The sequence below is a fragment of the Amborella trichopoda genome, chromosome 3 (genome assembly GCF_054954075.1).
Source record: "Amborella trichopoda isolate Santa Cruz 75 chromosome 3, AtrichopodaSantaCruz75HAP2 v2.0, whole genome shotgun sequence".
Classification (NCBI taxonomy): Eukaryota; Viridiplantae; Streptophyta; class Magnoliopsida; order Amborellales; family Amborellaceae; genus Amborella; species Amborella trichopoda.
In genome coordinates this window covers 10,763,218-10,824,165 of record NC_142338.1, presented here as the reverse complement: position 1 = coordinate 10,824,165, position 60,948 = coordinate 10,763,218, and the positions used below count along the sequence as shown (strand labels likewise).

The 60,948-nt window shown below is 36.9% G+C and overlaps 2 protein-coding genes and 1 long non-coding RNA gene across 3 annotated transcripts; 2 read left to right on the top strand and 1 right to left on the bottom strand.

The window, feature by feature from the left end:
* The first annotated feature begins 8,462 nt into the window (after positions 1-8,462).
* On the top strand, positions 8,463-14,361 carry LOC18448848 (cation/H(+) antiporter 19). Its single transcript, XM_088862600.1, has 4 exons — positions 8,463-8,906; positions 13,324-13,676; positions 13,707-14,151; positions 14,260-14,361. Exons 1-4 carry the CDS (start codon positions 8,463-8,465, stop codon positions 14,359-14,361), a joined length of 1,344 nt encoding a protein of 447 aa, XP_088718726.1.
* Positions 14,362-22,233: 7,872 nt separating this feature from the next.
* Positions 22,234-29,657, bottom strand: LOC148782740 (uncharacterized). Its single transcript, XR_016053012.1, has 2 exons — positions 29,069-29,657; positions 22,234-23,838 (listed from the first exon to the last, which is right to left on the bottom strand). It is a non-coding gene; the product is annotated as an uncharacterized LOC148782740 (long non-coding RNA).
* A 12,703-nt stretch (positions 29,658-42,360) lies between these two features.
* Positions 42,361-58,746, top strand: LOC18448844 (cation/H(+) antiporter 19). The gene is made up of 3 exons (XM_006858899.4): positions 42,361-42,738; positions 42,836-43,822; positions 57,151-58,746. Exons 1-3 carry the CDS (start codon positions 42,550-42,552, stop codon positions 58,357-58,359), a joined length of 2,385 nt encoding a protein of 794 aa, XP_006858961.2. The 5' UTR covers positions 42,361-42,549; the 3' UTR covers positions 58,360-58,746.
* The last annotated feature ends 2,202 nt before the right edge of the window (positions 58,747-60,948 follow it).

Below are 60,948 nucleotides of genomic sequence, written 5' to 3'. Positions count from 1 at the left end.
ACATATTTTCGTGCCATCTCAAGAATTTTCAACTCCAAAATTACATCTCATAACTAAGTTTGTGTTAAAAAAAAACAATTGTCTCGCTAATCACCACTTAACTCTCTCTCTTTCTCCAACTCATCACCTTCACCGCCTCTATTCTCTCTCTCCAGAACTATTCCACATCATTCCACCGTGTGTTGGTTACGTTGTGGTGAAAAAAAATGGACGGTGGAAGACCATAAAAAGGGGCCACATTCAACATATTTAGGGAATCCGAAAATCCATCAAAAAATGGAGAGATATACGATAAAAGAAAGTTAAAAAGAAGGTTATGGTCCCCAAAGACATACATTTTTGTTATCAAAATCATTTCTATTACATCAATGAAAAAGTGAAATATCATTGAGTCCATACTGCCTCCTCTTCACCTCTATTATATTTCTTTTTTATTTTCTGATCAAATTATTTATCAACGCTTTCGCAAAATTCCACCAGTTTGAAGGTGCGCATGACTTGATTATTTAAGATTGCAGCGCTATGCAGATCACGAAATTAAAAGTTGGCAACAATAAAACTTGAGATAATATCTGACGATGAGCATTGTTCTTCCCATTAATAGCATTGTTATACTTTGACGAGGAACCTTGGCCTAGAAAGAGAGAGCCCAGCTAAGGTTGGTTTGTTAGCTCAAAGCCCGGAGCCTTTATGTGTGGAATGTTGTGGCAATGGAGCCCCCAGCCCCGAAAAGCACATTCAGCCCATCAACCAATCTCCAAGCCACTGCACCAACCCAAGCCATGGTGCTTCACCCTGTGAGACCCGTGAGCGTGAGCAGAGGTGCCGGGGAGCCATGGCCGCAAGTGCAACCAACTCCTCAGCCTGAGGCACCCCTGCAAACATCTTCTCCTCTGTAGAAAAATTGAATGAACAGAAGCTCTTCCTCCTGTTCTCGTAGTTGTGCGCTCTCCAAATCCTTGTCCACCTTTTGTGCATGCTCCTCAAGCTCATTCGCCTTTCTCAAACCATGGCTGAGCTCCTCGTAAGTTTTCGACTGCCCCATCTTCGCAGTTATGGTGACGTTGCGTTCTCTTGTTCTTTTGTTGTTGCTCTTGTTTGTGTGAGAAGAAAATTGAGAGATAAGAGAGAGAGATATCAATTCCAAGATCTCTTCAATGTACCCAATAAATCATGGAGGAACTGCAAACTAAATATGCGAGGAGCTAAGTGATTAAAGGAGATGAAAAGTACCCAAGTCTACTTTCATAAAAAACCCTGCAATTTTGTTGAAATTGCCCTAGAGCTTCAGAAAACATTGCCTTAGAGCTTCAGAAAACATCGCCCTAGAGCTTCATAAACCATCAGGTTGGTTGTAGAGTAACTAATGAAGGAAAATCTTAATCAGAGATTCAGAATTTAAAATCATGTGTTAAAGATCCCATACCTAGACATTTCAAGACTCCACACTCTTACCATATGCCTCACTTCGAAGGCCTTCCCTCTCATAGTACTCTTTTGTTTTTTTTGGTAGTTCAGATGTAGGAATCGAACTTGAAATGCAGTGAACTGCATGTAAGCTGCTAACCACTCAAGCCCAAGTTTGATTCCTTCTCAAACTGCTTTCACCTCTCAAACCCTTTTTCCCATTTGGGCATATTAAATTTTGTGAATAGTCATGTTTTTAGTTTTGGGAAAACTTACCATACATTTTCCCCCTATATATTTTACATATGTCTCTCATCTCCTAGCCACTTGATTTGAGAGAGCAACTAGAATAGCTTCAATTATTATATCATAAGTGAGGCATTGACCATACCATTTGATCTTGATATAACTTTTAAGAGCATTTTGTTTTTAATGCTTTTCTACAAATCAATATAAAATTCGGTGTGTGTCATCATCTCAAAGGCGTGAACCTAAAAAAATTTATAAAAAAATATTTCTAAAAAGTAAAATAACTAAAATACCCCTAAAACTTTCAGAGATATTTTGATCATTTAATTTTATTGAGAATATTTGTTTGTAAATGCAGCCTTAAGAGAGGATTAGTCTCCCTAAAATTTGGCATCTATATCATTTCTAAAAAAAAATTAAAATAAAATGGTGTTGAGGTGCGACATTATGATATAATCCACTTCAACCATTCATTCAGATCAAACGGCTGGGAGATGAAGGATGTAGTTAAAATATATACGGTAGGGATGGATAGTAAGTTTTCCCTTTTAGTTTCTTACCCATTTAAAGAGTGATACACATCTCAGCATAATATACCACAATTCATAGCGATCCTTAATTTTTTTAACCCTCTTTATTTATTTATGGAAATATATACAATAAGACCAATTGCTTTTGAAACAAAGAGGTCACGATCATCATTGATGCTAAATTTGAAATCGGGTAGTTGAGGAGATATCATTCTTTAGACAAAGTCCGAAATAAATTTCTCAAATGTTGTGACACACCTTTTATCTATTGGATTTTACACCAAATGTATAAAAATAATTGTGATCTCCTTGTACAAAAAATAACTAATCTAATAATATATGATCCCTTTATTTATATATGCCACCGAAATGCCCCTAAGACTACAAAAGTGGACAAAACATTCTTTTCATCTATTCTCATAAAAGCAAATAAAATTTTTCAAGGTTGCCCATAAAGGCAAGAAGGACTATTTCTTAAACTGAACATTGGAGTGTCCAAACAAGTTCTAAACTAGAGAGAGAGCTAAATTACTTGCTCTTAGCTACATCACAATCGTATATTATTGAGAGAGAGATATAGGCATAGTGTGGTTCCTCTAGCAAATTTTTTTTCCCTTAGTAAGTCAATTTGAAAAGGGTAAAATAGCTTTCTCTTATGGGGTTCGCAAGCGTATAGTGTTTTTCACAAAAGTGGGGATGAGAAATCCATATTACTCTTTTTTTTTTTTTTGACCAAAGTCATAAAATTTTATTGCTAAAATTTAGACCAGAATTACATCATTCAGGATAAGAATAGACTCAAGCGAAACATCTCTTCTGACTAAACCATCGACAATACTATTGGCCTCCCTATACACATGATGGGAAGATATAAACAATATTTCTGCCAAATCCATCACTCTTCCAAAAATTGACCGAAGCATCCAAGGAACTCTTTGCTCTTTGTTACACCAGCTTATCTCGTTTAAAAAATCGTCTTCCACCACGATGAAATTCCCCAAATTCATAGATTTAATGAACAATAGTCTTCTGAGCAAAGCTGTGAATTACGCAATCTCGTACTACTCCTCCAATACCTGCTTCGCTTGGATTACCAAGGGAACTACCATAAAAGTTTAACTTTAAGCACCCTTGAATAGGAGGTAACCACCGACCTACATGCCTTGTCCTTACCATATTAGAGAAACCAAGGTTCACTAAGTTTAGCCTTACATTAATCTCAGTGATACCCCTACCTTCTTTAGTGACAGAAAGCCAGGTCCAAGTGGTATGGATTATATGCTCAAGGATACAATCAAAGGAAAGTACAATCCCTTCAAAGATGCGTCGATTACACTTTTTCCATATCTCCCAACACACTGCCACTTTAATTATTTCCCACAAGATAGACCCCAACTTCCGTAAGGCCAGAAAGTCCAGTTGTGATATAATACCCAGCATATCCCGAGGTAAAGCCACCCTGAATCCTAACATATTTAGAAAGAATTCCCAAATTTTCGAAGCAAAGCGACAATGTACCAAAAGATGTGAAACATATTCACCATCTTCTTTGCACATCAAGCAAACATTGGGCAAGACCTACCTCTCTTGATAAGATTGTCTATGGTCCACCTTACTCATGATTAGCGGAACAGACCAAAAGTCTTCACCGAAGGATGGAGGATTAAATATTCCATTGATGTTTTTGCTCTATGTTAGAAGGAAACTTGTTTCATGTGGTAGGGACCACATTTCTACATTTGTGGTCCCAAAGGTATAAAGCATCCATCTTAAAGATGGATGCAAATACGTAGTCCATTTAAAAATAATTGAAATTAACGATCCAAATGTTTTTTTAATAAAATTATTATTTTTTATTTTTAAATTTTTTTTTTTTTATCATATTTATGATCTCTATGTTAAAGATTATATGTCCTTAAAAATTAAACCTCAAAAATAGATTTTTAAGAGGTGACTTATTTCTATATGGACTCGTAGAAACCATGCCCTTTTTAGGATTCATGTTGCCATCCCATTGGCATTATTTTTTAATAGGTGATAATAAGATGTATTTTCTTTTTATCTAATCAATGATGGGACCTTCCTTAAGTTCCATTGCATGAAAGGCATCCAATTTTATTATGAAAAGGTGCTTTTGAAAATGCAGGCATGTATAAAAAGCCCAAGATTTCGTACTCCCTCATGTATAACTCAATTTAAGAGTATTTTAGGGGGAAATGTTTCTATACTTCCCCTATAGCATAGAAGATCTATGCTTCCCCTACCATCCAGCCATCCAATTTTGATCAAGAGAGCCACTCAACATTTGATCTTGATCTTAGATTCAATGTCTCAAAGTATTTTATTTTTAGTTTTTTTTATACAATTTGTATGAATATGAAATTTGGTAAGTGTCATCTTCTCATTAGGGTGCACCTATTAAAAATATTTAAAATAATTTTTCGATAAAATATAATGACCAAAATACCCCTTGAATATTTCATAGGTATTTTGGCCATTTTATTTTATTGGAAATATTGTTTTTATATTTTTTGCTAGTGAGAATTTAATAGAGGATTGGACGTCCAAAATTTCGTGTAAAAATAGTTTATAGAAAAAAATTTAAAATAAAATAGTGTAGAGACGTGATATTGTGATTGGGGCAATCTTAGCCCTCTATCTAGAATGGGCGGTTCGATAAGGGGAAGTATATAAGTTTTAGGCAGCAGGAAAGCATAAAAAGCTTGCCCATTTTTAGGACCTTAAATTTTGGGGGCATAATCTCTTCAATCAATCTAATGATTAACTTCAAAAAAAAGGGAAAAAAAAACGCAAAGCACTATATGTGCCTGAAAAAGATAAACTTCCAAGATTAAATAGTGATTGTCCAAATTTACTCGCTCATATATGAGTATTAAGAACTCAAAATCTAAATGCGGTGAATTTTAAAAAACAATAGTTTGGTGATTGTTAGGTGGATCCAATAATGTCAATTCGAAAAATCCTCCAGAGTAGCTCTTTCGCTTGACTAAGTGTTCAATATTTTCGCGCTCAAATATGGCAAACAAGCTTATAAATTGATCTCGGGTACTATATTAAACCCATGAAGACGCGCTCAAATATGGCAAACAAGCTTATAAATTGATCTTGGGTACCATATTAAACCCATGAAGACGCGCTCAAATATGGCAAACAAGCTTATAAATTGATGTTAAGTACCATATTAAACCATGAAGATTTGTGTTTCACCTCCTAACCTTCAATTGAGATTCAAAATCAACATTTTTGGAATTGGAACACAAGTGCTTAGACTTCATTTTAAAAGAAATATATCAAGCTATTTTTTCTTATTTTAGGCAATTATTGGAAAAATATGAAATTTTAGACATAGAATCGGAGATGTCAACATCTTGACCGAGACTAGCTCAAGCCCGCTTTAATAAAATAAAATAAAATCAATGAGTGCTGCAGTTTGCATTATTACATATGCACCAATCTTTTGAAAAATCATTGGTTTAGATGGAAATCGTCGATTCAGATCGAAAATCATTATAGTTGAACCGAATTCTAAAATATATCGAGAACTGGTTGTGTTCCCTAAAACTGGCCACTTTAAGCCGGTCTATACCAATTCAAATCGGTATGCTAGCATCACTGGCCCACCAATATTGGGCCAAACAAACACCTCCATGGGGCACCTTTTGCGCAGTTTGCCTTTTTAAAGGGGTAAGCCGCAAAGCACTTGGTTGCCCTTTGTCCCCTGCCACATATGTGATGTGGGACAGAAGGTTAACAACGTTCCACATTCTCTCCCATTCATTTATTTATTTATTTTTGAACAACAACAAAAAAATAAAATAGAAGAGAGAGGATAGAGGGAAGGGAAAGAAAGGAGAGGAGAGAAAAAAAAAATAGGAGAAAGCTAGCCTCGCAAGAGTGTCAGCAGCATCATTTTTTTCTCTGTTGATGTGATAACTAAACCTCCTAACCAAAGATGGTCAAAGATATTTTATCTATTATGGAGGACCATTGTCATGGAATGATGTGAGGCTTGGAGCCCCATTGAAAGAAAGACCGATGCTATCTTGTCGGAGAATATATTTTTTTTATTTTTTTTCTTTTCACCACTTTTCTTTTTTTTTGGCAAAGATCACTTACAAGCAGTCTTATTACAATAATTCTTGCTTCAAAGAAAATAAAACTAACAAATCCAAGATCTTAAAAACCTTGATGTCATTAAACCATTTTTCTTTAAACAAAAAAAATATCCACAATTCTTATGCTTGGAAATAAAAAGACAATATAATTAAATATGACAAGAAACAAAAAGAGAGTACCAGAGATTACCTCAACCAGGCATATTACATCTCACACCGAGTGACCACCATCCAATGACGCGGGATCAATGATCAACCTTCAATCTCAATCGGGAAAGCAAGTTTAGGCCAAGCCACACCAATAAAACATGAACCCCTTTGATCACAAACTCAAACCCTAGGTGAATTCCTTTAGAAACCTAGTTTGATAGAGATGGATTCACTTTTTGCTATACCCTAAAACCCTTAACCATAAATCTATAGTTGAGAGTTGGGAAAGAGAAGAACCCCATAACCTAAACCCTTAGGTTCTTTCATAATGTGGGTAAGAGAGATCAAAGATGAGAGAGTGGGGCGTGCCCCTTTTGGGCTTTCATGAGAGAGAGAAACTTTCTTAGTAGAGAGATAAAAAAGTAATGTGTAGAGATTTTGGGTAGAGACAATCCATTTTTTATAGGTTTTGAACAAGATTAGGGTTTCTAAAGTCTTTCTTTGGCTTGTTTCTTTTTGTGAGATTGAATATGAATCATTTATTTTGGGTAACTTGTAGGGTGAGAGATTTAAGCCATCCATTCCATAGATGAACCATCAACATTATGAAAGGTGCTCGAACCGTTATCCCCCTTTCTTAAACTATTTTTCTATCAATAGAAATTAAATAAAATAATTTTAAATATAATATTGAGCATACCAAAATAATACACAAGCCTTCTCATGCTTTCAAAAAATTCATTCAAATCTTCCTCAAGCCAATACCTTTCTAAAACATTTAGCAACTTGGCCTATATGCCAAAATCACTTATCACAAAAAGAAAAAGCTTCTAAATGGGTGGGGCGTGCCACCCATGAGAGGCTATCATGGGCCCACCATCGAGGCTTTCATAGCCTCATGTACACAATGGACCCCCATGTAATTTTAAATATTTTTAAAAATAAATAAATAATTTTATAATTTATTTGAATATTTAAATCAATATAAAATCAATATCTCTGATTTTATAAATCCAAATTTCATAAATAAAATATCCAGAGATATAGAAAAATTCAAATAATAATTTTAAAATCATATATATCATAAAACAAACATGATTAAATTCATTAGATGAAAAAATAATCCATACACTCTAGGAATTAAATCAATCAAATATTGGGGCACTCCACATTCAATTGTGGACTATAGACAATTCTTGCTTTATCAAACCGACCCAGCATTTTTCATGACCCACAGTCCATGTAGGGGTTCATTATTGGATCACCAAAGTCTGGTCGATGAGCCAAGGGGTCGCAATCTATGTCTGTGGATTTCAGGTTCTCCCCTAGAAATGGGCTAAGGTCTCTCAGGCCAGATGCGACCACAGCTCTTATGACGTATAGGGATATCTCTCACACATGCATACGCTTCACCCTGAAAGATGACTTGCTTTCTCGAAACGGTCTATCAGTATGCATGCCGTGTGATGGTACATGGATGAAGGTTTGGCCCCCCGTCTATGAAGGCCACCATCACACACAAGGGTCACATGGTCCCTCGATTCACTCCTCCGGGCATACTCCAACATCATCAAGGGATGACCCATTAGAACCCTTATCAGTTTATATTATATACTCGGGTAACATGAGGCTCTCTGCTGCAATGGGGGCTGCAATGACGGACCCTATTCGTAAGATTATAGACCTTGACGCCAACCAATGGCAGTTTCAGTTCATGTTGTCACTCTTCCTTGCCAGTAGTGGTTCCCTTGCAATGATCCAATAGGCCACCAAGATGAAGCTGGGCACGACCGAGGTGGGCCAACTGAGTGCCGCGGTGTCTCTGCTAAATGATGTGGCCTGCCTCTCCATCTTGACACTAGTTACTCTAACTCCAATAGTGTCTGAGGCAGCAATAACAGGAAGCCTACTAGAACCCTTAATTGTCTTGGCCTACCCAATCGTGGGCTATGTCGTGTTGGGTCCTTGCATGAGCTGCTTGATGTTGGACATGGCAAATGATGCGAAGCTGATCATGGTTATGACCATGGTCATTCTGTGGGCTGCAGTCGAGGAGGTGGTGGGTTACCATAGCCTTATTGCGAGCTTCATTTTAGGAATGGTAATACCCAGGGACAAAGGAGTGGCGTCCGCGTTGCTAGACAAGCTCTACTACCCGGTTGGCTTGGTGGCCTTGCCTCTGTATGTTACCTTCTCAGGGTATCTTGTTAAAGCCCAGCATACACCGGCACAGGCGACGGATATAGCGGCGTGGATGCCTGTTCTGGCAATATGGGGCATCTCCATTTTGAGCATGGCTGTGAAGGTGGCTTCAGCGTTGGCTGTGGCGTGGGCTTACAGGAGCCCCCTGTATGAGGCCCTCCTCCAGGGTTTTCTTCTCAACTCTAGGGGCTTTCCAGACTTGATGCTCATCAATATTGGCACTGAGAAACAGGTAAGTCCTCTCCCTCACCTTTCAATTGCTTTAGTTCTACTTTCGTATGAAACAATTGGGCAATAGAGAACAAATACTTTGTGCAACTTGCTTAGAATGGTTTCGACTAGAAATATAGGTGGATTCAATAAAAGACGTTCTCGTAAAAACTTGCGAAAAAATCCTTGAAAATTTTGTTTTTTGTTTTTTTTTGTTTTTTGTTCTTTTTGACAAGAGTACTTATTATTAAATCAAAAGTCGATTACATATATCCCCGGTCTAGAACAACGGATAAGAAACAACTAGGAAGCCTAAAGATGCGCCTTTCTTGGCTAGATTATCGGAAGTGGAATTGGCCTTCCTGTAAACATGGTTAAAACTCACTAAGCTCGATTTCCTTTAACCGAAGTGACCTTAACCGCCTTGTTAAGAGGATTTATTATGCTAGTTGATGACATTAAATAAGTCATCTTCTATAACAAGCCTCTTTCCCAATTCTTTCTCCCTCCTAATTGACACCCCTTGTAACGATGTTGCATGTCAGCATGGTTAGCTGTAACTACACCACATGGACCTGCATATTGAAATATTGCATACCCCCCACTATACATACACCACCTACCCTTGCCCTGCTTGGATTTCTAAAAGACGATCTATCAAAGTTTAGTTTTAAGCAACTCCCCATTGGTGGGACCCAAATACATCTCAGTCTTACCTTAAGGTATCTTAAAGAAACCAAATGCACTTTATTTTGTTCAACGTCCACCCCTGATACACCTCTCCTTTCCTTAGTAACAATAAACCAACTTCATACTCTAAACAAGATTTTATTCTTTAATTATTGTAAATCCATTATTACCCCTTCAAAAATTCTTCTATTCCTTTCTAATCAAAGCTCCCAAATAACAATTCCACAAAAAATATCCCAAGTAATATCACTAACTTTCGGAATTCTAACAATATTAAAAGCCAATGATAGAAGTACCAGAAAAACACCTAGTTTCTTCATTACCCAACACTATAAAAAGTAAGCATAAGGGCAATGAAAGAATAGATGATCACCATTCTCCTCATCACTCTTGCAAAAGAAACAAACATTTACAATTGCTTTATCTCTCTTCCTTAGATTGTCGACTGTTAACACCCCAAATAAAAGCATGTCCTTTATGTGGTATTTTCCCCTTCCAAATATTTTTCAAATTAGGAAAGTTCCATCTAATATGGCCATGAAAGAGAATATGGTAAGCAATTTTGATCCAAAAAAAGCTATCAGTCTCCAGCTCTCATCATTCGCATAGTTTGAAATATAAACCTCTTCCAAGTCCTTCAACAATTCCATAAATTGTTCAGCTGCATTGTGACATAGGCAGTTATGCATGCAACTAATAATCCACCGCACAGACTGACCATTTGGATTTTCAATCTCATTTAACTTCGTGAATAGTTGACCACATCTTTGGAAGAAATCTGGATATAACAATTTACATGAAATTTCACCTACTCATTTATGATGCTAGAAAAGAATTGCATCCCCTTTGTCTACCAACCATCTTGTATGCTTAATCAAGAATGACCTCATAGAAACAATTGATTTCCGCACAAAAGATTGCTATGATCCACCATTGCCCCTAGCAATGAGTTGATTTATAGGATCAATACCGTACTATGATACCAACACATCAATTTATAGCTGGTTTTCATTTTGCTATTGCACGGCACCACCATTTAGCAATTAGAGTCTAGTTAACTAATTTCAACTTTTGAGTGCCTAGCCTTCCTTCTCTTTTCGGCGTACAAATTATATCCCAACTCACCAAGTGGTAATTCTTCACTTTATTATCTGCGCTCCACAAAAAATTCCTCATAAGCTTCTCAAACTTTTTGATAATGTTAGTAGGCATTAGAAGTAAAGACATTTGGTAAATAGGAAGGTTAGATAGAGAGATTTAATCAAAATAATTTTATCCCCTAATGATAAATGCTTCATCTTCCATATGTCCAACTTCACATTAGCTCTCTTCACAACTGGATCCCAAACCTCCTTAGGTAATCTAGAATGTGATAGAGGCATCCCCAAGTATTTGATTGGAAAATTTTCCACTCTACAATTCATAACATCAACCAAAATTATAACCAACTCCTCATGACATCAGACACCAATAATTGAAGAATTGACAAAATTTACTTTAAGGCCCACAACTAGCTCACAACATCTAAGAAACCTTCTAATCTTTAGAACTTGGTCAATGTCTACCACACAAACTAATGAAGTCCCATCAACATATTGAAGATGAGAGATACAAGGACCTGAAATGTTCACCTGAAAGCCTTGAAAACCTTATCTCTCTTCAACATTTTTTATTATCAAGCTAAATGCCTTCCCCACTAAAGTGATGAAAAAGGGTATAGAGGATCCCCTTGTCTTGCATGCATGAGATGCTTGACATGCAACTCATATGGGAAAATTACGTACAGACACTATTTCTACCCCTATAATATCGTGTGGGACCATTTTTGCCAAAATTACAATAAAACCACTCCCCCTCAGCAGCCCTTCATTTTTTTTCCTGCAATTGCCCACCTATCCGGCAATCTCAACACTAGACAAGGGGGAGAGAAGCTAGGAGAAGAAGATAAGAGTGAGAATAACTATTTACTCATATGGGGGTATATTATATATTTATTTCCTTGGACAAAATATATGCTAGGGATAATTTTTAGATCTCCAATTTGGAGATATAATCTTTGCAAGACATAGAATAATCTCAACAAAATAAAAGTTTACCAAAATAGAATCTATGTGCCAGAAAAAACTAATGCCTCAATATTGAATATGGATTGTCTAATTGCTGAAGGGCTAGACCTAACTGTCACAAATCAAAACTCAATTTTTTTTTTCTTTTAAACAAATCAACGTAGCTAGGTTTGTTGACTAAGGGAGTAGATAAATGGAAGCACAATATATGTGCTCTAGAAAAAATGTTTCAAAATATGTGTGAATTTTATCTTGTTTGGTGTTGTCATTGCTGGAAAAAAAAGGGCTGCTGAGGGGGATTGCTCGCCATAATTTTGACAAAAAAATGTTCCCATTGGGTAATAAAGGGGTGGAAAAAGTGTTTGCACATTCTTTTCTTCACTCGACATGACACTGTTTTCTATTTCGAGAAATTATCTATCATATTTCCAAAATTTTGATATAGTTCTTCGCCGAAACAAAATGGTGGTTGCTTTAAGAAATTTTGATATGTATATTTCCTAACGGTGAGGTTTGTACAATGTATCAATCTTATACTATTGAAGTAAGGTACGCTTCAAAATTATGTTAAAAGATGTAGTTCTGTTTCAGAAAGCTTTACTATGGCATACCCCTAATTATGAAAGTTAAAGCCACAAAAGCTTATGTAGATTGAGTATACAGAATGCCTTTGATAAGTCCCCACTTTCCCAAAGCCCTATGACCATAATGCTGTAAGCTGAGGCATCAGGTTTTTCACAACTTCCATTCACGATTCTCTCAAATAATGTCATTGCATCATTGAGTCTCCCTTCTCTCTAGTAACCAGAACTGAAGTTGCAGAATCAAAGACAATGGATTACCCTTGCTAATTAGTTAATCTGACAAAGGCGATGTATTACTAGAATTGAAGTTGCAGAATCAAACGAAAAGGTATTTTTTAACAATGAGTCTAGATAGATCAAATCCTGTAATATGTCCCCATTGGCTTCTGGATGAGAGAGAAAGAGAGAGAGATGGTTTGGGGAGAGAGGCAGGAGAGAGAGAGGGCATATGGGGGAGAAGGTGAGAGAGAGAGGATGGTTTGGAGCAGAGAGGTGATAGAGAGGGTTTAGGGGCGAGAGGAGAGAGAGGGGGGTTGTGGGGAGAGAGAGAAAAAGTATGTGATACAGATTAAGAGGAAAAAGCGAAAAGAAACGGTAAAGGGACAGTGAAAGAATCGTCATTTTTTAAGATGTTTGGGATGAAAATATATCAAAAAATAGAGTGCAATGGGGTTAGTGGGTTGGAAGATAAACTTTTTGAAAAACTAGTGCTATTATATAGTTTTCAAATACGTGGGTCTACTAGAAAATGGTACACTAAACTAGGGTGTATTGAGATATTTTCCCTTTCTTTCTTCACATCTATACATTTCGAGTTGAGATAATCAATTGAAGGTTCTGTACCATCGGCATATGGGTTTTCAAGGTGCTCCTTACTTCAATAGTATATGGTTGACACCTTAGATAATGTTTTTCCATTTTCTAATGACCATTTATTTTTGTTAATACTAAATTTTGAAATATTTGGAAATAAAGAGAAATACAATGCGAAACACCTTTGTTATATGGTACACTTCCCAATGATAACACCATATTACTGTGTTCTGTTGACTCAGAAATAATCCCTTTAACATTATGTGTTTTTGTGATTTACAATTAGATGTTGAACTTCGGGTGTCTCATAGTTGTGATGCTCAGCTCCATCCTCAGTGCCTTCCTTGTAGCCCCTACTGTACTTGATGTCATGTGGGCCACCAATAAGTTGGAACTCACCTACAAGCACCCTGGAATCGAAAACCAAGGGCCCGTGGCTGAGCTCCGCTTGCTGGCGTGCCTACATGACATCATCGACGTGCCTAGCACCATCAGCCTCATCGAGACATGTTGTGGCTCCAGTGACTCCCCTCTCTCCATCTATAGCATGCACTTGATCGAGTACAACGAGCAGACGGCCACCCAGTTACTGTATCGACATGATGCATCAGATGCGTTAGTAGGCGAGGATACAAAGAAGATGGACTCTGTGTTTTAGGCATATGCTAGGGACTCGGATGTCCAAGTGTGTGGTAGCAGTGCCATCTCCTTCTTTTCCAACATGCATGAGGAAGTATGTCGTAGTGCCGAGGACATGCAAACCTCGATAATTCTCCTCCCCTTCCACAAGCTTCAGAGGGTCGATGGCAGGATGCAGGAGCGAAACTCAAGGTTTAGGAAGCTCAATCAAAAGGTGATACGCCATGCACCCTGCCCAGTGGGTGTGCTTGTTGATCGGGGGCTTGGCGACACCATGTTGAGGTCTGCCTCCCGCATCTCCCAAAACCGCAATGTGTATGGGCTCTTCTTTGGGGGCCCCAATGACCGTGAGGCAGTGGCATTGGGCTGTAGACTGGCAGAACACCCACATGTAAGCTTCACAATTGTGCGTTTCCTGAATAATTTGAGAAGGACACATAAGGACACCAAAGCTATGTCATACGAAGAAAGGACGGTGAGGACGAGGGCATATATGATTTTAGAACTCCAGGCATTGGATGCTGAGTGCACGTTGTTCATCGTAGGAGAGGGAGCATAAGCTGCCACGATCCTTAGCGGCCAGAGAGACTGCCCGGAGCTAGGGCCTGAAGGGGACTTATTGGCTTCCTCAGAGTTTTCCATTACTAGTTCAGTTCTAGTAGTAATCAAAGGTGCCCCAGGATAGTGCCTAGAGGAATATAAGTTTTGGCAAACTTTAGCCACAGTAATTTGACAAAGCCAATCAGAATTTCCTGTAAATTTTTTTGGTAGGTCAGTAGGGAAAGAGTCCGCTGCCTGTGGTAGGAATAGAACCCAAAACATCATCTTGCGACACCTACCAACCACCTATGCCTGGAGCCCATTCCTAAAGGTAAACATGTGAATACAAAGAAAGGTAAATACTTTATAATGCATTGACAAGGTCTCTTTTATGGTTTCTTTGATGACAATTGTTCCTCAATCCCCATTTTGGATGTAGCATGGATATTTCTAATTTTGGCCTACCAAAGCTGTTTTGGATAGATTTAAAAGTTAGGATTTCGACAGGTCATTTATTAATGGGCAATTGAATAGCTTCAATAACCTGGTAGCCCATTTCCATTAATTTATTAGAAATCCCTTGTTATTGTAGAACACTTTCATCTTTAAACATGTTTAGAAAACTTATTTTAAGGAACTAAGTCAGAGATATATCTAATTTGATTGGGGTAAAACTTAAGTTGAAATATGAAACCAAAATCATGCATGCTTAATCGACATAAAGGAAATCAATTCCAAGTTATCATAACCAAGATAAGCTACTTTGAGACAAAACAAGAGGTAAGTTAGGGATTACTTGGATAGGAGAAGAGAAATTAATTTCCAATAAAATGATTTGGATGATAGAAACATTGGCAAATGAGTATACAAATATAAAAGATGAATCAATAAGAACCTTATTAGTAATTATAAATAGGAATAGTATTTGTGTATCTTCCCCCCTTCAAAATTCATCATAAAGGAGGATTGAAGTTGCAAAACCCTACAGATCTATCCATTGACGCCAAAAGTTATGGATTTGAAAAAGAAAAGCGATTTAGAACCGTATAGATCTATTTATCATATACAAATTTTATGACCATACTTTTAAACTCAAATTCTTTAAAACTATAGATGATATTAAATATAGTTATATGTTAAAATTTACAATTAAAAATAGAAAGAATTAATGAACCAATTTAACCTGAGGATGCCTTTAATAGTTATAAAAGATTACTAATAAAATAATAACAAAGTAATTATAAGTTTTTCATGAATATCTCAATTATATGTTTCTAATTACAAATATTCCAATATGAATTTATTTTTCTTATAATTTTATTAATATTAATGTAGTAATTCATGTATTACTATTTTCAGATGTAAATTTTCATATTATGAAAACTAAGTTTCAAGTGGTGAAGTAAAAGATACTTGTGAAGCCTGAAGAATATTTACTTTTAACATATATGAGAAAGAACATATGAAGGGATATTGGTTTTTTACCAGATGAATTCAACTATACTTACCATTAGTCTCCTCCAATTTTTCAAGTTAAAGTTAAAATTAATAGAAAGCTCTGAATCCTTTTACTTCTAATTTTCTAATTTGAAAGGAAAAATATTACAATTAACTCTCATCCAAGTTCAAATGGATCTTTAACTCTACCGTAGTTTTTTTTAGGATGATTTTGAACTCTAAAGTTTAAACGGGGCATCTATGAAACACTATTCACATTCAAAGCATGGTCCTAATCGCACATAAATAAAATATGTAAATGAATGGGCATCTTCTATAAGATAAAAGGCCAAATGAATGTTATTTTTTAATATTTACTTCAAACTATACAAATTTATGGCCATATCTTTAAAACTATAGGTGATATTAAATAGAGTTATATATTAAAATTCACCATTAAAAATAAAAACAATTCATAAACCAATTTAACCTGAGGATTCTCTAGTAGTTATAACATATTATTAGTAAAGTAATAACAAACTAATTATGTTTTTTTATATTTTTTTTAGTTTTTATGAATATCATAATTATATGTTTCTAACTATAAATATTTCAATTTGTATTATTTTTATTACAATTTTATTAATATTAATGTAGTAATTAATCTATTATCATTTTTAGATGTGAATTTTCAGATTATAAAAACTAATTTGGTGAAGTAAAAATATTTGTGAAGCCTAAAGTTGAAAAGGTCTACCGTGAAAAAAAAAAAAGAAAAAAAAAAAAAAATCGATAAGGATATTTGTTTTTAGTTATATGGGAAAGAATATTAGAGGGGATTTTGGTTTTTTTAAAGGTGAATTCAATGTACTTACTGTTAGTCTACTCCAATGTTCCAAGTTAAACTTAAAATTAATAGCAACCTCTCAATCTTTTAACTCTCTTCCAATTTTCTAATTTGAAAGGGAAAATATTATAGTTAACTCTCATCCAAGTTTATATGGATCTTCAACTCTAGAGTTTTTTTTTTTTTTTGAGGAGATCTTGAACTCTAAAGTTTGAAAATTGAAGCCTAAATGATATTTGGAATAAAACATTTATATGGGGCTTCTATGAAGGCCTATTCACATTCAAAGCATGGGGCCTAATCACATATAAATAAAGTATGTAAATAAAGTATGTAATTGTAAGGGTATCTTCTACCAAATAAAATGCCAAATGTAAATTATTTTTTAATATTTATTTAATTATACAAATTTTATAACCACACTTTTAAAAACCCAAATTATTTAAAAATATAGGTGATATTAAATATAGTTATGTATTAAAATTTACATTTAAAAATAAAAATAATAATAAACCAATTTAACCTGAGGATGTTTATAACATATTATTAATAAAGTAATAACAAAGTAGCTATGTTTTTTTCATGAATATCATAATTATATATTTTAAAATTTAAATGTTCCAATATGTATTTATTTTTATTATAATTTTTTTAATATTAATATAGTAATTCATGTATTATGACAATAATAAGTATAGTTTCACTAATTATAATTATAAAAATTATATAGAATTATTAAGATTAGAATTAAATATTATTAATATATTCAACTGGAAGATTTGGGGATACCTTCACGTCATTAGATTCCAGAATGGTTAAATTTGTGCCATGGGTGGGGTCCATCCGTTTATTACCAATTCAAACCTCTGGATTGTACCAGGTTGGGCACCGTTTCCTGTCCAATAAATTATTAAACAAAAAATACAAAACAGAAATAAAAAAATTTAAAATAAATTATCTAAAAATACAAATTATATAGGTAAATAATATAATTGATATTATAGAATATTGCCAAAAAAGAAGTATTTTATAAAAATACAATGTAAGTTATATTTATAATTAGTGTGTGGTTTGTATAAGGCCGAGGCTCTAAACATTCAAATTAAAATGCGACTTCAAATAGTGTCGAAAGATGTAGTTTCAATACTAGAAATATTTGTGTTGTCCTGAAAATTTATTTTTATCTCTAATTATAAAATTTAAAGCTTCAAAAATAGTGTACATCAAGTAAATCTATGAACACTTGAAACTCTTAAAAATTGACGGTCCAAAAATGCATTACAAGATGCACTATTTCCAAAACTTGAAATTCATTTTGCTCATGTATATGACTCTTGAGGTCGAGATGATCAATTTGAGGATTTTTAGGCATCGAAACAACCTATTCTAATGAAAATTTTGAGGTGCGTCTTAATTTGATTGTTTAGAGCCTTGCACTTATATTTTCTTATTGTTTTTTTTTTCATGTATATTTGGTAAACAACCTATTTTAGCAAAAAGAGCATTCCTTATTGCTTTGTTTTTTGTTTTCTTTTTGCTTTGCATTTTCTGTCTTTATTTTTCCAACAATTAGCATATTTTTTTTAGTTTATACGTTTGTATGTGATACTAAAAATATTTCTTTCCTTGGAATGATGGTGAATTTTTTTCAATACAATTCTAATCCAATCTTTCCTACCTTATTGTAATCAATTATAATAATTTGGAATATAGTCAAAATTTATTTAAATTTAAATATGGTTAACTTTGATTAAATTTATTTAAATTTGCAATATAGTCAAAATTTATTTAAATATGATTAACTATATCAAATCACGTGCAACACCAGTGCATAATACTAGTTCGTTTTAAATAGATGGAGGAGGGAAAAAAGCAATTAATTTTTAATTGTCATTTGTTTTTAAATTTAATGCATCCAAACACATACTTAGGCTTGAATCGAAACAATATAATTTTAACCAATATACTAAAAATCACTCCAAGTTGCCACATTAACATTTGCTCCTACTGCATCATTTATTTACATATGGATATTGAAATTACCATTTGGTCCATAAGTTTGAATCGAAAGAATATAATTTTAACCAATATACTAACAATCACTTCAAGCTGCCTTATTCACATTTGCTCCTACTGCAATATTTATTTACATACGGATATTTGGTCCATAAGTTTGGTAATTTTACCAAGAGGTCATGCTTTTTTTTATTTTATTTTTATGTTTTTATTTCACCTGATATTTCAAATTAATGTTTTAAAAATTGATGATTCGATCTGGATGGGTATCAATAGAGGCATTCTATGTTTAAAAAACGGGATCTAGCCCGTTCCACACGGTTTTGTGCCGGAACGGGTTTGTGACATCGTTGATCATGCTATATGATGTTATCGAACGGGTTATGATGTCAGCAAATGTCACTGCTTTCTTTTGAATATTAATTTTATGGACGACACTCAAATAATTTAGAATTGACATCACCTAACAAAACGTCATTTGTTTCCTTTTGATTATTAATATGTTGTCAGCAAATGTCATTGTTTTTCTTTTGAATATTAATTTTTAAGGACGGCACTCAAATAATTTAGAATTTATAGAACAATATAAATTCACATGTCCTACCCTGCCAAATCTCAGGCAGCCCCCATTGGACCACCCTACATTTTTAGCCCATCCTTCTCTATAGGGTGGTATGATTTACAACCTAATCCTAATGGATTGAGAATTATACCATAAATGTAGGATTTAATCCTAATTGATCTAGACCTCAATTGAAGACTATATAAACCTCCCTTTAGCCTCCCATAATTCCGGACTAAAATCTTATAGAAATTCTTAAAGAATTAGAGAGAAAATCCTTAAGATTAACAAAAAAACTCTAAAGAAACACTAAGCCTGGGAGACTAGAAAAACCTAGGTGACTCAACCGTAATTCTCTACAAACCCTAATTTTCTACTACCATTAGCCCTAATTTTATTTGATCCTTAGTTTATTTCCATTCTTTTTTTCCTTTTGATTTCCTAGTTTCTTTATGAATATTGCATGATTTCAAACCGGTTCGGCTAACTGCGAGTGATGAGAATATCTATTTTTGTAGAATCATCTTCTCATATCTTGTAATTTGATGGAATCCACTGTTATCTATCGAAATTTTAATTGCTTAATTTAAATCATAAATAAAAGAGGATTTCATTTGAGATCTTCACATGTTTGTCTTTAGACAAGCTCATACACATCAACACATAATATATTTAAAGACAAATAGTCAATACCCAAAACGCGTAATACATAAAACCCATAACACGAGTTAGATTTATACAAAAATCGTCAATAGCCAATTGCCGTAATGAGTAAAAATCATCGAAACAAAGTCAAATAAAATGATAAAACCTCATATTTTTAATAACAATCTTCGAATGCACCGTTGATAACTACACTATGATGGGCACTACTCAGAAAATCACATTACATTTGTTTGAATCCTCCATTAGAAATCTAAAGGTCAAGGAAGGAACAGATTACGTGCACCTTTTTTGTGATGACTGTGAATGTTGTATAGAGAGTGAGTGCGGGGAGGCTAAATGAGGGAGAAAGGGAAGGAGATATGGTTTATTTAGAGAGGGGTGAGAATGGGAGGCAAACATGGATGAATTAGGGCTTTTATGCCCTAATCGAACCCAATACAAAAAAAGAAGAAAATAAAAATGGATTAAATAGGAGGAAAAAGTTTATATAAGGTGTCAACCTTATACGGTAGAAGTAAGGGGCACTGTAAAAATATATTGAAAAATATTGTTTTTTCACTAGAAAATTCTCCAATTGATCATCTTGGTCTTGATATATGTGGACATGAAAAAAAAAAAAGACTTTCAAGTCCTAAAATTAGCCCATCTTATAACACATTATCTAGACTATCAATTTTCAAGATTTTTGAGTGCAGACAGATCTGCTAGATTTGCACCATTTTCGAAGCTTTCAATTTCATTATAGGAGTGAAAAATAGACTTTTAGGCCATGATAAAAGTTTTGGCACCAAAAGTACATCTTTTAATGAGTTTTTGAGGTGCAACTTACCATGATTGTTTAAGGTTGACACCTTATACAAGCCGCACCCTTGAATAGGCCTAATATAATAAAAGGAAATGATCCAAGATTCAAAACATCGAACCTCATATACTTAAAAGTAAAAAAAAAAAAAAAAAACAAAGAATTCAAAAGCATTTCAAGGTTCAAAGGCATGAACCACTAAAAATATAAAAAAAAATATATGAAATATCTGGGTCTGATGTTTGTGATATTGGACTATGCTGTTGAGGTGGACGGGCCAAGAATGTAGGGCGGTCTGATGTTGTAGTCAATGAACTCTCTAAAGGTTGTTTGAAATTTCAGACCTCAGACTAAGTTCTATGTTTGAAACATCAAATGGGGTAATATTCGAAAAAAAGTAAAAAAATATTGGGATGAGGACCTTGTGGTAAAATTACTAACTTATAGATTAAGGGAAAATTTATTGAACTCTAGTTTTTAGACATCCTCCACACATCATTTTAAAACACTATATGTGAGTAATTAGGTAAAATAAGAAATGCTCCACTTATATATGGAAATTACAAAGAAGGTCGGTCGACCTACTTTTTTTATTTTTTCAAAATTTTCCCTCAGTCAACTTGAATTTTGAATTTTTTTTTTTTTAGTTTTATCGTTCGTAGGGCAATGCCTCAAGCTTTAAGACACTGCCCTATTAATGACAAAAAAAACAAAATACGGGTTGATTGAGTGGCAATGTTGAAGAAAAATGTTGGGTTGACCAGCCTTAGTAATTTTCACATATAAGTGGAGCATTTCATATTTTATCTAAAATTTTTTAGGTCGGTTTATAAATCATTCTTTTTTTTTTACCTGGAGCATTTCGTATTTGACATGGGGGTGGGGGTAGTAGAAAAAGAAACAATATTGGGGTTCATAGTGGCATAAAAAATCTGGGTTTGAAGGATACCTGAAAAGATGAAATTGGGGGATTGGGGGAGGAGGAGGAAGGGGGGTCTTGAGGTTTAGTAATTTTCCCTAGATTAGGAAAAAAAAAGAAGGAAAAATTACAAAATGCTCCCTAAAATGGACTATCTACGCAACTTACCCCCACCCCAATTTTTTCTCATACCTTTTTCCCTCCAAAGAACCTTTCCTTCCCCCAAACCCAAAAGTAACATAAAATAGGACTAAAATACCCTCGTTTCTTTTCACACGGCCTTCTCTTTCCTATTTCTTTTCACACGGCCTTCGGCTTCGGTAATGGAGGACTAGGTTCCGGCAGTCCTAATGTGCGCTCCGACAGTCACAATGTGCGCTCCGACAGTGCTTTGTCTGACCCACATCGCTCCGGCATACTGAGAAGTGCGTTTCGGCAATATGAGAATGCGCTCTAGCACTGAAAATACGCACTCCGGCAGTTTGCTCTGGCATTGTAGCACCGCGCTCCTGCAGTGCTTCTTGACATTCTGCCCCGGCAGTAGTATACTGCGCTTTGGCACTCCTCTATTTGGGATCGCGAATTGATTTGGTTTGTATGGGAAGGGCATTTCCATCCAAAAATTAATAACTTTTTACCTTGGGGGGTTTTTGCAAAGAAAGGTTGTATGGGAAAAAAATGTGAGAAAAATTAGGATGGGGTAAGTTGCATAGTTCATTTTAGGATCTATTTTGTAATTTTTCCAAAAAAAAAAAACAAAAAAAACCATTTTTCTTGAATGTAAACTTAGTAACAACATGAAGAAGATGTCGTTATACCATACCATATATAAGAGTTTAGATACTATGGAGAGCCGTCTATGTTAGGCCAAAGCTTGGTATGGAATGCGGACAGCTGGTGGTGGCATTTTTAACCCCATACACCAAAACACGTTCAACCGATCAACCACCAAATTGGTTTCCGCGCCACCGCAGCAGCCAAGCTCAGCTCTACCCCAACCCATGATGCTTCTCACTAGAGCGAACAGAGGCGCCCGGAGCCATGGCCGAAAGTGCAGACAACTCCTTGGCCTGCGGCTGCCCTGCCAATATCTTCTCCTTTGTAGAAGGGGTGGCCGAACGGAAGCTCTACCTCCTGTGCGCGCAGTTGTGCGTTATGCTGGTCCTTGTCCGCCTTTGGCACATGATCCTCAGGCTCATTCGCCTCCCTCAATACAGCGCCGAGCTCCTCGTAAGTTTCGACTGCCCCGTCTTTGATGAATTGAGCAGTTAGGTGAAATTGTGGTCTCATGCACTTTTGTTGTTGCTCGTGTTTGTGTGGGTGCAGGCTGCCGCCGTCATAGGTCCTTTCTTTGTGGCCCGGTTCAGCTGGGTGAAGGCAGTGCTCTTTCCCCCAGAGGGTGTGAACGCAATGGTAGGATTCTCATCCACTGGTGGCCTCCTATTTGCCTTTCTTTGTGGTCTTGAGATGGACCCGTCGCTCATCTGGATCCGTGGGCATCGAGCCTGGCTCAGCATACTGGGCATTGTATCCATTTCAGCTGCATTGGGCACTGCCATATCGGACACATTATACAACATGATTGAGCCCCGGACCAACCGTGGCGATTTCCGCTTTGCGCTGTCGCTCTTCTTCGTCCTCACAGGTTCTCCAGCATTGGTCCGACAGGCCGCCGAGATGAAGATGGACACGACCAAGGTTGGGCAGCTTGGCGCCTGGATAGCAGTGCTCAACGATGTCGTCTGCCTCACAATGACCGCGCTGATGTCTGTATTGCCTGTCATCTCTGGGGCCTCAATGATGGACAACCCATTGGAGCCCATGATGGCAGTGGCCTACCCGGTGCTCGCCTGTGTCTTGGTCGGCCCTTTGATGTGCCATGTGATGCAAGACAGGAACAGCGACGCGCAGCTGATGGTGGTGATGGGGATCATGTTGGCATACACGGCAATTGGGGAGATGGTGGGATACAACGGCATGGTGGCGAGCTTCATGTTGGGGATTATGGTGCCTAGGGAGGACGGCGTGGCGACGTCGCTCTTGGACCGGCTGTACTACCCGGTGCGCTACGTTGCTTTTCCGATGTATATGGCCTTCATGACCCATGTCTCATGGGCAGGACCGATACAGCCGATGCCAGTTTTGCCAGCATTCATTATGGCGATCTTGTCTACAACGGCAAAGGTCGCGATGTCTCTGGGCATGGCATGGGTGCACAAGACTTCACTGCATGACGGCCTCATCTTAGGTTTCCTCCTCAATGTTAGGTCCTTTCCTGACTTGATATTTCTCGCTGTGACCGTGGAGCAAAGAGTAAGTCCCCTCTTTTTCTCCCTCCACAAATTGTTTTCCTCTTGTGTTGATCTTTCAAACCTAGAAAAGCATGTGCTTATGTGTTTATGGAACTTTTTGTTAGAATTAGCAAAAAAACCTAGAAAAGCATGTTCTTATGTGTTTATGGAACTTTTTGTTGGAGTTAGCAAGAAAATGATAGTAAGAATGAAGAGAAAGTAATATTAACTTAAACAAATATTTCGCTAAATAGTAAATACTAGGGTTATATTGAAGTTGTAAATTCATAAATCTCTCCCCACATTAGTTCCATGCTTATTTATAGCTTTCTTTAGACGCCGTCTTAGTCGGTTAAGATGGTCCTTGAAAGTTGACACCGTGTTTGAATGGTCTACAACGTTCTCTTTAATTCATCACAAAGCAACTATTCCTGCTGCCAATTGCACCAACTTTCTACTGCATAATGCATAACATAACAGAAGGTTCTACATAGAAAGAGAATAGTAATAAAATGACGGTGGAGAGATGACAAATTATCTTTTAATATCCCCTTAATTTGTTACGTTCATGTTAATTAAGCCCCTAAACGAGGCTAGTGACTAGTCAAATCACCAACAGGCAAATCACAAGCCAAGCACGTTAATCAATCAAATTTGTTTAAGTTCAACATAATATAGTATATAATATATAGGAAAATACTTATAAACATTGATGAGTGAATTTCTACCCTATTTTACTAATAATTTACTAATAACGCATCACCATTCAAAGTCTATCATAGAGTCAGGGTTGTTTAATAAGTTTTGAATTTTAATAATTTTTATAAAAATCATATTCATCTAAATTTTGGGTTTTGTATACATATAACCAACTCATACTTAAATAAAATAATAAAATAAATTATAAAAAATAAAATGATAAAATACCCATGAAATACTTTTGGGGTAATTTGGCTATTTTTATTATTTTAAGTAGTTTATTTTATTTTATTTAAGTGTACCTCCCTAAGGTGTACACACCCACAAATTTTGAGATTAATCGAATTTGTAAAAGATTTCAAATACTATCAGACAATAATAACTGTTTACGGACTTTAGACAGTGATGAGCCAAGAGTGAAGTGCTGTAGAACTTGACTCATGAGTATTTTTAAGTGTTTTCCTTAGAAAATACCTACAAACATTCATGAATGAATTTCTACAATAGTTCACTTATGGTTTATCATGATCCATAGTACTGCAGAACATCACTCATTAGCATTTTTAAGTGTTTTCCTAATAAATAAAATACTAAACAGGATAGAGCCAAGCTTGGTCATTTATAAATGTGCCAACATGGCTTGCTTCTAGTTGGCTTGTTGAGCTGAAAAATATCTTTCTGGCTTGGCTTGTTGGCTTGTTTGTATAAATAGTATTATTTATATGTAATTTAAATTACTATATTTGGATCGATTTGGACTCGACCCAAATCCAACCAGTCTCGATAGGATCCAAACCTGGTCAGGTCAACGTCAAGTGGACCTAGAACCAAAGCAAACCTGGTTGGGTCAGGCACTACTTATTTTTCATAAGTCTCTCTCTGTCTTGCCTTTTTTTTCGTGGCCCCTTCTCTCTCTCTTATTTATGCCTCTAAACTTTCAACAACAAAACAAGAAAAAGAAAAAAAGATGAAAGGGAAGAAAGAGAAACCTTCTCATTAAGAATCCATTTAAAGTTTCTAGCCATAAGATAATATATGTAAGTTATATTAAAAATTTTGTTCATATAGTGCGTAAAAAAGTATAATGAATAATAATATATTAGAAAATATACAATATTCTTATAGAAAAAAGTACATCTAAAATGTTCTAGGTTGACCTGACCTAATGACAGCCCGGACTTGAACCTAGACTCAGATCCTAACCCAAGTTAGGTTGACCCGATACGTTGGGTTGGCAGGTCAACCCGACCCGTCACTCAACTCGAGAAAAGACAGTGTATGGTGCAAACTATTCTGGATTTGGGGGCAAACAACCATATTGGGAACAACTTTGAATCGATGAATTGCCCATTCGACCGATTACCTGGTATGGGAATTGCTCCATAAAAAATTAAAAAAATAAGGAAAAAGGAAAATAATTTAAAATTGTAATATGTGGGAACTGTTCAATCGTCCACTTCCGTGACAATTTCGCCAGTTCCTTGATGGTATAGGCGATCCACAATGGAGTTGGATTGGTCCTGATACTTGTCAGGAACTGGTTCATCCCAGTTCCTAATCAAGATCCGCTGGATTTCAAGTCACTAACGCAAACTTTTGAGTGTGAATCTACTTTTTCAACTCCAGAAATAGAAAACTTCAATATTCCCCATGAAATTAAGCTTATAAGTGCGTTATTAGTAGTTCCATAAAAGCATTTTGGAATGACCACCCCAAAAAAAAACAACTTTTTTTTTTTTTTTTGTATTTCCTAATGATTATGTGCATTATTTAATTATAGGGAATGATCATATGTATTTTACATGCACCATGTTATAAGAGTTTTTTTAACTTTTTTTTTTGAGAAATGACATTTTATCCTTCTTTCGATATATCGCCTGTGCACTGCTGAAACCGACAACCAAAACTCTCGTCCTTAATTCCTATACTCTTTGCCTAAAATGTGCTCTCTCTCTCATATTGATTACTGGACGTCCTCTCTCCCTCCCTCCTTATTAGTGTACCTTGTTCTGTCTGAGCATGCTAAGAGAGAGAGAGATGATGCTTTTCAAGGAAGCAAGATCTCAAGCTAAGAATTTTCAAATCTCAGATGGATTTTTTTGTTTTTCCTTTTGCCAAGGGCTCAGAGATAGAGAAATCGGGTGTTTTCTCTAAACAACCAAAGTTAATTAAATTTTAGGGTTTTGAGGTACATAGAGTTGCATATCGCAAAAATCATAAAGAGATGAAGGAGATCTCTTTACAAAACATTCATTTTTCCCATTTCCCAGAGAAACCTTTCTTGTCCCATTAAAGTTTGTGATCATTGCATTAGTCCTGAAGCTTTAAAGATCTAATGCTTTGATAGGGTTGCTCACATTTTGCCATTAAGCTCTAAGCATCATCTAAATATAAAGTTTTGTTAGAAAGTGGCACCAGAGACAGAGATATGAGGATGCAAAGGGCGCATGCTCGGGTTACTTTGCAATGTCCTGGATTTTAAGGAATACACAACAAAACATTTGACTCGTTAGAATGGATGGTCTAAAACTCAAATCCCTCTATGACACTGTATGTGAAATACATATTAGTAAAAATTATTTATGGACATGAATACAAATAGGATACAACATGATGAACCACATTTTCAAGTATTTTGCACCAAGATCCACTGGCTGTGGTCCTTTTTATTTTATTTTTCAATTGACTCTTTCCCCTCCCGGGGCTTCCAATATTTGCAATATCATATCACTTTTTATTTTTGAATTAATTACATTCAGGACTTAAATAAGTTACAAAAATATGATTTGCTCCCTTTATATCCGAAAATTACAATCAAGATCGGTCAGTACGATTTTTTTTGACAAAATTACCCCTCTATTCGAGGATGCCATCCTCGAATGGCTTTTTTTGGGTCAAAACTTAAATTACGGTCCCATAATGGCATTCTCGGACCGTTTTTCTCTTTCAAACTTAAGTTTCAGTCCGAGAATGCCATCCTAGGATTGTAACTTTAAGTTTTGGAATAAAAAAATGGTCCGCGGATGCCCAATGGCCCTTTTCTTTTTCAAAGGTTAAGTTTTGGCCTGAAAATGCCATCCTCATACTGCAACTTTCAATTTTGGAAAAAAAGAAGTAGTATGGGGATGGCTTCTCTGGACCGCTTTTAAGTTTTGAAAAAAGAAAGAGGTATGGGGATGCTATTCCTAGATAGATTTTAAGTTTTGAAAAGAAAAAAAAAAACAGCGGTTCGAAGATGGCATATCCAGATTGCCCTTTTTTTTTTTTTTTTTCAAAATTGAAAGTTGTGGTCCGAGGATATCATTCTCAAGCCGCCTTTTATTTTTATTTTTAAGTTTAAGTTTCGGTCCAAGGTTGAAATCCATAGGCCTCAACTTAATTTTTGAAAAAAAACAGAGGTATGAAAATGCCATCATCAGATCGCAACTTTTAAGTTTTGAAAAAAAAAAAACGGTCTAAAGATGGCATCTTCGGATCGAGGGGATAATTTTGTCAAAAAAAAAGAGGTCACGTTGACCCACATTGATTGTAATTTTCGGATATAAAAAGAAAATCATATTTTTCTAACTTATTTAAGATCCATACATAAATAACTCTTTATTTTAAGTTTTTGGTTTATAGGTTGGTCATATGTTTCGACTACGGGACATCCCTATAGTCAGTGTCCGATATCTAAAACAATGAACCAACGGCTTAAGAAGGTTTTAAGTATGCCTAGTGGTCCAATGTTGCCAACATTAGACAACTCTATAATAAGCGGTCCGATTTATTGAACATTGGACCTCGTAACCTGCGAAAGTTTTAAGTAGGCCTAGTGGTGCGGTCTTACAAGTATTGGACTCCTCAAAACTTTAAAAATTTTGAAGTCTGGGTTGGTCCAATGTTAGTGATATCGGATAATGCCAAAGTTAAGTTTAAATGATCCATTATCGTAATTGGGGTTTTGAATAAGCCATCCATATCATAATATTAGACTGATTGCTAATATGCTTCAGCCATACATACCAAAAAAATAAAAAAATTAAACTAAATAAGGTCGGAGGTTGCAAACAACGGTTCGAGGAGTAAAATTAGACAAAAATAAAAATGGCATAGGGATGGACTTTGGTGGACAATACGTGAAAATCTAGACCCCACGTGATATTTTATTTTTTTGAAGTCGGTTCATAAATTTTCCTCATCCTATTCACTGAGGAGCAGTGTTCAAAAAATCAAACTGGCCTTAGAAACCAGCCAAGGGCTGGATCCAAATAACCGGTAAACCTGCTGGTTAATCGGCCTAAATGAGCTGATCCTGGCCAGTCCAAAAAGTACTAAAAAATAAAAAATCCAAAATCTAAATTCTATTCAAAATATATAAAAAATATATTTAAAGCACGATTAAACAAATCATATCCAAATAAAATTCAAAAGTAGTAAAAAAATGAATTTTTAAAAATCAATTTGTGTCGAGAGTATTTTTAAATTTATGCAAAAAAGATATAAAAATATAAAAATAAGTATTTACGGACAAAACACTTTCTAAACTTTATCAAAATGATAAAAACATTAAAAAAACACATTACTAACAAATCGTTTGGATTATATATATATTTGAATTTTTTTTTAAATACCTGGCCGGACAATTACAATTGGCCAAACCTGAATCGGCCAATGTCTGGTTCCGGTTTGACCGACCAGATCTGAGTTGACCCGGCAGAGTGCGAACACGGCTAAGCGGTCACATTTGTGCAGATGATTGATGTCCCGGTTGTGGAGGCTTTCATGTTCAGCTCCTTCCTCAACTCGATGATTGCTGCCTTGGCTCTGCTTGGTATAATACAGGCCACCAAGAAGCCCAACCTCATGATCTCCACACACGCAGGAATGGAGGAGCTGGGCGTTGGGGCTGAGTTTCACCTGCTTGTGTGCCTCCATAACGCCATTGATGTGCCTTGCTCCATCAACCTCATTGAATCGTGCCGTGGCTCCGGTGCCTTCTCCCTTTCCGTCAACACCATGCACCTGATCGAGTACAATGAGCGCACTGCCGCACAGCTGCTGTACCGTCGGGACATCACACACATGCTGGTTGGGGGTGAGTCGAAGCAGATAAGCGATGCATTCGAGGCCTACAGGAGCAAGGTGGCCATCTCGATGCGGCACAGCACCACCATCTCCTTCTTATTCAACATGCATGAGGACATCTGCCGCAGTGCTGATGAGGTGGCGGCCTCCATGATCGTTCTCCCCTATCACATGCTGTATAGAGATGACGGCAAGATGCAGGTACGGAATTCAGAAATTCGGAAGCTCAATCAGAGGGTGATAAGCCATGCAACATGCCCAGTGGGCATAATCATCGACCGGGGCCTCGGGGACACATCACTGACGTCCGCTGCCCACCTGTCCCACAACCGGAATGTGTTCGGGCTCTTTTTCGGAGGGCCAAGTGATCGCGAGGCCATCACTCTAGGGGGAAGGCTGTCCGAGCATCCCGACATCAGATTTACACTGCTCCACTTCCTGTGTTCAAGGCATAGCGATGGGCTGGAGCAGTCAGGGACTCGAGTCTCTTCCAACTCGGCGATGGTTCAGATGCCTCAGCAGAAATCTAATCCAAAACTGGATTCTTTCCCCGAAATAGAGAAGGACCAGATGTTTCTGAATAGTTTTAGAAGGAAGTATGAGAAAAATAGTAGAGTGTTCTATGAGGAGAGGACACTGGGAACGGAAAAAGACCTGGTTCCAGCACTGCAAGCTTTAGATGCCGAGTGCACATTGTTTATCGTAGGCCAAGGACAGTCTCTAGCTCCTGCTGGGCTGGTGAGGTCCACAGAGTGCCCTGAGCTTGGTCCTGTAGGGGACCTGTTAACTCACTCATATTCTTCCATTACTAGTTCAGTTTTGGTTGTAATAAAAAGTCGCTCCCACAAGTCATTTTCACGCTACAGCTAGAGAAACTGATGCATTTCCGTGAATCTTTCAACTGGGCAAGTCGAACAAAAACTCGTCCGAGTCGACTCTCCTCGGCGGTAGGTGTCCATCCAAGGGTCACTCTGCCTGGTCCCTGTTAGGCTCGGCTGGGACAATGAGTCTCGCCATGGCGGTCGAGTATCTAAGGTCTTAACTGAATCCATTACCCGTTCAGGGCATTCATGTTTTAGAGAAATGGGAGATTTGCTTCAAGTCTTTAGGTGTGGCAGTAGGCACTTCAGTTATATAGGCATGAATATGTATATCAACAATTGACATGTATATGAGTACCAGAATCACTAATCTTAAAGTTAGCCTTTTGACCATGACATATTTGTATATTGTTTAAAGAAAGAAGTGCGATTTCATGCGACACCGGGTACTTTTATATTGAGATTTGAGAAAAGGATGTGAAGAAGCGTTTGGGTTTCTAAATATCAAGTTTGTTTCCGATTATTGAATCCTGGTATCTATTGGTAATGTTTCGAAGTGGTCCGATGTTTTCAAAATCGAACCGCTATAATGTTATTCTTTTTTTCGTTTTGAAAGCGATTGGAGAGTTGAGCGTGAAATTAAAATTTAACCCCCCGTCTCTCCTAGCACTCTCTCTCTCTTCTCGTTTGCTCTACCAACTCTCTCGCTCTTTATCTCTCTCAGCTGGCATCTTCTCTCAGTTCGCTCTCTCTTACCCTCTTATCTTTTTGAACCTTGCTTTTTCATTTGTCCTAAATTTCTAAAAATTTCTACTAGGGGTTTGTATTTGGAAATTGCAAAGATATTGAAGTTGGGAAACAAATTTTCAAGGTACACAAAATGAATTTAAATTTGAACCTTTTGTTGATTTTTTTTATGTAAATCATGTGGTCCGATGTTTGAACCATCAGATCGCTTGGGTTACTTTGAAAACATTGAACAGAAGGCGGTCCGATGTTTGAACCATCAGACCACATAGTTTAGTTAAAAACTTGAACATAATTCGGTCTGATGTTTGAATCATAAGATCACGTTATTTTTTTTAAAAAAATGAACAGAAGGCACTTTGATGGCTTGAACATCATATTGCTTGTTTGGGAAAAAAAGAAAGAAAAGAAGGCGGTCCGATGTTCGAACCATAGTACTGTGTTATTTAATAAAAAGGAAAAAAACAGAAGGCTGTTTGATATTTGATATTTGAACCATCAGACCACGTTATTTACTTTAAAATATTCAACAGAAGTTTGAACCGCATTGTGTACAATTTTTTTCCTATACAATACCTTTTGTTAATTCTTTTAGTTAATATGCGGTTCGATGTTTCGAACATCAGATGACCTTCTGTTTGTTTGTTTGTTTGTTTTTTTTTTTTTTTTTTTTAAAAGTAAACCATCCGGTCATGATCAAGGACATGAGCCAAAAATTCTCATCTTTTGGAGTTTGCCCAAAAAGAGACATAGCATATGCTCAAAATATTGAAGCAAATATAAGAGCAATATGACCTGATGATCTAATTCAAACAAGAATCGATCAAAACATTGCGAAGGGACTATGGACTAGTTACGTATAAATAATTCGAAACAAGTCAATAACTGAAGGCAGTCACAAAACCAAAAGGGCATTCATTGCAAAAATTTGGAGCATCCAGTACATTCCAATTTTATATCATTTTTTGTACATCGATCTTTATACCAAAAAAAAAAACACAAAAGAGTCCTATGTTTCTCGATGCCTCGGCTTGGACTGTTTTGTTCTTGCTCTACTAATCTGGCTAGGTCCCTCATCTTGTTGCCGTATTGTAATGCCTTTACCCGGTACTGGTTCGAAATTGAATCGTCGCTCTACATCCACGGGCTCAGGCAAGGGGGCCACCTCAACTACCTCTACAGGCTCAAGCACAATTACCTCGTCCTCCGCCTCCTCGTCCACCTCCTCATCTGTGTCCTCGTTTGTCTCCTCATTTGCCTCCTCGATTGCATACACCTCTTGGATGGACAACTCTTGACGGGCAGCTATTGCATGCTCTTGAGCAATGGGTCCCATATCATTTGAAGCCAGTGTAAAAGTAAGGTGTTGTAGCATGCGTTGTACCGTACGAATCCGTAAAGGAGACTAATATTATAAAAGACGTATGCCACATGCCATAAAATTTAACTATAAAATACATCAAAAGGATTAAATAACATTTTTTTACCATGCTTAACTTGTCGGCATATCCTCTTGGGGGTATATATTACATCCCTTGGATGTGTCAGGTCCCATATCATCGGTCTAGACACCCTCGAGAATCATTACATGTACTCTACGGAGGGCACCCCATCCTCGATGTTTGCTTCAACATCAACACCACCAGCCCAGTAATTGTATCGATCCTCCCATATTTGGATTTGTGGGGCTAACTCCTGTGCTCATGAAGCCCACCAACGTACCAGGACTCTCTCGTTCCCATCTCTCTAAATAATTTGGAATTTCCTGATTGTAGCTAAACTAACGAAGCACTCGTTCTAACATATAGCTCTCCACAATGTTATAAAAAATAAGAAAGAAATTATACATTGTGGAGGTGAACACATCAGTGGATGCTTCCCAGTTATATTGATCTAATTGGCCCTTATTTGGTTCCACGATATATAGCTGCCATTGAACCTACAATTTGAGAAAAATAAACTTTATTTTATAAAGATTATGTGAAACCCACAAATATTAGCACAAATAATTAAATTTTTACATTAGGTTTATTCAATGAAATTAAAAATTGTGACAAAATGCATGTGGTTGTGCTAACCTTTTTGGAATCAATGAGGTCGCGCTCCTAATGATAATGGGCATCATTGTGTGCACGTTTCTATTTTTAATGGGATGCCTTCATCGCTTCACTTGTGGCTCGCCCACTCTAACCTTTCAGTCCTCATCATTAGATGCAGAATAAAAAAATATTCAACTACCCAACTCTGCATAATAAATTAATAACACAAAATATAATAAATATATCGACCTAACAAGCTTTAGAAATGAAAATCATATAAATATATTGTCACACAGACGCATAACTATCCATGCACATACCTAAAAAATGTTGCCAACCCACTAAAGTGCTGGTTCTTGGAAGCAAGACCATGGTACAATGATGTATTAGCTATACTAAAAAATAACAAATACCTAGAAGGAGCCAGTATTAAAGGCAAGGAAGCCCCAAGAAGATTCTCAACCAAGTACACATAAAAATCCTTCGAAGGAGATTTCCTAAGATGCGTCGATCATCATGAAATTAACTAAATCCTCAAAGAAGCACACAACCAGGGAGGACATCCTGGGGTATCTTCCCTCGCCCAGAAAATTAGGGGCCAAGGATATTGCTGGACCACGATGGAAGAGGACTGTTGGAAGCACGTAAAGAGTTGTTCCAAATGCCAAATTTATGGGGACCTCATCCACATGCCATCCATGCCTTTGAATTCAACGCCACCAATATGGCCTTTCGCAAGGTGGGCCCTTGATGTTATAGGAATGATAACCCCTCAGGTTTCAAATGGAAGTAGGTTCACTTTAACGGCCACAAAATGTTTTGCCAAGTGGGTCGAAGCCACTTCATTCACAAAAATCTAGGAGCGACATGTGGCACGGTTCATTAAGAATAACATAATCTTTAGGTTCGGAGTCCCAAAAATAATTCATAGATAATGGGACAAACTTCAAGAACGACACCATAACTCGAGTATGCAAACGATTTGGCATAGCTCATAAGTTCTCAATACCATACTATTTGCAAGGAAAGGACCAAGTTGAGGCCATGAATAAGTTCATTGTCAGGATCATTGATAGGATCGTAGAGAATGGGAAACAATGGCATGAAAGGTTACAAGACGACCTATGGGCCTATCGAACCAATGAAAGACACCTACATGTATGGCGCCATATTAACTAGTGTATGGCATGGAGGTGGTAACACCTGTCGAAATCGACATAGCTTCCCTTCAGGATGCTCACTGACCACACCTTAAATGACAAAGAATTATGTGAGGCTCGCATAGTCTCCTTCATCACCCTTGATGAGAGGTAGCTTCGAGCCTGCAATACCACGAGCAGCTACAGTAGGCGGTTCGAGTGGACCTACCTAAAGGTCATTCCAAGACAATTTCAAGTAGGTGACATGGTATTAAAAAATATATTTCATTCGTCTGCTAACCCCCATCCATTGGAAAAATTCAAACCCAATTGGGAAGCTCCATTCGTAATAACCAAGGTGCGTCCCACAAACTCTTACAAGTTGAAAAACTAGGAAAGGTCAGAGATAAATGCCCCGCGAATATCATGTACCTCAAGAGATCCCATAGGGGAACAAAGAGAAAAACAGGGAAAAAAAAAGAGAGAAAAAGGAAAAGAAAAAGAAGAAGAAGGTGGACATGGTGAAAACCGGAAGAAAGGGCCCTGTTTGAGTGTATTTTTGGCGCACTAACACCCCGAGTCGAATAATAGAGGAGGCAATCATGACCCAAGCCTATAGGTGTCAGTCATACTTGTGGACTATAGAAGCCCGCATGAATAAGGCTGACTTTCAAGTAATTTTGAAAAGGTGTAATGTCGTCCCCAAAAAGCATGCGAGGGTGGCATTTGAGCTATATTTTCAAGGTCTCAAATGAGTGCAAGACTACCACCATTGGATTCAGAACGCTCCAAAATTCACAAATATCAATTTTCAACTCATTTGGATACTTCTGGACCATTATAGGCCCAACTTACCCAAAACAGGTGCCTCAATGAACTAGTTTCCATTTAAGGAAACTGTGTTTTTTGAAAATGAGAATTCTTTAGGAGGCCATAACTTCTTCATCCCAAGGCCAATCAAGCCCAAATTTTGGTATATTGTGCAGCTCGTCAAGAAGCACATTTTGGTATATGGCACAGCTCGAGACAATGCTCGAAACAGAAGAAATCTTTAAGAGAAACATACACTCACTCCCATGGCCTTTTCTTGAAGCCTCGACATCGGATAGCCTCAAGAGAAGGTCCATTGCGACCACAACTCAGAGGACTTTGATTTGAGGTAAAATTTGTCCAAGACTAAAGGCAGGAAGACACCTTGTTTTGGCTCGAAACAAGGCATGATTTTTCGAAGCTAGAATTTTAATTTCCATCGACCACCCAAAATAAGAAAATGATCAATCAACACTCAAATCGATGGGTTTTATTGCAAAACAATCACAATGACCTCCCCTTCAATTTGTGATAAAGAAAGTGACAAAAAAAATGAAGAAATAAGCTAGATCAAAGAATCAAAATTTCAAGAATATGCGTTTGGTCAGCCCCAAGGTTGGTGTAATGCTTGTATCCCCTCAATAGAGTGTATTTAAAATAGAAGTAAAAGAGAGTAGGGATAGTAAAAGAAATGAGAGAGAGAGAGAGAGAGAGAGAGAGAGAGAGAGAGAGAGAGAGAGAGAGAGAGAGAGAGAGAGAGAGAGAGAGAGAGAGAGAGAGAGAGAGAGAGAGAGAGAGAGAGAGGAAGCAAGAAAGCAAATAGATATAGAAGTATAAGAAAGTGAGAGGGGCAAGTGGGGCGGCCTAGCCGCCTCACTCTTTAAAGAGGGGGAGAGTGAGAGGAGAGTCGGGGAGAGATATTGGTGAGAGTTAAAGAGAAAGAAAGGGATAGAGAAAGAGAGTGAGAGAGGAGTGGAGTGCCACCTCACTCTTTAAGGAGGGAGAGAGAGAAGGGAAATATAGAAAGAAAGTGAGGGAAGTGTGGGCGAGGCGCCTCAACCTCCTCCCTCCTTGAGAGGGGGAGAGAGAGGGGAGAAAGAGAGAGAGTGAGGGAAAGAGAGCGAAAGGGGGAGCTATGCGGCCCAATCGCTTGACTCTCTAAGAAAGAGGGAGAGAGGGAGTTGGGTGGCCCAACCGCCTGACTCTCTAAGAGAGGGGAAAGAGAGAGAGAGAGAGAGGGAGCTGGGTGGCCCAGCTACCTGGCTTTTTGAGAGGTCGAGGAAGAGAGAGAAATAGAGGAAAAAGAGGGAAAAGAGAGAGAAAGTAGAGGATGAAAAAATAAGAGAGGAGAGAGAGTGATCGGGTACCTAGCAAGTGAGCTGAAGACTCGAACCCGATGGCTAGGTGTGTCCCCGACGGTCCTTAAAGTGCTTTTGAAAGGGCTTTGGGTTTTGGGTAGGAGATTAGGGTGCAACATTAGGCTTGAATGGGCCTAGGTGGGCTATGGAGTATGATTGATGGGTTAAGTATTGGTGGGCTAGTATATAGGGCATGGTGTGGTGTATGGAGTAAGATAATGTGTGGTGTATGGAGTAGGATAATGTTTGGTGTAGGATTGAGTTAGAATGAGTGGTCTAGGGTGTAGGGTGTGGTGTAGGGAGTATGGAGTATGAAGTTTGGAAGTAGGAAGTGGGAGAACGGAAGCTTGGGATATGGGAGTTTGGAAGCCCAAGGGTATTCTCTCACAAGCTAAATGTTTCTCTCTCCTCTCTCTTGAAGTGAGGAATGAAAGCACGAGACAAGAAAAATGAAGCTAATGCACCTTACTTTCAAATTATATTAAACTTAGGGTTACAAATGGCGAAAAGAACTTATATAGGATCTCTCCCAAACCAAGGTGGATGATCAAAATAATGCTAAATTGATAAAAAATGTACTTTTCTAAATTTTAAAGAGTGAATTTAATTTTTGGGTAAAAATGATTGTTTTACACCTCCCAACTTTTATGGAAATGACAAGATTGGTCGCTTCTGGATCTACCTCGCTCGGGCTCCCTCGAGGACCCAAGTTCGATTGACCCCCTTTCGAACAACTGCATGACCTCACGGGTGCTTGTGCGGCTCGTGTGTCATGTGCAGATAGGTATGTCCAACTATGAGAGGATTTTAAAGCAATGGACTCGAGCACTTATCTCATCACAGTTTGAGTTCGTGGGATAAGCCCGGGCTATTGCCCTCTTAGATCAATGAACGAAAGCCCTCCGGCTGTCCAGTAGCGTGGTTTGAGTTCGAGTCCCTCTCTAAATTCAATATCTCATTTGGACACTCTCTTGAAACTGCTAATGAAATCCAAATATAATATACTCCTCTTTGATGTGCTTCTTATGGGTAAATGGCTTTAGTTTTTGGGGGTAGAGTGGAAGGAGAAATAAGTAAGAGAAGAGAGAGAGAAGAGAGAGAAGAGTGAGAAGAAGAAGAAGATGAAGAAATCAAAGTAAAAAGAAGTGAAGAGATGACCCAAAGAAAATTGGGCAGCCTCCCGGCGTAACCTCTCCTAAGAGGTATTACCAGAGATAAGGAAAAGTACCAGGCTTGAAGCCTTGGTACCCGGAGGGTTTGGAAAGTGGAGTTAGAGGACTGAGCCTATAACTATGCCACTAAACCAAAGAGCCACCTAAAAGTGATCAAGGGAGGGAAGAGAGAGAGAGAGAGAAAGAGAGAGAGAGAGAGAGAGAGAGAGAGAGAGAGAGAGAGAGAGAGAGAGAGAGAGATGAAAGTCTCTCAGTACCCAAACACTGTATGATTCGGTATTTAGAGTAGTGAAAGTGTCATAACTCTAAAAAAAGCTAACTCAAGATGACCCCAACCCGAGTGACCAAGTGTAAGAGAATCAGTGTCTCTTATGACCTGACTTCACTATACGAGCTAATGGTTAGAGTAGAAATCTGAGAGTTAGAACTTAGGACATTATCTCAAGATGACCTCGAATCGAGTGATCAAGAGGTGAAAGAAGCAACGAGCAAAGGGAGAAATGAAGAGATGATGAAATAAAAATAAAGTAAATGGGTGAGAAGTTAAATTGTGAGTTAGAGAGAGAAGGGAATGTTTAAAGTGATAGAAAGTGGGATGAATGGGATTGAGGAATGATGCACCCGTTTATGGTGCCAGTTCGGATGCACAAGGGGCAAATATAGTGTATAGGTGAGAGAAGTGCAGATAAAGTGTATAGGTGAGAGTGGGGTGGAAAAGGGTATAAGTGAGAGAGGGGCGAATAGGGATATAAGATGAGAGAGGGGCGGACAAAGGTATGGGATGAGAGAGGGGCAGATAGGCGTATAGGGTGGATAGGGTGAGTAGGGAGGATAGGGCGAGTAGGGCGGATAAGGCAAATAGGGGTGTAGGGCGAGTATGGCGGATAGGGGTATAGGGTGAATAGGGCGGATAGGGCGAGTAGGGTGGATAGGGGCATAGGGCGAGTAGGGAGGATAACGTAGATAGGGGTATAGGACGGATAGGGCGAGTAGGGCGGACATGGGTGAGAAAGATGAGGGGGAGAGGAGAGAGTAAGAGAGTGGGAGAGGGGTGGACCCAGTTATGGTGTGGGTCCATGTCCTGAGCAAGAGGGAGAGAGGGAGTAAGGGAGATAAATAAGAGAAGAGAGGGAAGGGAGATAAATAAGAGAAGAGAGGGAAGGGAATGTCGGGCCCGCCCTAGGTTGGTTCTGGATGAGATAAAGAAAGGGAGGGAGAGAGAAAAAAAGAGAGAGGAGGAGGGTGAGGGATCGTACCTGCCCTGGGTCCAAGCAAGGAGAGAGAGAGAGGAAGAAAGAAAGAGAGAAAGAAGGGAGAGAAGAAAGAAGAAGAGAGAGAAAGGGAGAAAGAAGAGAGAATAAAGAAGAGAGCAAAAGAAGAGAGAATAAAGAAGAGAGAAAAAGAAGAGAGAGAAAGATAAAAAGAAGAGAGAGAAGAGAGGAGAGTTCGTATTGTTTGGCCTCTAATCATTCACAAAAACTATATCAAACTGTAGATCTTCGAAGCACCCTCGCAACAGACCCATACTTGCGACGATCCGACATCGAGATCTTGACCTATGGCCTCTCAAAGAATTGGACATTCTTCTTTTTAAATTCTAAAATTTCATGTTTCGAGCCCATCTTCTCTCTAGAAATTTTCTTGTTTCTGGCCTCTCCATGATGAATGCCATATGTCAAAAAGAGCGGATCATCGAGATCTAGCTTGTGTCCAAATTTGAGCTTAATTGGACTCAAAACGAGCGAGTTATGAGCTGAAAATCAACTTATTCACCAAGGCTGCACCGTAATAGTGTAAAACCCACCTTTTTATGGTTAGGCCCAGAATATCCTGGAGGGTTCGATTTAGCCAAAATTCGGTACCTGGGGTTTTTTCAACATTCTGGATCCAATGGCGGTAGTATGATATTGTTTTGAGACTCAGAAAATAGGGCTATAGTTAAATGGTCAATTTTTAGCATGACAAGAACTAGATTTGATAACCAAGTTTCCTCCTGATCATATTAAAACTCGTTAGAACGCGACGAAACTTTGTGGGTGTCCTTAGGGTATCTAAACCTACATTCTCATGAAATTTTAGGCCATTTTGACATTTATTCGAAGGTCACCCAACTTTAGGCTTATTGCTACAATGTTCCCATGGTCTGGCGGCGTCTTGGGCACCAACGGGACCAGGTTACTACTAACTTTCTCCTTATTCTCCCCAGGGATACAAGTATGTCAAAAATGACGCATAATAAGGAACATCCCTCAAAATGGGCCTCTTGCCTTCCCAATGGTTTGGGGCAGTTTTTTGTGCTTTCCAGCGAACTTCCGAGTGAATTAACACTATGAAAGTATCAGGCTCCTCGAGAAGATCGATTTGATATCCATTATTGAGCTTAGGCCTAACGTTTGAGGTTGATCCCAAAATCTGACCAAATCCATATTCTTGATTTTTTTTTTTTCCTTTCGATCTTGCTTGTTTCGCCGTATTTTCGATCACTTTCTTCATCACAAATCGAATGAGAGGTCGTTGTGATCATTTTGCAATGAAAACCCCTTGATTTGGTGCTCATTTGATCACATTTGTAATTTAAGAGGTCGTCAGAAGATAGAATTCTGGTGATGGAAAATCATTACTTCTTGCGAGCAAAAATAAGGTTTATTCTTGACCTCAATCTCGTGCAAATCATATCTCAAATCAAAGCCCTTCGAGTCATGGTCGCAATGGACCTGGTTGTGAGGTTATGAGGTAACATTGGATGAAAATTTTGAGTATCCAAATGAGCTGAAGATTGGTATTCGGGGGTTTTTGGGCCTTTCGAATCCAATGATAGTAGTATGGTGCTCATCTGATACCTTGGTAGTATAACTCTAGTTTTGAGGTAACTTTCAGGACGAGAGAGAGTGGCACTGTGAAATATAAATTTCGTCTTGATCTACTTTATCCTTTTTAGATTGGGACAAAACTTAACGGGCACTCTTAAAGCATCAAATGCCACCCTTTCAAGTTTTTTGGGGCCATGGGGATACCTTTCAAGATTGCTCAAAAGTTAGGTTTATTGGTGCGGAATTCCATTGTCCACACGTGTGATTGGTACTCTATTATTCTACCCAGGGGTTAGTCCGTTAGAAGTACTCTCAAACAGCTGGAGCTGCTTTGAATGGTGGCACATGATGGAAGACACAAAAGCAACTCGAATAGAGAGAGAAGGGTCTGGCACCATTGCCAATGGCGCTGACGCCCCTTAGACATGTGTCAAGCCTCTGACAGTTAAAATCTAGTAACAACTTGGATATGCGGCTCTTTCTATAAGGTTTTTTTGAGAGAGCTTCTCTTTTTATAATTTTTTAGGTACTTTCTCTCTCTAAAATTTTCATTCTTACCAAATGTGCCTTAACAAATGGAATCATTGGGCCTTGAAAATTCAAAAAAACAAGTTTTGGAGTGGAATTGAAATAGTAGAAAAGTTAGGTAATTTTAAAGATTTTTTCATGGAATTTTAATATCGTAGCCACTGAGCAAACCAAATGGTGGATTTCAATATTATACAAAATAATAAAAGTACATCCCCCAAACTCCATGTTCCCAAATGAGACCTTATAGAAAAAATCGGTTTCTTTTAAATTCTAAATTTGTAGAGTGGGTTCCCATATGTAATGGAAAAAGTTTTTATACTTCCCCTACAACATTAAAGATATATATTTCCCCCTCCATCCAGCAATCCAATTTAGCTCAAGTGAGCTATTGATCGTTTGATATATCTGATGCCTCAGAGTTTTATTTTTAGTTTTTTTTTTTATACAAATTATATGAAAATGAAATTTGGTACTTGCTATCTTCTCAATGGGGCGTATCTAAAAAAATATTAAAAATAATTTTTTGATAAAATTTAATAACCAAAATACCACTTAAAACTTTAAGGGATATTTGGATATTTTATTTTATTGGGAATATTTTTTTTTATAATTTTTGTAAGTTCGCGTTTAATAGAGAAGTGGATCCCCAAAATTTGGTGTCAAAATAATTTGTTAAAATAGTGTAGAGACATAACATTGTGATTGTGGCCATTTCAGCCATCCATTCAGAATGGATAGTTAGATATGGAGAATATATAAGTTGTATGCAGCAAAAGAAGCTTCGGGCAATGGAAAGGGCAATGGAAAAGAAAGGGGAGGGAGTTGACTAATGGATGAGTTTGGTATTTTATAAAACAAAAAGATTAAATTTGAAAAAAAAATTTGGAAGCTAACCATCCCAAAGTTTTAGACTTGAGGGAGTACATGAGATTCTGGTGAATCCGAGGGTCTAATAGGATGAATTTTTTGCTAGGGGGCTAGATGTTATTTTCTCAAAAAAAAAATATAGATTAAAGGAAAAATTATTGAAACCATTAAACTTAGTTTTTTCACATCCTCCCCAAAAAAATATATAAAAGACATTATATTATGTTATATATTATATATTTATATTTATGTTGTTAATATATATTTGTTATTAGTATCGATAACTAGTTTTGTAGCATTCTAACAAGTTATCAAACACATTACCTATAACTCATTTAAATTTTTTTTTTTTTTTCGGGTAATTGAGAGGGGGTACTACTCTAGGGCCCAAGCCCCTTTCCCACTTATTTAAACGTTTCATAATAAAAATTTCCATTTTCAAAAAAAGAAATTTCTTTTTTCGTTTCAAAATATATTTTAAGCCCAAAATAATCACGCCCAAAAAAAGAAGATGTCGCTAAAAAGTTTAGATACCATGGAGAGCGGGCGGCATGTAAGCAGCGAGTAGGTTGGGTCAAAGCTTGGTATGGAATGTAAACAGCTGGTGGTGAGCCCCAACCCGAAAAACACGTTCAACCCGTCAACAACCACCCCAATTAGTCTCCGCACCACCGCTCAGCTCGAACCCAACCCATGATGCTTCTCACCACCGCGAACGGAGGCGCCCGGAGCCATGGCCCCGACTGCAGAAAACTCCTTGGCCTGCGGCTGCCCTGCCAACATCTTCTCCTCTGTAGAAGGGGTGGCCGAACGGAAGCTCTACATCCTGTTCGTGCAGTTGTGCGCTCTCATGGTCCTTGTCCGCCTTTGGCACATGATCCTCAGGCTCATTCGCCTCCCTCAGTACACCGCCGAGCTCCTCGTCAGTTTTCGACTGCCCCATCTTTGATGAATGGAGCAGTTAAGCGGAATTGCGGTCTCATACTCTTTTGTTGTTGCTCGTGTTTGTGTGGGTGCAGGCTGCAATTGTCGTAGGTCCATTCTTTCTGGGTCGTATCAGCTGGGTGAAGGCGGTGCTCTTTTCCCCAGAGGGTGTGAACACACTGGTAGGATTTTCGTCCACTGGTGGCCTCCTGGTTGCGTTTCTCTGTGGTCTTGAGATGGACCCATCACTCATCTGGATCCATGGGCATCGAGCCTGGCTCAACATACTGGGCATTGTGACCCTTTCGGCCGCATTAGGTACTGCCACATCGGACATGTTATACAACATGATTGATCCCCGGACCAGCCGTGGCCACTTCCGCTTTGTACTATCGCTCTTCTTCACCATCACAGGTTCTCCGGCATTGGTCCGACAGGCCACTGAGATGAAGCTGGGCAGCACCGAGGTTGGGAAGCTTGGCGTCTGGGTGGCAGTACTCAACGATGTTGCCTGCATCACAGTAATGGCCCTGATGACTCTATTGCCTGTCCTCTCTGGGGCCTCAATGATGGAGAGCCCATTGGAGCCCTTGATAGCACTGGCCTACCCGGTGCTGGCCTACTTCTTCGTCGGCCGTTTGATGTGCCATGTGATGCAAGACAGGGGCAGCGACGCACAACTGATGGTGGTGATGGGGATCATGTTGGCATACACGGCCATGGGGGAGGTGGTGGGATACAACGGCATGGTGGCGAGCTTCATGTTGGGGATTATGGTGCCGAGGGAGGGGGGCGTGGTGACATCGCTCGTGGACCGGCTCTACTACCCGGCGCGCTTTGTTTGTTTGCCTATGTATATTACATTCATGACCCATGTCTCATGGGCAGGACCGATAGAGCCGCTTGCAGTTTTGCCAGTATTCATTACGGTGATCTTGTCTACAACAGCAAAGCTGGCGATCTCTCTGGGCATGGCGTGGGTGTACAAGACTCCACTGCACGACGGCCTCATCTTAGGTTTCCTCCTCAATGTTAGGTCCTTTCCTGACCTGATATTTTTCGCAGTGACCGTGGAGCAAAGAGTAAGTCCCCTCTTTCTCTCTCTTCCTTGACATAGTTCTTTTCTGATGATCTCACAAGCATAAATTGTTTTCCTCTTGTGTTGATCTTTCAAACCTAGAAAAGCATGTTCTTATGTGTTTATGCTAACTTTTTCCTCAAAAGCTAATAACTTGATAGAATCGTGCGCAATACTATAGTTTTTTTGGCAATCCAAGCACTCATTTGGTGATTTTAGTTGTGAAGAAGATTGCTATTCTAAACGGGAAAGTACTTCTATCATACGGAAAAATAACGTCGTTTTCACTAACATGACATCACATTTTAATTCATAAGAGTAACTTAACAATGTCATAAATAGAGTAACAATACCCAGTTATCTAAGAGGTAAGCCAAACATAGTTGTGCCATTAAGAAAGGCTCCGGTCACTAATGCAACCGATAAACAGTCATATGTGAGTACAATTCCGACCAGATACCTGCGCCATATGTGACTATGTGTATAAAATTTACCAACGAATACCACCCCGGCAAAATAACCGCGTTTAAGAGAGAAATAGAACATACGAATATGGATATTCAGGCATGGACTAAACTCAAGAGAAGAAACAACCCCACAAAGGGCCTCTCTCTCTTTAAAAAAAACTTTCTTTATTTCATAAAATTCCCATCTCCCATTACATGGTGCATGCCTCATTTTCTACATTTAAAACTTCAATCTCAAGTGACTCTCAAAAGATAATCCTTAATATATCTCCCTACTAAAACATAATTAAAACATAATCCCTAATATATCTCCCTACTAAAACATAATTAACCAAGTTCCCACCTACGTGACTCATTATTTTCCCTTTCAACCTAACACAAAAAGATAACACCCCAGTTAAAATAGGAAACAAAAGATATTTCCTAAACAGCTTGTACCCCCAATTAACAGGAGAGATAAACTTTCCTAAACATGACCTCATATCCGGAGTCCTACAAAAAACGATCTCATCTCTTATTTCCTTTTAAAACAAGACTCCAAAAGAAAAATGAATGACTCTACTTTCCTAAGAAAATAGGAACCACAAAATAGAACTCAACCTTCCTAAGACATCTCATAAAAAACAAACTTTATCAACTAAACTACAAAACCTCATAGTAATCTTATTTCTAAAAAACAATTATCTGTAATAAAAATAAAATAAAAAGTTTACTCAATCTCTAAAAAATAAAATTAATAAAAATAAAATTAAATTTACAGAATCCAAATTTTGATATGCATCATTCTTCCCTGGTGACTGAAAACTCGTCATCGATTTTTAAAATATGATAAAATCAAATTTTCATTATATCTTTTTTGAACCCGACCTTTAACTCGAAGATTACAAACATGATATTGTGACCTGTGGGTTTCTACGCTAATTAAAACGATGCAATCATTGTGCATTGAAATTAAAAAATCTTTGAGGAAAGGGTCGTTGTATGTTGATTTTCCAACCACATCAACTTGCTAAAATTGCTCAAACTTCACGTTAGGACACATCACATTTGCTTATGTTTCTTTATTATACATCTCCAAAGGCTCAATCTCCTCCGGGTTCAAGTCAACATCTTGAGTTCCACCTCTCCAATATCTTGTTTTTTATAAAAAAACAAGAACTTCATCAAAGATTGCGTAACCTGTGACATCTAAGAATGATGATTTTAATTGAAGATCCAAAACTACACGTTCTTCATTTGCAACTGGTTCTTCGTCAAACTTAGGTAGATCAATCTCCCGACCATGAGGAAATAGATCATTCTCATGACCATGAGGCTCCCAACACAAAGTGTTGGTATAGAACGGGTTCTCGAAAATTACATTCGACTCACTACCGTCATCATAGTATGTTGAAGCTAGTTTTTGCGCCATAGTACCTCTACGTGCCTTCTCAAAATTTTGATCTCAAGCTCTTAGAGATCTCAGAGGTTTCGTTCTTGCTGGATGGGATGAGTCTCGATGCCCGACCAAAGACCTTGTCCATGAGCCATGAAGCCAATCAACAAACACAACGATCCACAAGAATTGACTATGCTTTGATACCACCTGATGCATAAAATTTATCGGTGAATACCACCCTGCCAAAATAATTGCGTTTAAGAGAGAGAAATAAAAATTGTGAAGGAAATCACAAGAAGAAAGAACAAAATGTGCGGATACGAGTATTTCGGCACGAACCAAACTCAAAAGAAAAAACAACACCCACAAAGGATCTCTCTCTAAAGAAAACTTTCTTTATTTCATAAAATTCCCATCTCCCATTGCATGGTGTGTGGCTCATTCTTTTATACATTTAAAACATAAATATCACGTGGCTCTTAAAAGATAATCCCTAATATATCTCCCTACTAAAACCAAATATGATAATTTACAAAAATAAATCTACCTCTAGATTCTTTCCATATTCTTCCATCCAACTTCCTAAAACACAACTATAATTTTCAACTTCGTCCTTTCTACCTATGTGACTCATTATTTTCCCTTTCAACCCAACACAAAAAGATAACACCCCTTTTAAAATAGGAAACAAAATGTATTTCCTAAAAACTAAATACAAACACCTTGAAGTCCCAACTAATACGAGAGATAAGTTTTCCTAAACGTGATCTCCTATGCCCACTCCTACCACAAACGACGATCTCATCTCTTATTTGCTTTTAAAACAAGACTCCAAAAGGAAAAAGATGACTCTACTTTCCTAATAAAATACGGACCACAAAATAGAACTCAACCTTCATAAGCCAACTCATAAAAAACAAACTTTATCAATTAAACTAAAAAAACTCATACCAATCCTATTTCTAAAAAAATAATTAACTCTAATAAAAATAAAATAAAAAGTCTACCCAATCTCTAAAAAATAAAATTAAAATTTACAGCATCCAAATTTTGATCAACATCAATATGAGTGACACACCACGAAAGGAAGCTAGAAGTTCAGCCTCTGAGCGTGATCCATAGTAGTAAGTGTTGGAAATTTGTTGAAGTGTTGATACTAAAATTTATTAAAAAAATAGCAAATAATGATAGTAGAAGTGAAGAGGAAGCAATATGAATTGAAATACAAAATAATAAGGTTTACAATAAATTAGTATGGTCTTGAGGACCACACGTATTCTTTTGAGTTTTTTTATATATCTTTGGATTTTCAGATGTGCGCCCCATTTTATAGCCTTTTGTGACTGCCAATTTACACCGTCATTTAACTCATAGCATTTTCCCACAGCCATACTAGACGGTTTTTTATGATGTTCATTTGTCCATCACTTCACTTCATCACCAAGTAAATACAAGTACCGCCATTTGAAGCTTCTACTTTCATCACCGCCTTTGTTGTTTTCTTTTTCTAGTAAGTGAAGAATAGTAGAGAGAGAATGAAATGATGATGTCATGATGACATATGACAAATTAAAATTTTAACATCCTCCATTCATTTGTCGCTCTCATCATATCTCTAAACATGACAAATTTGTCAGTTGAAAATGTCTTCGTGAAGATGTCTGCAAGCTAGTAATTAGTGTTGATGATATTTGGCTCCATTCCTCTTTTTTTCTATTAGTTCCCGGATGACATGATGTCGAATTTCAATATACTTTGATAGGCTGTAAAAGACTGGATTTTTTTTTTCATGGCAATTGCTGACATGTTTTTACAAAAAAATGGTATAGGGTAATTTTGCTTTTGCTGCAAGTCTGATAAAATTCTTTGACCCAAACAATATTAAATGTTGCACTTGTTGCTGAGATATATTCAGCTTCTGCTGATTATAGAGCCACAATATTTTGTGTTCTTGATGACCACGATATCACTTTTATTTCTAGGCAGAACATATAGCCGGAAGTACTTTTCCAATCATCAATAAAACCTACTTAATCACTATTAGAAAATCTAACAAGATTAGTATCATTTTCATAAATATATTTGATACATTGCTTCTTTGTTCCTTGGATATATCTCAAAGCCCTTTTGCTACTGCAAAATGCACTTTACTTGGTTCATTCATAAACCTAGAGCAAATACTGACTGCATGCACAATGTCTGACCTTGTGTTAGTCCAATAAATTAAAGATCCAACGAAGCTTTGATAAATCGTTGCATCAACATTTTATGCACCGTCGTATTTTGACAGTTTTTCATTCAATGCCATTGGAGTATTCACTGACTTGCAATTTGATATTCTAAATTTCTTCAACAGATCTTTAATATATTTTTCTTAAGAGATAAAAATTTTTCCAGACTAATGTTTCATGATTCCTAAATCAGTCATTTCATATTCTTTCATCATGGTTTTCTCTTCCACCATTTTTTGGTTTGTACCAGCATATATCAAGTCATCCACATAAAGGCATACAATTATTGTATGAAATTTCACTTCATCATTTTATATAAAATGAAGGTTCACTTGGGCTCATTTCAAGTCCATTTTTTTGAAAATATTTATCAAGTTTGCTATTCAAAGCTCTTGGAGCTTGTTTTAGCGGATATAATGCCTTTTTTAGTTTATAATTATTTCCTTTTACAATAAAACCTAATGGTTGTTCAACATATACGTATTCTTCAAGTTCCCCATTCAGAAAAGCAGACTTTACATCCAACTGAAAAACTGGAATTTTTAATTTGGCAGATATGGTCAAAATAGTTCGAATGCTTTTCACTCCGACAACAAGGCCAAAAGTTTCATTAAAATCTATTCCAGGTTGCTGTAAATAATATTTTGCCACTAGTCGAGCATTGTGTTTTTGAATGGAACCATCTTCAATTTTTTTTTTGTAAATCCATTTCAATTCAATTATTTCTTTCCATTTTGGGTGATCTACTAATTCCCATGTATTTTTTTTTTATGACATAAATTTCCTCATTCATGGTATTTATCCAAATTTTCTCTTTTGCTGCTTTTTCAAAATTTTGTGATTCACTAGAAAATAAATTTCTTCTTTCATGGAATTTACCCAATTTTCTCTTTAGCTGCTTCTTCAAAATTTTGTGATTCACTAGAAAAGAATGTAACATCACATGATTCATAAATATTTGAAAGAGACCTTACTTTTCTGGGAGGCGCCTTTGAATCTAAGGAACTTGAACTTAGAATTTCTTGTCTTGGACTTGAAGGCCTTGGATTTGAACTTCTATTTGAATCATCAATTTCTAAATTTTTTGAGTTTTTTGCTAGAATTTTCATTCCTGTCACTTTTCCCATCAAAGAGAACATCTCTAGAAAGTACCAATTTATTTGTTTTTGGATTGAAGATGATAGGCTTTCCAAACTTCACTATATCCAATGAAGATATATTTTTCACCTTTTTCATCAAACTTCTATCTATTTTGAGATGTACTTTTCCTATAAGCAATACAGTCAAAAACATTGAAAATTGGTAATATTGGTCTTCTCTTATATTAGGCCTCAAACAATGTTTTGTTTTGCAGAGATTTAGTAGGAGATTTGTTTAGAATATAAATAACATTATAAACAGCTTCAACCCATAATTTATTAGGAAGATTCTTACCTTTCAACATACTCTATTTAGACTATTGTTCTGTTTCTTCTCTTTGCTACTTCATTTTGTTGTGGAGTATATGCTGCTGTCAACTCTCTTTTAATTCCATTATTTTTGCAAAAATTCCAAAATTCTTTCGATGTGAATTCCGCTCCTCAGACTGTTCTGAGGGCTTTTAATGGAAAACCACATTGCTTTTCTGCATTAGCTTTAAATTAAGAAAAAATTGAAAATGCTTTTGATTTTGGAGCCAAGAAATATACCCACATTATTCTTTTGTAATCATCAACAATTAAAAGAAAAAATATTTTTTCCTACTAAAAGTTTCTGTTTGACTCGTTCCACATATGTTTGCATGAACTAGTTCCAATGGAGCTCTTGCTCTCCAAGACGACCTGAAAATGGAATTCTATGCAATTTTCCATAGATACACTCTTCACATAATTTTGTTTCTTCATTTATTGATGGCAGTTCAATTACCATACCTTTTTGATTCATCAATTTCAAACTTTTAAATGCCCAAATCTTAAATGCCACAAATAAGCAATAATCCCTAAACATAAGGCATACTTTTGATATGATGGCCAGACCATAGGAAAAACCTTTTTTGGGGTCATTTTTACTTTGGCTATAGTTTGTTTATTCTTCTTATAAAAAATCACACATTCATCTCCATTGAAATTGACTGAATACCCTTTTTTAATCAATTCTCTAAAGCTTAAAAGATTTTGAGTTAAGCCGGGAACATAAAGAACATCATGAATGAATTTAGGATTACCTCCTTTTGGGTTTTCTACAATTACTCATTTTCCTTGAACATTTTGGGGCTTGCCATCACATAGCTTAACTTGAGAAGTGACTTTTTCATCTATCTCAACAAAACTACTCTGATTTCCTGTCGTGTGATTGCTATAACCACTATCCAGATACCAAATATCGTGTGAATTATGTTGAACATTCACTCAAGAATAAAGCATATGTCCTGTATTATTACTTTTTACAGAAAAATGTACTTCACTTTTCTGTATTTCATTTTTCTGAACCAACAATCTCTTTGAGAATGATTGGGGCTTCTACATTGTTTACATCTATATCGGCAATCTCTTGATACATGCCTTGATATTTTGCAAATAATACAATAAGATTTAGATTTACCTATTTGATTTGGATTTTTATGGCTTTTGAAATTATTTCTTCCTCTTCCTTGGCCTTTGGAAAAATTGTCTTCCACGACCTCTTTGAAAATTTTGAAATATCTCCTTTTATTTTTTTTTAATATTTTTTTTTTCTGAAATTGTGATTTTTGACTGAAAAGCTTGTTCCATATTCTAATTTGAAATTCTGCTCCTTCTTTGCTCATGTACTTCAAGAGACCCACTTAATTCTTGTAATGAAAATTTAGATAAGTCATTTGATTCTTCTATAGTTGCTTCAACATGATCAAACTTTGTAGGCAAGCTTAAAAAATTTTGAACAATTTTTTTATTAGGAATATCATCCCCATAACATCTAATCTGATTTATTATTTCAGCAACTATAGTAAAAAAGTTCTGAACAACTTTACTATCTTTCATCATCAAATTATCAAATTCTCTACATAAATTTTGGAGTTTGATGAAAATCATTTTTCCATATCATTGTGAAGCAAACCTATCTAAAAACCCATGCTCAACAAAAGACCACACCATTTCTCTAGCAACCTTAATCTTAGGAAGCGAACCGCTAAGATATTTGGTTCAAGATTTGCTACAATGGACTCTAAAAATATATATTTAGGAAGCAAACCGCTAGATTGACTTGCCAAAATAGAATACGGACACCTTCCTAAAATATAACTTTATCAGGCTAAACTAAAAAGATCCTAACTAAATCCTATTTCCAAAACTTGATCCTAATAATAATAATAATAACAATAATAATAATAATAATAATAATAATAATAATAATAATAATAATAATAATAATAATAATAATAATAATAATAATAATAATAATAATAATAATAATAATAATAATAATAATAATAATAATAATAATAATAATAATAATAATAATAATAATAATAATAATAATAATAATAATAACAATAATAATAATAATAATAATAATAATAATAATAGTAATAATAATAATAATAATAATAATAATAATAATAATAATAATAATAATAGTAGTAGTAATAATAATAATAATAATAATAATAATAATAATAATAATAATAGTAATAATAATAATAATAATAATAATAATAATAATAATAATAATAATAATAATAATAATAATAATAGTAATAATAATAATAATAATAATAATAATAATAATAATAATAATAATAATAATAATAATAATAATAATAATAATAATAATAATAATAATAATAATAATAATAATAATAATAATAATAATAATTATTATTATTATTATTATTATTTATTTTATTGAATTATTTTATTTTAATTATTCTAATTACATATAAATTATTTATTTATATTACTATTTCTTCTAGCTTTCTCTTGCAAGTTTTCAAATGGATTATGTCTCTTTTGGTCTCTCTATTGAGAAGTAGAAAATTACTTATTTTTTATTTTTGATTCTTATGTTAATTGATGTATCGATTTATTTTTATCTCAATTTTTTCCTTTATATGTATTTTAAATTTTTATGACTATTTGAATATTAAATTTCTTTTGTAGCTATATTTCAAGCAAAAAAATATGTGATGAAAAATATATAAAACTTAATTATTTTTTTGGGTTAAAATCGAACTACCTTCATCGAAAAGGCCGAACGAAGTCGGGAGGGATGACGAGCCCAATTATTGCCAATACCATAGGTTACTTGGTCACAAGACTGAGGAGTGTTATACCGCCGGAGACATCATCCAGAATTGCATAGACATGGGAAAGTTGAACTTCGGGCCTGATTCTATGTGTGATCCTGTTCCACACACGGCCCAAGCTATACAACCCTAAACCCGCTAGGGCGTCATGGGAAAAATACTTCAAAATAATAATAATAATAATAATAATAATAATAATAATAATAATAATAATAATAATAATAATAATAATAATAATAATAATAATAATAATAATAAAACTCTCATAACTTTTAAAAATAAAAATGTCAAAAATAAAAATAAAAATCTAATCAGTCCATTCTTGCTCCGCATCATTCTTCGTTGGTTGGAGAAAACTCAAACCCTACTTTTAAAATGCGATAAGATGATTTCTTTTTTGCATCCTTTATCAACCTGAATATTGCAAACATGATCTTGAGAGACCTGAATATTACAAACACGATCTTGAGAGACCTGAATATTACAAACACGATCCTGAGACTTGTGGGTTAACCATAACGACTATGCATTGAAAATCACAAGCCCTCGAGGAAAGGGTCCCTGTATGTTGATTTTTCAGCGACATAAACTTGTTGAAATTGCTCAAATTTTTACTTAGGGCAGACAATAAACTCATTTTTTAGTTGAGCACTAGATTTAGTTGTCAAACAAATTTCAAAATTTGATTATCCTTTGAGGTCCTCCTCTTTCTGTTCATTAAATATTTTCATGTGCTTGATCTTTTGCTTCTCCATCTCTCCATTGATAAGAAAATTAGATATCCTTGCTTCCACAGGATAACTTCTCTCCTGTGATCTTGCTCTTCATCATATATAGAATGTTCATAAAAGATGAGATATCTTTGGAATGATAAGTTTGATTGAAGATCCAGACCTATTGGTTCTTCATCGAACTTAATTAGATCATACTCCCAACCACGAGGAAGTGGATCACTCTCTCGACCATGAAGCTCCCCATACAAAGCGTTGGCATGGAATGGGTTCTCAAAAATAGCATCCGACTCACTACCATCATTATAGTATGCCGAAGCTAATTTTGCACCAAGTGCAGGGTCAGCTCCACTACTTGCCTTCTCAAAATATTGTTCTCTATCTCTCGGATAGCTCTGAGGTTTCGTTCACCTCGGATGGATTGAGTCCCGATACTCAACCATAGACCTTATCCACGAACCATCATGGCTATCAATAAACACTACTATCCAAAAGAATCGACTACGCTTTGACAACACCTGATGTAATATAAATTTTTCGGTGACTAACACCTAAGAAATTCAACAACGTTTTAGAGAAAGAAATAAAAATCATGAAAAAAGTCACAAGAAGAATAAACAAAACGCGCAAATCTGAATCATCCGCTACGGGCCCATAAGCACAAGAGGGAAATAAATACCCACAATGGGCAAAACTCTTTCATTCGCTCTACAGGATATGTAAGGATCGATATTTTTATTCCCAAAATCTATCTAATTTTTACATTGGATGTCCAACTCCTTTTATTACATTGCACGTCCACCTCCTATTTAAAAGATAATTACAAGAGATAAACACAAAACTACCTATCCTTTTTCTTTGGGGTAAGTCAGTGGGGAAGAAGGCCCTTATCTGTTTTCCATTAATAAAATTAAAAACAAATAGTTCCTTAATTTACAAGCCTATTAGGGCAGTTGCACTAAATCATGAAGTAAAATAAAGAAAATAAAGTCTGACTATCGAAAACACCAAATAATAGCTCTAGAACTAAATGAAGCCTTCTTAGCAAAGGCATTGGCTACCGTATTGGCCTCACAAAAGATATGAGAAATTGACTATATACAATTTGATTACTTCGACAATCAGTTGCAGTCGTATGTAATCTCCATGGGGCTCGACAACAATCATGAATGGAATTCCTAAGTAAAGATAAATCATTTTCTACTTGTAGAGGAAAGCAATTCATCGGAATGGCCAGGTTGATACCTTTCTCAAGGGTATGAAACTCTGCATTATTTTTAGCGGCATATCCAAATGGCTTAGAAAAAGCATCTATAAAATCACATTACTATCTCTAATAACACCACCATCTCTTGCCAAACCTGAGTTATATACAGAAGCACCATCAATATTCAACTTGAAATATTAGGGCTGAGGGAATGACCATGTCATCGAAATAATGGATTGAGGTTTCTGCTGATGCCATGTGATTGGGAAGTTATCAATGATTGCTCTATCTGATAAATGAAAAACCCACTTTTTTGCATCTGCCAATTCTTTAATATGAGAAGGGATTTGCTTAACAATAGGTTCCCTTCTTGTAAATCTTGATTGAAAGATTCTCCTATTTCACTCCTCCCATAATAACCAGATTGTTGTAAAGAAGATAGAAGTCCAAATATTAAGAAGACCATCTTATTTAAATCAGAATGGTAACTAGCTTCTCAACATGACAGGAGCCGAAATACTAGGGGTAAACTGCTTGCCACACCGCCATGCCACTGATCTCCATACACCCACTGAAAATACACAGTAAAACAATACACGACAAAGATAATCATCATTGTTCCCATCGAAGGGGCATATGGAATCCAGGTTCATACCATGTCGATCCAATAAAATGCAGTGCGTAAACTATTATGGATTGCCAACCAAGAAAGTTATTTGGCTCTAAGGTGACATTTGGAAGACCAAAGAGCTTGAAAAATAGGCTGCGATGATCTTTTATCTTAAATAAACTGCCAAGCTTCTTTAATCGAAAACAAACCATTAGCAGAATGCATCCATACTAAGAAACACTTTTTAGATTGTAAAAGTATAATATTATTCTCAATCTCACCCCATAAACTGACAAGAGAGGCCGAAGTTGGTGGAGGAAGAGCCCAAGACTGAGGTGAACCTTCTATGTAATCAGAGACTTTCCACCCAACATAGTCTTCAAAATCCTCATGTACATTGCCACAAGAGGAATCCCATATAGACTGCCCTGATAACCAGGGATCTAACAAAAAACTTATGAGCTGACCATCCCCAATAATCCATTGAACATTATACTTTAGATAAAATAAACCCAATAGAATACACTTTCTAGCATAGGAATACCACTGTATCTCCTTGACCTCCTTTATATAATTGTTCTTGAAATACTTGTGCTTGAAGAACCGAGCTAAGATAGACGAGGGATCTGCCAAGATTATTCATGCCACTTTCATCATCCCTGCAATATTAAAAGCTACAATATTGTGTATGCAAACTGTCTTCCATTTAACATGGTGAACCTCCTTTTTTCTGTCACATCTATGCATAGAAAATTCCTTTGCAACTTCTCAATCATATTGCAAGTTCAGTTTGGTAGGATAAAAGATAAAAGCAAAGAACTAAGTACTATCATCCTACCCCTAGTTTCTCTTCCTTTTCCTTAGAAGCTTTGCTAAAGTAAACACCATTCTTATCTTTCCCTCATGTTTTTTTTTTTTGGGTGAGTTAGTGGGGATTTTTGAACCCCTACCCTTTGGTGATAATGGAGTCAGAGACCTCATCATGGGTCTCGACTTCCTCTCACTTTGATCTTAAACATATCATGAAACAAACCTATCTAAAAATCCATGCTCAATAAAAGAGTATGCCATTCCTCTGCCAACCTCAGTCTTAGGAAGCAAACCGCTAAGAGATTTGCTACAACGGACTCTAAAAAAATATAATGACTTCAGGAAGCAAACCACTAGATTGACTTTCCAAAATAAAATACAGACTCCTTCCAAAATCATAACTTTATCATGCTAAACTAAAAAATCCCTACTAAAAATTGATCCTAATAAATTAAAAATAATAAAAAAACTACTATAACTTTTAAAAGTAAAAATAACAAAAATAAAAATAAACTTTTAATTGACCCATTCTTGATATGCATCAGTTGGTCAGATCTTTCGACTATGAGATATTGCTATAGTGAGCGGTCCGATATCTGGAGCAACAAACTATATGCTAATGTTCCAATCATCAAACAACCCCATAGTAAGCGGTTTGATTTTTTGAACCTTGGACCTCGTGACCTGCAAAAGTTTTAAGTAAGCCCAAAGGTGCGGTTTTACAAATATTGGACTCCTCAAAACTTTTAAAATTTCGAAGTATGTCATGGTCCGATATTAGTGATATTTGACAGTGCTAAAGTGAAGTTTAGGCAATCCATGTCATAATTGGGGTTTTGAATAAGATAGTCTATGTTCATAATATTAGACTGACTGCTAATATGCTACCAATTCATTAGACAACAATACATACCAAAAAATAAAAAATTTGAACTAAAAAAGGTCTGGTGTTGCAAACAACAGACTAGGAGGCAAAATTAGAAAAAAAATAATAATAATGGCATGGGGATGGATTTCAGCATAAAATACTTGAAAATCTAGATCCCGACCTAATATTTTATCCTTTTGAGGTCAGATCATAAATTTTCCTCATCATTATTCACTAAGGAGCAGTGTTCAAAAAATCAAACCAACATAAGAAATGGCCAAGAGCTAGTTCTGGGTAACCAGTAAACGAGCAGATTGAACTAGCCTAAACGGGCAGGTTTCTGCTAGTCCAAAAATTACTAAAATAATAAATAATATAAACAAAGTACAAAAAATATAAAAAGTACATTTAAAGCATTATTAAATGAAGATCCAAATAAAGGTGAAACGTACCAAAAAATAAAATAAAATTTAAAAAAATCGATTTGACCCAAGGTTTATTTTGAAATTATCCAAAAAAAAAAGAGGAAAAATGTAAAAATAAGTATTTATGACCAAAAACACTTTACAATCTTTGACAAAACCACAAAATCATTAAAAAAAAAACAAATTACAAACAAATATTTTATTTTTTGGGATTATATATACATACTCCAGGTGGGATCACCCAAACCAGATCGGCTGGTGCCCAGTTCCGATTTGACCAGCCGGATCTGAGTTGAACTGGCCGAGTTTCCAAACACTTCTAAGGAGTCATATTTGTGCAGATGATTGATGTCCGGATTGTGGAGGTTGTGATGGTCAGCTCCTTCCTCAACTCGTTGGTTGCTGCCTTGGCTCTGCTTGGCATAATACGGGTCAACAAGAAACCCAATGTCATGATCTCCACACACTCAGGAATGGAGGAGCAGAGCATTGGGGCTGAGCTCCACCTGCTTGTGTGCCTCCATAACGTCATTGACGTGCCTTGCTCCATCAACCTCATTGAGTCGTGCCGTGGCCACGGTACCTTCTCCCTTTCTGTCAACACCATGCACCTGATCGAGTACAATGAGCGCACGGCCGCACAGCTGTTGTACCGTCGGGACATCACGCACATGCTGGTTGGGGGTGAGTGGAAGCAGATAAGCGATGCATTCGAGGCATACAGGAGCAAGGTGGCCTTCTCGATGCGGCACAGCACCACCATCTCCTTCTTCTTCAACATGTATGAGGACATCTGCGGCAGAGCCAAGGAGGTGGACGCCTCCATGATCGTTCTTCCCTATCACATGCTCTATAGAGCTGATGGCAAAATGCAGGTGCGGAATTTAGCAATTAGGAAGCTCAATCAGAGGGTGATAAGCCATGCACCATGCCCAGTGGGAATAATCATCAATCGGGGCCTCGGGGGCACCACGCTGAGGTCTGCGGCCCACATGTCCCACAACCGCAATGTGCTCGGGCTCTTTTTTGGAGGGCCAAGTGATCGCGAGGCGGTCACCCTAGGGGGAAGGCTGGCTGAGCATCCCAACATCAGCTTTACACTGGTCAACTTCTTGTTTACAAGACCTAACAATCGGCCGGAGCAGGCAAGGCCTCGAGTCTCTTCTAACACAGCGAGGGTTCGGAAATCTCAGCAGAAATCTACTCCAAAACTGAATTCTTTCGCCGAGAACGAGAAGGCCCTAGACCAGATGTTTCTGGATAGTTTTAGAGGGAAGCATGAGAAAAATAGGAGAGTGTTCTATGAAGAGAGGATAGTGAAAACGAAGCAAAACCTGGTTGCAACACTGCAAGCTTTAGATGCCGAGTGCACATTGTTTATCGTAGGCCAAGGACAGTCGCTAGCTGCCGCTGGGCTGATGATGTCGACAGAGTGCCCTGAGCTTGGCCCTGTAGGGGACCTGTTAGCTCACTCATATTCTTCCATTACTAGTTCAGTTTTAGTTGTAATACAAAGTAGTTCTCACAAGTCATTTCCACACGAGAGCTAGAGAAAATGATGCATTTCTGTAAATCTTTCAACTGGGCAAGTCAAACGAAAACTCACCCAAATCGACTCTCCTCGGTGGTAAGTGTCCATCCAAGGGTGACTCTTCCTGCGCCCTGTTAGACTCGTCTGAGACAATGAGTCTCGCCATGTTGGTCGAGTCTCTAAGGTCTTCACTGAATCCTTTCCTCGTTCAGGGCATTCTTGCTTGCGAAAAAATGGGAGATCTGCTTCAAGTCTTTAGGTTGGGCATAGGGCACCTCTTTTGTATAGGCCCGAATATGTGCATCAACAATTGATATGTATATGAGTGTCAGAAATACGAAATTGACTTTTTAATTAAGACATTTGTACTCTGTTTCAATAAAGAGAGAAGTAAGATTTCATGTCATACCAAGTACTTTTAAATTGATATTTGAAAAATAGATGTTAAGAAATGTTTGGGTTTCTAAATATCAAGTATGGGTATCATGTTCTTGGTGTGCTGGCATTAGCAAAAAAAACCATAGACCAAAAGTCCATATTATGGAGCTTTGAGTCTCGTAACATATGAAGCGCATGACAAGCTGGCACTTGCTCGATATCACCTGCAATACTGCCCTCCCCCCCACTTCAAGATGGTTCATCAAGGAGTCCCCACTTCAAGATGGTTCATCAAGGACTGCGACTCCTTAGTATCATCAACAATAGTGACAATCTCACCAGTATTCCCAGTATTCCCATGATTAATAGGCACATGCCCTTGGGAATGGGTAACACGTTGGCCGGACATTTGGACAATAAGATTCGAGCAAGAGGAGAAGAAAGACCTGAAAAACGGAGATTTCCAAGCTTAAAGACCCATGGCGTCAAAGGCCACATTTTATAGCACCTAGCTTGAAACTGGGCATTGTCATTGGTAATAGTGCCATCACCATTGCCAATAGCGTCAGAATCAGAGACTTGTCAACTCAAAGAAAGTCCAAGACATCAGTGTACCAATCTCATCAGCCTGAATCGGGGTAGATTTGATCGAGAAGGGCGATTCCCTTAGGCTTAGGTCTAGCAAAATGACCAAAATGCGCTCAATAGTTTGAAGATGGCCCAAATAGCTTCAGCGCCACTAGCTATGATGCCAGAAATTCAAATCTCCAAACTAAACTGGATCCGAATCGGATGGATGTCCCAAATGACAAAATTATTGATCTAAGTCCAATTATTGACCTCCCCAATAGGATTTTTGCGGTACCTATTTGGAGCAGCTAGCCCATAATGCCGATCACCGTGTGAAGTTAAACTGCTCGGTCGGCTCCTTGGTCGCATGAGCTTAAACTATGAATCACTTCTATTTAAACAAACATTGTCTTTAAAACTCCTACTTTCTTCTAAAAATCCAACATTGTTCCTAGGCTTTAGGGCTATGATGGCTTAGGAATTGCATGTTTTTCTTTTTGTTTTTTTGGCTTTAATGGGGAAATTGGGGCAACCTTGCCCTCGAATTTGTCGAGGTAATGTCACATCAACTGCCAATCATAGAATGCTGACGAAACAAACATCAACCATCGAGCGTAGAATGGAGCCTAAACAATCGTCAGACATCATCGCAGATCAAAAGTGTTCCAAAGGAAGTTGAAAATGCAATGGATTATGATTGGTCCACAGATTGTACAGAAGAACACTCAGAAGATGGCACTGGCACTAGATCTCTGACACTTCGCCCATAAAATGGTACCTGGACAAGATCACATGATTTCGTAGCATTTAATTCACATTTAATTATGCTAACCGTAATTAAATGTTAATTCATGCGAGTTTGACGCCATTGCCACTAGCATGAAAGCAATTTCAAACAATGATGGAATTTGAATGGCCCAGATAACACAAAAAACGCTCCAGCGGAGGCTCTAAGGCCGCTTTGCCTATAAATAAGGCATTCGACCTTGATTCTAAAGGCTGAGATTTTATACCTTGGGCGTAAGCTCTGTCAGATCGATTTTGGACCATACCATAACCCTCTTCTACCCAAACCCAAGCCTTTAACCTAGGCCTTTTACACTTGAACTTGAAAGTGATCTGGATAACCAGACCTTCTGGATCCTCTTCCACCAATTTTCACTTGCCCAGTCAAAACCCAAGGATGGAGACTAGTTGTGCAACAATCTATTATGAATCAGCGCTGACTCCGGGCGTAGGGCCTAGGGGCTTGGCCTCAAGCATAATTTCTTCCCTTTTTTATTTCCAATATCATCATTATATATGAGCCTTTCAATGTTTTATTTATATTTATTAGTTGCATTTGATCTCATCTTGTATATTTATTATTACTCTCTCTCTTCTTTAGCTTCAATTATTTATTTATTTCCTTTATTCTATTCCAAAAATTTCTTCATTTAATCCCCCTCTTTCATAATTAAACACCTTCAAAATCTCTCTTGAACACCAAGGCTAAGGCGTTCGAGAACCCGGATTTGCCGATTGTTCGAGCGAGAGAAGGCCTTGTGGCCCGACTCTCGCCCAAAATTTAATTTGACGGGGTCCTTTCTCTACAAACTTTTCGACCCGTTTGTACCCGAAACCAAGACGGGGACCGAGTTCCCTACCCGCATTTTCAAAT

Bases quoted from the DNA above. Each gene is read 5' to 3' on its own strand.
- LOC18448848 (XM_088862600.1), top strand. From the start codon at position 8,463: ATGGCAAATGATGCGAAGCTGATCATGGTTATGACCATGGTCATTCTG. The intron at 8,907-13,323 runs GTAAGTCCTCTC...ATTTACAATTAG, and splicing joins ATATTGGCACTGAGAAACAG to ATGTTGAACTTCGGGTGTCT. The intron at 14,152-14,259 runs GTGAGGACGAGG...CTTAGCGGCCAG, and splicing joins TGTCATACGAAGAAAGGACG to AGAGACTGCCCGGAGCTAGG.
- LOC18448844 (XM_006858899.4), top strand. From the start codon at position 42,550: ATGGCCCCGACTGCAGAAAACTCCTTGGCCTGCGGCTGCCCTGCCAAC. The intron at 42,739-42,835 runs GTCAGTTTTCGA...GTGTGGGTGCAG, and splicing joins AGTACACCGCCGAGCTCCTC to GCTGCAATTGTCGTAGGTCC. The intron at 43,823-57,150 runs GTAAGTCCCCTC...ATATTTGTGCAG, and splicing joins CAGTGACCGTGGAGCAAAGA to ATGATTGATGTCCGGATTGT.